This window comes from Lactuca serriola, chromosome 4 (assembly GCF_051521515.1).
Source record: "Lactuca serriola cultivar US96UC23 chromosome 4, Lser_US96UC23_V15, whole genome shotgun sequence".
NCBI classification, from domain to species: Eukaryota; Viridiplantae; Streptophyta; class Magnoliopsida; order Asterales; family Asteraceae; genus Lactuca; species Lactuca serriola.
In genome coordinates this window covers 360867143-360939231 of record NC_136411.1, presented here as the reverse complement: position 1 = coordinate 360939231, position 72089 = coordinate 360867143, and the positions used below count along the sequence as shown (strand labels likewise).

The window sequence follows — 72089 nt, the reverse complement described above, 5'->3', positions numbered from 1 at the left end:
CAAATGCAGTATAACCTGTTCTGTCATGTCATGTACTGTCTAGACAAAGAAACTAACGATACTTGTACAGGAACTTGGGTTGAGCCCGTCGGTTCCGGTTCACGCGGTACTCCATGACTGGATCAGACACACGGATGGGAAGTTGAGTTTTCTTGGATTTGTGAAGTTGTTGCATGGTGTCTCAAGTCGGACCCTTGCAAATAAACCTCAATAACACTTGGTGAAATTTGTGTATGGATTTGGTGTTGAATGTGAGAAAAACCGAAAAACGTCCCTTTTATACATGAATTTTCTGACTAGAAAAAACAAGAACATGTATGCAAGTGGCATTGTATTTGTATGTATCAACGGATGCTTCGTGTTCTAATCAACTAATTTCTACCTCCCATTTTCCATATTGTATTGATTATATTTAAATGAATATATAAAGATGTAAAACAACTATCAAAACAATTTATCAAAAAAGCTATAAAACTCTTGTGAAACCTTTTTCCTCAAACCATATAAATTCCAAACAAATGAATAATAATGTTGCTTCTTCTTCCACTAGATCCTCTACCTCACCCTCTCCCAACTTTTGGGGTTTCTTCTATATTTGATCGTTGTCCAACATTTAATCTATTCACCGCTTTCATTTCTTCAATATCAATAACCATAACCAAATACAGATACACACTATTTTTATTATTATAAATTACGTTTTCCAAATGTCTTATATCATTATCATTAATTAAGTCCATAAAATACCGATGTTGGAAAGAAACCTGTTGGAAAGAAACCTTAATATTACTAACCTTTATGTTTGTCTTCGCTTTAACCAATTCTATCAACCCTTAATAGTTAATATCTCTCGAAATATATACACCAACATTTGTAACAAATGGCCTAACATATATGTTTTCTTTATCTATTATTTGCCATGACCCTACCGTTCAAACTATAACAAAAAATTCGTCCATATTACTGAAATCTAATTTTCTCTCAAACGAAATTGTTATTTTATCCATTTTGCCATTTATGATAGAATAAAAAGACTTATTATGCTTACACATATTCTGAATTGTACGAAAACCAAAATCTGTAGTACGGACTGCCAGCCTGCAATACCGTAGTGCGGAGTGATTTATTATACTGGAAGTCCATAGTACGGATTTAATTTCTACAAAGTGAGTCGACTAATGTATTTAATGTGGAATGAAAATTTTGAAATCAAAACTTTTTTGTAACTATGCAGTCTTGTTATATTTGGAAACATCATCTTTTTTTTTTTTTTTTTTTTTTTTTTTTTTTTTTTTGATTTTGGCACGGTGTTTTTTAGGCTGTGTTTGGCACGCCACAGCTAGCTGATAAGCTAGCTTATTTTTCGAGCTTTTTTATGTTGTCGTGTTTGGTAAGCCAAAAAGTAGCTGATAAGCTAGCTTTTTGAAAAGCTACTTAGATTAGCTTTTTAGGAGCTTTTTTAAAATTTTCCAAATACACCTCTTAATTAATTATAAAAACATATATTCTTACATGTCCTTTTATGTAATTTTATATATTTCAGCTAGCTTTTCCGCTAGTTTTACCAAACGTTATTTTTTATCAGCTAGCTTTTCAGCTATCAACTGACTTTTTATTTAACAGTCAGTATAGTATCAGCTAGATTTTCAGTAGGCTTCTCAGCTGGCTCCTTTTCTAAAATTTTCCTATTTATCTTCGCGTGGCGCACACGTTCCCCAACCAGCAACTCCTCTGTAAAATCGACCCTAAATTTGTGTAGAGCGGTTGGATTCTGAATACCAGTTATGAAACCTCCCGTCATTTCAATCTCCTCCGACGAAGAAGACGATGACGGAATCTTCGAAGAAGAAGAACTAGAATCGGAATTGTCATCGCAAGACGACACCGATTATAGCGAATCGGACGATCAGGAGTATGACGAGGAGGAAGAAAACGATGTTGAGTCGGATGAAGAAGAATGTTCTGATAATCAAGGTTTGTTTTCTTGTTCGTCTTATTAGAAATGCGCAAGTATGACTGGCTCAGATATGATTAACTCTTTAAAATTGGGAATAAATTGTACCAACTATTTGTTTCAATTGAATTACTTCTATCGGTAGATTGGTGTAATCAATCACAACATTTTGGTTGATGGTTGAACTGTAGCGCCAAGAATAATGCGACTAGTATCTGTTCTTGTCTGCTAAATCAGAATTCCCAATCCCTCCATTCCAGCAAAAGTGTTTAACACTTCAATTTAGGCGTTACACAAGTTCTTCACAATTTCAGAGTTGATATGGACTTGATTTTGTTTTAGCCAAATTGCTTACTGCATTAATTTTTATGCTAGGTAGGGTAATATCTGTTTCTTTTGACCTAATTTTTTGGATTATGCACTTGGCAACATGCTCAAATGCTGTTTTATATTAATTGTGATTGGCATTAGCATTATGATAAAGACCTAGTTCTGATCATCTTGTTTTGCATCTCACTTTCCTTTGAAGATATTATAGATTTGAGAACTGTTCTTTCTATGTTCAAATGGGAAAAAAAGATTTAAAAGAAAGAAACAGAAGTGCATTTTTAAGCGCACAAAACATTCTTTAATGCTATTTTATCTTTTCAGGAAGTAATGGCATAAAGGAGTTAAGTCTTGTAGAGTGTAAAGCATACTTGAGGAAGCATGGATTGAGGTTATCTGGTTCCAAGGAGGAATGCAGACAGAGAATCAAAGAGCATGAGAGGTTAGTTATTAATTGCAATTATAAAAAAAAATGAGTTTTTAAAATATACGATGCTATGAATCTTACCTTGATAAAAGGTTTAATATCAATTCCATTGATAAACTACAGGACTTATCTGCAAATAGTTTTGTGTATCAAATAATTAAAACATTTCTAGCAATAAATTATCTCTTTTTCTACATCAAAAAACCCTTTTTCTTTATCCTGTTAAAATCCAGGTTAAAAGATGCAGGGGGTGAGTCAATATATCCCAGATCATCATTTTCAATTAACTGCACTGGTAATACTTTTTTATTTTTTATTTTTTATTTTCTTCTTTATTTTCTCAAATAATTACTTTAAAGTTTAAACCAAAATGTTTCTTTTAAATACAGGTGATGCATGCAAAGGAGATGTCGTATTGTTCAAACAAAAAATAAAGTAAGAAACCTTAAATTGTATTACCATTTTTTAGGCTCTATTACTAAATTGTTTTTTTTTCTCATTGAATTAACAAATTGAATCACTTATAGATATGATAAAGGGGCAAATAGAGGAAATATAGTGGGAAAAAGAACTGTTGCTGGAAGAATAGTGAAAGAAAGTTATGGCGCATCAAAGCAACAGCATACATTCACAGTTAGTCAAATAAATAATATAGTAAAAAAAAACATGATATTCAATTAATTAATTTTATGTTTTTTTTTTAAATGTTTGAAAAGGTTGAAGTGTTGTGGAACAAAGGGTGGAAAAAACTCCCTGTGCTTTCCACTTTGCTAGTGAAAGGTCGCAATCTCTACAGATATGGGACATTTAGACAGGTAAAGTTTTTTTATTTAAGTAAATAAGTATCTTTTTATAATTATAATTAAAATACATATACTATAAAAAAAGGGTGGTGGTTTTTACTTTTTACTTTTTAGCCATGGAAGAGTGAAGCAGAAAGATCAAAAGTTCTTGAAGAAAAACACAAGCGAGGGGAAGCAGCTAGACATATAAGAAAATCAAACAAGACAGAAATTCCTTCCAATAACAATAATAATAATAAACGGAAATTAAAAAAGACAGAATTTCTTTCCAATAACAATAAAGGTACATGCCAAAAGTCAAAACACAGTATACAGTACAACTCTGTCATGTCATGTCATGTCATGTCAGTATATTTTGAATTTCTGTTTCAATAATCAGGTAGAAAGAGACAAAAGCTATCCAACAAAGGACCATCTCGAAGTAAACAACCAACTCGAACACCTAAACAAAACAGTACAACTGCTCGCAAGAGGAAGCCTATATATATGAAAAAGACGGAAATGCCCTTTCGAGCGGACCCAAACCGTTCGATATATCTTAATCATCATCGGCAACAACAAGAAGCATCGTTGTTGCCTGTTCCTTATGAACGCATTTCTTCATTTCCTAATATGTCCCTGCTAGGGGTCCCGCGTTACACTGTTGGACAACCACCTAGACAAAATCCTATCATGTATCAGTACGAGTATCAATATCAGTATCAACCACGTGATTACCATCATTACACCATATGAATTACCTATTCATATTTGATTGTTTGAAGTCTATTTTGAACAAATTGTAATAAGTACAATTTTTCAACTTTACTTTCAGATAAACAAGATATCTGGTTGACCTGTTTATTTATTTTTTTCCAATGGGTTCGATTGATTGACTCATTTTAAATTTCAAAGTTTATATAAAGTAAAAAAAAGTATTAGACTTGTTTAAATAAGCTGCAAACTCAAGTAATCCTTCAAAATGAAAAAGGACACACAATTACAACATAATTGTTAATAACTTTTTAAATTTAAACTTATAAACAAGAGAGGTTGTGATTGTGTATGAGCCGCGTTTCAAATGGTAATAGTTACCAGACAGTCGGGGTTCACACATGACACAGCCTATTCATGTTGTATGATCAAGTCCTTCAAAAAAGAATTTCTCATTCAATGGTGTGCTTTTTTATATGCAGTACATAATTAGTTTTTAAATAACATCCTTTGCCTTTTTAAGTTGTATATCTTATAACTATATAATGATAGAACCGGTGAAAATTGATCAAACTCAAAATTAGCATATTGGTGTGAGAATTTTAACTCCTTTGCCTTTTTACTTTTTATATCTTAAAACTATATGATAATAGAATGGGGTAAATGTCATTGTAGTCCATTAAACTTATGTCTTTTCCTATTTGGTCACTATTTTTTTTTTTTTTTTTTTTTTTTTTTTTTTTTTTGCGAGTAGGTCATTAAACTTACAAATTACCTGCCTATTAAGTCATTTTCGTTAGGTTTTAATAGATCCTTGTTAAATTAGTTTTTCAAATTACATTATTGGTCCCTATGTTTGCAAATTCTTTCGTATTTGGGCCCGTACTACTGAAAGCAGATGTTTCGTATTCGAATTGAGGAGAGATGAGATTAAACCAAGGAACTTGTAGTGAGCTTGAGGTCTCTCGATATTATGTATGACTCTGATGATTGTGTGGTTTGTTTCAGAATGGTGATGACACATCACGGAGCAGGAGGTTCAGGGTCTAGGTCAGGTTCGGGTACACGTTCCGAGCCAGTTGATGACGGATTGAGCGAGTTCATAGCATCCGAGATTACGAGAGGCATCCTTGAGGCGACCCCGGTGATTTTCAGATCGATCAAGGAATGTATCATTGAGCTGATGGAGGATCGCCTTAGGGCATTCAGGAGTGACATGACACCTGGTCAGTCAGGGACTCGCACACTCTCCTTCAAGGATTTTAGGGGATGCGGGGCGCCAGACTTCAGCGGGGTGAAGGTTCCCATTGTGGCTAGACGATGGATTGCAGACATTAAGGTTGTGCAGGTGACGAGCTTCTGCCCTCATGGGTCGAAGGTCAAGTTTATGGTTGGTTGTTTGAGAGAGCAGTCTAGAGACTGGTGGGAGGCAGTCAGTGATATGTTGGGAGCCCCAACCATTCAGGCTATTACCTGGTCGGACTTTGTGACCAGATTTCGGGCTGAGTTTGCGCCAGGTGTGGAGATCCAGCAGCTAGCTAGGGAGTTCTTGGATATGAGACAGACTACTGAGTCAGTGGCGGAGATTACCACCAAGTTCAGGGAGAGGGCCTTACTGGTGCCTCAGTACGCGGGTGATGAGGAGATGAAGAAAACCCGGTACCATGATATGTTGAGAGCTGACATCCGGAAATATGTCAGCTACTCGACATGCCCGACTTTGGATGACATGATAGCGAAGACGAGGGAGAGGGAGATTGATATAGAGCACATCAGGAAGAGGAAGGCGGAGATTGGGCAGACGACTGGGGTTTCTGGGAAGAAATCCAAGGGATTCGACTTGATGTCGAAGGGCCAGCAGGACCGGAGCCACTGTGGGAAATGCGGCAGGCCACACGAGGGAGTTTGCAGAGTTGGGGGATCGGGCTGCTACAAGTGCGGCAAGACTGGGCACTTTAGCAAGGATTGCACAAACCCTACCCCCACCATTCAGACATCAGACTAGATTTGCTTTCATTGCATTCAGAGGGGCCACAAAAAGACCAACTGCCCTAGATTGACATCAGGAGCGCCAGCTCCAACGACCATGCGGATGACGGATGGCGAGTGCCACACCGGATGTGGTGATGGGTATGTTTTCTTCTCCCTAAATCTTATTACATGTCAGTTTTGATATTTATATTTTACGTGTTTTGTTTAGGATCGTTCCATGTGAACGTCATCCCAGTAAAGGTGTTATTTGACTCGGGGGCTACCCGATCATTCGTATCTCTTGCACTCAACAAGAGGTTTCCTGAGTCCTCAGGCATCTTGGATTGTCCTCTAGAGGTCGAGATTGCTGACGACCGATTCGACCGGGCATCTGAGGTTTATAGGGATTGTGTTTTGTGGATGTATGGCAAGCGTTATCTTGTGGATTTGGTTCCCATTCCTTTGCATGGGAACAAAGTCATCATAGGCATGGATTGGTTGAGCCCTAATGGGGCGGAGACCGACTGTGAGCAGCAGTTGGTTCGTGTCAGGACCCTAAGTGGGGGAGAGTTAGCGATTCAGGGCGAGAGGCCACAGCGTGGGCCAACTTTGTGCTTAGTAGCGAGGGTTAGGCGCTACCTCCAGCAAGGTTGCGCAAGTTATGTCGCCTACGTTATGGATACCCGAAAGGCGGGTAAGGCGACCGTGATTGATGTTCCAGTTATGTGGGAGTACCCGGATGTGTTCCTGGAGGAGTTGACTTGGATACCTCCAGAGAGACAGGAGGAGTTCAGGATTGACCTAGTTCCGGGTGCGACTCCGATAGCCAAGGCACCATATCAGTTGGCTCCTCCTGAGATGCAGGAGTTGTCTACACAACTGCAGGATGTGTTAGACAATGGATTTATCAGGCCGAGTAGTTCGCCTTGGGGAGCCCCGATCCTATTTGTGAAGAAGAAGGACGGGTCACATTGGATGTGTATAGACTACCGGGAGTTGAATAAGGTAACGGTGAAGAACCGTTACCCACTCCCGAGGATTGACGATCTCTTCGACCAGCTTCTGGGGGCATCTTTTTTTTCCAAGATCGATTTGCGTTCAAGCTATCACCAGATGAGAGTCAGATATGAGGATGTACAGTAGACTCCTTTCTGGACTCGCTATGGCCACTATGAGTTCGTGGTATTGCCCTTTGGGCTCACCAATGCCCCTTCCGCGTTCATGGAACTCATGAACCGCGTATGCAGATCGATGCTGGATCGGTCTGTGATTGTCTTTATTGAAGAAATCTTGGTTTACTCCAAGACGCAGGAGCAGCACGAGGAGCACTTGCGAGAGTTGTTGGATACCCTGAGGACGGAGAGCTTGTACCCCAAGTTCTCCAAGTGCGAGTTCTGGTTGCGCGAGGTGCAGTTTTTGGGGTACCTTCTCTACCAGAACAGTATTCTGGTCGACCTGGCCAAAGTGGAGGCCGTGATGAGATGGGAGGTTCCGAAGTCTCCATCTGAGATTTGGAGTTTCCTCGGCTTAGCAGGATATTATCGGAGATTCATTCAGGATTTCTCCAAGTTTGCGGTACCCCTTACCCGACTGGCGAAGAAGGCTGTTGTCTTTCGTAGGGGGCCTGAGTAGTAGGCAACGTTTGAGACTCTGAGGCAGAGGTTGTGCGAGGCGCCAATCTTAGGCATGCCAGAGGACGTTGAGGATTTTGTAGTGTAATGTGATGCGTCTATCTCGGGTCTGGGCGTAGTATTGATGTAGATAGGGCACGTTATTGCCTACGCCTCGAGGCAGCTGAAGCCTCACGAGGCGAATTACCCGAGGCACGACCTGGAGTTGGGGCGGTTGTTTTCGCCCTCAAGATTTGGTGACACTACCTCTTTGGGGTGCGTTGTACCATTTACACGGATCATAAGAGCTTGAGGTATCTGATGGACCAACCATATCTGAACATGAGACAACGACGATGGTTGGACGTGGTGAAGGATTACGACTGTGAGATCATCTAGCACCCGGGGAAGGCCAATGTAGTGGCTGATGCACTTAGCCGCAAGGAATTCGCAGCCTCGATCAGAGACATCTGCCTGAGGATGACAGTAGTGACTCCGCTTTTGGAGTAGATCCAGGAGGCCCAGCAGGAGGCTGTGAAGGAGGAAGACCGAAAGAGTGAGTGTATCGTGGGTCAGATTTCCTTTTTCGACTATGATAGCCACAGGCTGTTGACACTCCATCGCAGAGTGTGGGTTCCGTACATGGGTGGTGTCCAACCAAGTGGCTGACTCACTTGGTTGGAAGCTCTTCTTTGAGAACTTAAGGGTGCGTTTGGTTGTGGTAAGTCCGTTGCTATCATGTGTATGCAATATTCTTTTTTACCAAACCGCCCATTTATACATCTTTTTGGAAGAATGACCATTTTTCCCCTGCTGAAAACATAGCTTGTATGTCTAATATTTTATTTTATGTTTTATGCCCATGTATACATATTCTAACAATATCTTTCTTTCCTCCCTCCCTTCCCTCTGTATCATTACCTATAAGCTAATTACTAGTATTCATACGTACAGTTAGTTTACTTTTTCCAAAACTTATTCTCTACATAGTAGGTAAGGATAGTAGTAGTAGTAGGGTATATGTAGAGATATGTAAAACAATTTTTATTTATAAATCTAAGCTATCTTGCATTGTATTATTATATATAAATTTTGAAAATGTTGTATTATGTGTATCTCATCCGACAAATTTAAGTTCATGATAAACTTGTTGATCTTAACCGTGCCATTCATATTTCGTTTCAAATATATTTCAATCGCTATTTGTGCTTTCCAAGGCATATAAATCATTTTAAACATTGTCACGATTTTGTTACATTTCGAAAACTTAATAACACTTTCTTTTATAAAAGTGTTTAAACCCCATGATAAAACCTAAACATATGACATTGAAGTTCATATTATGTGTAAAAGCTTCACTGGATCTTCAAAACACTTTTTTTTTACTCTTTTGACCACTTTCTCATTTAGGAATTATACTTTACTTAAATGAGTTTTCATGAAACCCAATATGATATTTTTACAACTTTCTACTCCAAACGTGTTTACAAGACATCACCTATACCTACATTTCAAAACATATCTCATTTGTTTATTTTATTTCAAATTAGTTTTATAATCTCTAAGGTTTCTAAAATTTACAGCATTTCAAAACTTAGTGTTCACTTTTAAATTTTTAGTGATGCACTTTTAACAAACTGTAAGTACTCTTTTAAATATATTGAGTTTTACTTCATCCGTTTTAACCATTGTTGGACTCTAGTCTAAAAGGTCAAAACTGTCAGATTTTCAATTACCAGTTGTAGTGCTTCTTCTTTTTCACAAATGGAGTTTAACTTAATAGATAATTCATGATTTTTTAGCAAACCTTCGCAAACACTTTAAAACTTCTTCGTGTCTATGTAACCATCAACATACATCAAAGAGTGAAGTTTGAAATATATCTCGACTTGGTTTTAAATCTACCTATATGAGAAAGATTTTATCAAATCATTTCTGAAGAAATTTATTTTCATTATATTAAAACCTCGAGATGTCATTGTCAATACAGATCAAAAGCGTAAACACAGAAACAATATAGGCCTTACAACATTTATTTATTTCTACTGGCCTATAATCCATTATCTCTCATCAGATCATCGCATCTATACTCTTGTTCTACTACATGTAATACAAGAAACTGAGTGGGTCAGGCTTGCGAGCCTGGTGTGCACATATGGTTTTCAAACCAAAATAGTTAAGTTTATTAAGTTCATTAAATCAATCAACCCAATTACCTGTTCCCATTATCCTCACTTCCTGTCCCTAAAGCATCTAAATTAAGGGACCTAGCCTAAGGATTTTCATCAGGATGGATAACACCGCTTAGGGTATTCCTTAGTAATATATGTCAAAAAGGCAACCATGAGGGAATGGAGTACACCTGGTGAACACGTAGTTCAAAAACACCTACAGGTAGTGAACCTGCTAGTGTTCCACTGGCTTGTCTAGAATAGTCTATGGTCGTCATCTATACTCCACTAGATGACTGGATCATCGTAAACGTTGAGGCCTGCCATCATTTTATTTCATCACACATCATCTATTTTATCTACCCATTTTCACCCAACATATTCGTAGATATAAAATACATATACAATTTAAATCAAGTAAAAACATGTATAAAACGTTCCTCCAACATAGATATCAAGAATATAGATAATATGCACACATAACACGTAATTTATATTAAATACTTTATATATATCTATATGTAAGATGAAAGTAACTATGCACTCACTTGTTAAAGTGATGAATCCAAACTTGGGCAACGTTTCGCTTTTAACAATTTTATTTTCCATCGACGAAACCTAGTATTATTACCACTAGATTTAGTCTAAAATTTTGTAGCGAGCGATATTGTTTTTCTTGTATTATATAAGTGTTAAACAACACTTTTCAACTACTATATACAGACAAGGGCCAAACATGAAACACTGGTGGTCAGGACCATTTTGGCATTTAAGTTGTTCTGAAATCCAACAACCTAAGCGTCCCTTCAAACCAAATTCCCCGTACCGTGAGCAGTTAAAAATGTATTATAATAACACTTTGCATAATTTATAATACTTAGCTCATGTATTGTTTATAGGTTCATAATAACAATAATGAACTTAAAGATAAGTTATACTAAAAGTAGGGTAAGCATAACTCACTTACAAGGGGGTTTAGCTAGGAGTCGAATTCTGTGGGGGCAGAACTTCTGAGCCGAAAGCTCTTCTTCTCGGAGCCTTCTGGCACTCCGAGACTCTCCTCTAGCACTTAGGAAGTACTATGGAATGGGAGGGAGAGTTTGGGAGTATTGAGAGAGAAAGAATGGGAAAGATATGAATTTTTGGGGTGAGCCTCGCATCTATTTATAAGCCGAGGGATTCGGTTACACTAAGCGTAACTTTGGAGTATGCTATGCATACTCAATATGCTGCACGTACGAGGCTCTACACTGCGCACACGAGGGGCAAGTGTCGGACTCTCATGCGATGCCGTGGAGAGAAAGCGAGGGTCAGGATTGACACGTCCTTGCATCAGCCTATAGTTAACTTCGAAATTCCATAACTTTCGCATACGAGCTCCATTTTTGACATTCTTTATATCCACACGTAGGTGGCGATGTAATCTACAACTTTCATCTAGACTCCGTCGACTAATTTTTTTATTTATTTTTAAAGTTATATTTTAAAAGGCTTAGACAGATAAAGTCTGTTATAAATTCATAACTTTGTCATCCAACGCCCGTTTTCACCCGTCTTTATATCGTTGAGCTCTTATTAATGAGATCTTCACTTCTAGTTTAGACTGTGTCGGATAAAAATCAATCGATCTAAAATTCGATTTCCGGGTTGCATACTGCTATGCCAAATCTTAGAAAAATCATAACTTTCTCTAACGATGTCGGATTTGGTCGATCTATATATGCATACTCTCGGTTTAATGTATAATAAGAATTTCGTTTAGATTGCTAAGGCTAAATTGTATTTTATTGCAAGCTCACTTTTCACGTCACACATCGTTGTGCCGGTTTCGTCGCGAAACTACGACATGTCATATCTTCTTCTTTATAAGTCGGATTTCAGCGTTCCTTATATCTCCGGAATTCTTGTCACGACTACTTCAACTTTCTTTAAATATATTGAGTCAAATCTTCATTATATCTTATAAACAAGTATAATGCACATAAAATCACATAAATCACATAATACTCAAATACTTTTTCTTTATTACTTCAAAATATGTTACAATTGTTGATCCTAACTATTACATCATAATATTAATGCTTAGCCAGAAACGCAGGCGTTACAATTCTCTCATCCTTAGGATGATTCTATCCTGAAATCATGCATTAGCAAACATATGTGGATAGCGACTCATCATATCACTCTCTATCTCCAATGTGAGGTTCGGGCCTCCGTATGTTTGCATCGCATAAGCGCTAATTCGACCATCTTGCGTCGCAACTTCTTTATCTTACGGTCAACAATTGCTTCAGGCTCTTCGATTAACCTCTTATTTTCATCCATCCTTAACTCTGAAAGTGGAATTATATCGGGAACTTCTCCCATAAACTTACTCAAATAACACACATGGAAAGTGTTATGAATGACATCTAGTTCTTCTCGCAATTCCAACTTGTAAGCTTGGTTCCCAATCCTCCGAAGAACCTTGAATAGACTAATAAATCTTGGACTAAGCTTTCCTCTCTTTCCAGATCATATAAGTCCCTTCCACGGTGACACTTTGATACACTGAATCTCCAACTTCGAATGTTATCGGTCGTCGGTTCTTGTCAACATAGCTCTTTAGGTGATCTTGAACTACTAACATCCTTTCTTTAATCACTTTTAACTTTTCAGCAGTTTGATGGACCATTTCGAGACCCATAAACTTCTTTTCTCTGGACTAAAGCCAATAAGATGGTGTACGATACTTCTGTCCGTACAAGGCTTGATAAGGCGCCATCTTAATGCTCGAATGGTAACTATTGTTGTAGGAAAATTCTACCAAGGGTAAAGGCTCATCCCAGTTACCTTGAAATTCTAGGGTACATGCTCTTTGTTGGATTAGTGTCTAAGTCCATAACTATAAATGGTATGTACTTGACCCGATTTGGCATGGTCCATTTGGGTGGCATGGCATCGGAACAATTGGATAGACAAAATGAGAAAAAGGATACTTATGATTTATATTAATAAATCATAAGTTCTAATATATTAATATGAAATCATATTATTTAATTAGTATTGATTAAGAATTAATTTAGAATTAATTTAGTGATCAAAAGGAACTAATTAAATATGGATTCTTATATATATATATATATATATATATATATATATATATATATATATATATATATATATAGGCTGTGCCAAGTTCATTTAGGTTGGGCTAAGCTTTAATGGATAGTCCATGGAGTTTTTAACCCATGGATCCTATGGAAATGAAAGGTCATGTGTATTAGGGTTTACATGAATGTAACCATAATCCTCCACACTATATAAAGAGGTCTCTAGTTCATGAAATGGGCACTAGTGTGTGTACACAAGAGGGCAAAACCGATTTGGTGCAAGTATCCTTATTCTCAAGTTATTGGTTAGGGTGCAAAGTCATGCTTGGATGTAGTGTTTTAGGCTTTCCTCTTTGTATGTGTAAATGGGTTGAGTCTTCCCTATAAATAGGAAGTGAGTGACTCCCATTATAGAAGTGAACCATTTGGAGTGTTAGACTAGAGAGAGAAATTGTATACAAACCCATTTGTATAATCTTTCTAGATCTAATAAGAGCTTACAAAGATTTATTTACTCCTTGTATTCTTGATTTTACATGATGATTCACTAGATCTTTCTAATTCCGCACATGCCATCATAATCAACACCACTTCAATTGGTATCAGAGCGGGTGTTCTTGATTTTATCAAGAATTGATCCTTGATGGCTATTTTGATTTGGTGATTCTTCATGTTCTTATTGATCTTTGCATTTTGAGAGTGTTTTGTGTTCTAGAAATCGAATTTTTCTTTGATTTGATCCATAATTTGACTTTCTCTCTCTAGAATACTTGTTTGTATCACTTTCACTAGAATTTGATTCATATTCACTTTCTCTCTCTAGAAAACCCAAGTTCATATCGATTGATCAAAGATGGAAGAAACAATTTGTGAAGTTTTTTTTATGGAGGATTATCCATGGTCATTTAATTTTGAAGGAGTTCTCAATTGTTTTGTAACCGGGTATTTCAAACAAAATACACTTATTTCTAGTATGAAATGTGAATGTGGAAAATTTAATGGTTATCCTCTTGATCATGATCATCATTAGACGTTGCTTAATCGTTTGGTAACAACTTATCATCAAAGAAGAAAGAAGAAGAAAGATGATGAAGTAATTGAAGGAATTCGTCTTGATGAATGCATATTTGGTGATAATGTTCTTGCTTCTTACCCGGATGTTCTTGATGTTCAAGAAAAAGGAGTTTAAGTTGATTCTCATGATGAAAAAGTTTTTTGCTCGATTGGAGTTCCAACCGATAATATTTTGTGTTCTTCTGATTCGTTTGAAGGAATGAATCCTTATCGGAAGCCGGTGGTTCAAGAAATTCACAAATATCAAACTCCAAAAGATTTGATTCAAACTCAAAATGTTCATGTTGTTGAAAGTGGGTTTGTTCATGAAGTCAAGTCTTCAAGATGCAAAAAGATGAGAAAGAAAAAGAAGAAGAAGATTAATTAGAAAAATAAGCGGGTTTACTCACAAAAATCGTCAAATGTTGTGAAGCCGAAAACCGTGAAACAAATTTGGGTTCCAAAGCAACAATCTCCAAAGGTTGCATTGAATTTGAAGTCAAAACCCAAAAGTGTTGGTGGTTCTTTTGAAGATGTTCTTGGATCATTGAAGAACACAAAGAACATGAAGAACAAGTTGTACATCTCGCATGGTGGGTGGTACAATGTTCGATTTGGAGATTTTCTCTATATAAAGAGGTCTCTAGTTCATGAAATGGGCACTAGTGTATGTACATAAGAGGGCAAAACCGATTTGGTGCAAGTATCCTTATTCTCAAGTTATTCCAAGAGTTCTTTGTGTTGTGTGAACAATTTGAGGTGCAACACTTGGGGCACTAGGCTCTTAAAGGTTAAAGACTTCAAGCTCCATCAAAAGGTATGTCATTCTACTAGATTCTTGTATTGTATATACTTCTTATTATGCTAGTTAGGATGAAACCTTGGAATATTGAATATTTGCATGTATAATAGAGAAAACATAGATCCAAGGTTTATAGGGTTGCATGTATACCTTAGGAGTGTTAGAATGCTCAAAACCCAACACTCTTAACATATCCTCCAATGTTTGAATTGCTTTTTCACTTTGACCATCAGTCTGCGGATGGTAGGCTGTACTTAAACATAAACTTTATACCCAACACTCTTAACCGGAGCTCCCCATGGTGATGAACTAGGTCTATTGAAACCGTTTTCCAACAACTCCTGAAGTTAAATCATAATCTCCTTTATCTCTGTCGGTGCTAATTGGTATGGTGCTTTTGTTATTGGTGTCAATCCTAGCAACAAGTCAATCCGAAACTCCAGTTGTCTATCAGGGGGCAATTGTAACATCTTGTTTCAGATTGTCCGTGATTAGGGTTCATGGGCTGCAACCTGGGCATGAGGAAGCCTCGGGGTTGCGACGAGCTGCTAGGAGCGTAGGGCATCTCGTCACCTTTTCGAGGAAGCTATGGAAGTTTGAAGCTTTGGCAGGATAAGTCCCTATATTGAGAAAGGTGGCAGCTGAGTACACTCGGCGTACGTGTGTACGCTTAGCGTACTCATACGCATGGTTTATAAGCGGAGCCACCTAGTACGGTGGGCGTATTAAGCACATAGTGAAAACCCTAATTTTGGGTGTGTCCCTATATAAAGGATAGATGGCTTCATTCCTAGCCACCATTCTCAGTCATCAAACCCTCTTAAACCATAAACCTTCGTTCATAGAGCTTGTGAGAGCATTTGAGAACCTTTGGGTGATTTTGTATGTTCTTGAAGTGAAGAAGAAGCTTTGGAGAAGAAGGAGTGAGAGTCCTTGCCCATGGATCTGAGCATATCTATGTTGGGAGCTTCATATAGAGGTATAAAGCTTCAAGCTTTCTCACTCTCTTGATTTGTGCATCATAGTGAAGTATTTTAGGGTTTTTGTCTCAAAAGTTGAAGACTTTATGAGTTATTGAGCTCCAGAGACTATGATCAACCCTTTTTAGTGTATTTTAGGGTGATGTGTCATAAAAATCAGGACTTGGACATTGGGTTCAAGCCATGCATGAGATATGAGCATTTTGAGCTAAGAAAGTGAGAGTTTTATGTGTTTGTGACCTTATCAGCCATGCAAAGGCTTAAAGTCACTGACTTTATGGAGTAAGAGCTATGAGGGAGTCGATAGATGTGATATGAGCCAAGGTCTTAACTGATTAAGACCAAACGAGTGGAAGGGGTGAAACTGGGAAGTACGTTGAGCGTAATTCTAGTACGCCCCGCATACTGAACAGGTGTCCTCGATGGCTAATCTGGATTCGTGAGTACGTTGAGCGTACCAAGGGAGGTACGCCCCGTGTAACCTCACTGTGGACTTTTGGTCTAAATCTCATTTTGAGCCTTGAGTGTTGGGCTTGTTGCAAAAGAGTTTTGGACCAGAGGAATATATATTTGTTCTTTGGGCCCTTGAGTTGGGCTTGCCATTTAGATTTGAGAGTTGGGTCTCGGGAAAGCCCATTTATTATTGGGCCTTGGTGGGCCCAATGGGTTTTAGGTTATTGATGGGATGGTTAGTAGACTACCATTAGACCTAATGAGTGAGAGTTTGGACTTAGTTCCTAATTGGGTTAATTGTGGGTTTGACTCTGAGATCGAGGTCGGTGCGCAATAGCAGCGTTTTTAGGGGCTGTTCATCATCCGAGGTGAGTCTTCACACTATACTTTACCATGAGTGGTATCTATGTGTGACCGGAAGGTCTTATGTGTATACTTGTGTTATGTGATATTCTGCATTATGTATTTGTGATTTATGCTGAGTATTGTTATTATAAGCTTATTGAGTTAGGACCGGAGGGTCCACCCAAGTTTTGGGACCGGAGGGTCTTATCTGAGTATTGCCATGAGAGGCTACTGAGATATGTGTGGTATTTTGGGAAACTCACTAAGCTTCGTGCTTACCGTGTTATGTGATATATGTTTTAGGTTTCTCTTAGGATCGCGGGAAAGCACCGACTTGATTACACACACCAGAGAAAGAGTTATGTTTTGACGATCCCGGATTATTAATTAAACAATTATGGAGTTGCGTTGTAAATTAAATAAATGAGATTTTTGTGAAATGTGTTATGAGAATTATGTGATTTTAAAATGAAAAAAAATGCTTGAAAATTTACGGTGTTACAGCAATCCAAGAAGATCTTCGGGAAAGACTTCCGGATAATCACACACCACTGGTATTCTTTGTGTCTCTTTCTTCTCTTTCTTTGCATCGATCACAAATGCCAAGTATGATGTGCATCCGTTGGACAAACATTTTTTTGGCTTTCATCAGGGAAATGATTCCAGAATTCACTCTACGTTTGTCCCTATTCACCATAAATGACTCTTTTACAGGCGAGTTTACTCTCACAATCTTCTTCGTACATAGTATCTCGACATTGTTTTCACTAAGCCAATCCATTCCTAGTACGATGTCGAAAACATTCAACTCAATGGGTAACAACTCTTCATGGAATTCGTTTTCGTTCAAGTCGATGATGATGTTTTTAATGCAATCGCTAACAGGTATGAATTTGCCACTGGCAACTTCTACAACTAGAGCATTTTCAATTTTATCTATAGGCAATGCTAGTCTTCCACCAAATTTATGCAATACAAATGAGTAATTTTCTCCAGAGTCAAACAATATATTGGAAGGAAATCCATTTACAAGAAAGGTACTTGAAGCGACATCTGCTGCACCCTTTGCTGCTTCCAGTGTCATTTGGAATGCTCTTGCTTTTGGCCTCGATGGAACATTACGTCTCACCGCCTCTTTCTTCTTCGAGTAGTCCTTTGCAATATGTCCTTCTTCGTTACATCCATAACATACCCTCTTGTTGGATGTACACTCATTGGCGTAATGCCTGATTTTTCCACACTTGTAACAAGTGACTTCCTCGCCACACTTTCCAAAGTGCTTCTTTTTGCACTTATCACACCACTTTGCTTCACCTCCTCCTCCTCCAAACTTCTTATAACCAGACTTCGAGAATTTTCTTTTCTTGTTGGATCTTGAAGATCCATCAAACTTCCTTTTCTCGCCAACTTCAACCTTGTTGGCGGCTCTACCCTTGATCATCTCTTCAACAAACTTAGCAGCCTAGATAGTTGTCTCAAGAGTAGGTGCCTGCCGTACTGGCATAGTATACTCTCATGGTAGTTCCTTCACATACTTATCGATCTTTGTCAGCTCGTCAGGGAATATGCACAAAGCCAACTCCATCTTGTCTGTGAAGGTATTGGTATACTCATCTATAGACATGCTACCCTTCTTCAACATCAGGAATTGGTTCTCTAGCTCTAACAGGTTTTGGGGTGAGCCGAACTTGCATTTTTAGTGCACCAATAATTCTGCCCATGTCAGCTGTAGTTGTTCATTAGGGCTTATGGTCTTCCCCAAAGTGTTCCACCAGTGAACAACACTACCTCGAAACTGACGCACTTCATAAGTAGTTTGTAGCTTGCCCTTGCAACCACACATTATGAAACTAGATCCATCTCCGATGTCTAGTTCATGACTCCTATTGGATCCTCTTTCCCACTAAAGTCGACGGTTTACAAGTCGTAAAGTCATTATACTTGCATCCGTTCATTTCGATTCCTTCATCTTGGTTATTTCTGCTAACCACTGGCGGTTCAGCTTGACCAACGGTTCTATTAATTCCCTTATTATGACTTTCCATCATTTTGTTCCGGCTGTTCAATAGGAATCATAGGTTCATCCCTATTTTATTGAATTAGACGCCATGTTTCTTTCATCTGATGATCCAACATCATCTGGATCATTTCTTGTGCTCCTACCATCGTGATTGGCTCAGGTGCAACTGCTACTACCGGTGTATGCCCAATCAGTTGTGGTTGAGGCTACTGATTGCCATTAGCATTTCCATTAGTGTTTCCGAATCCGCTTCGGGTTCTCGCCATGTCGATCTATACACCAAAGTAGGTGAAATTAGATCTTTATTTACGATAGATGTTTTAAACCTCCTTGTCACTCCAAAAGGTTACACGCCAGTTCTAATACCGTAGTCGAACGTTTAGAAATCTGAACACATAAAGTTTCCAGATCCAGTCGGCAACAGAGCATTGATCCGATCAGCTAACAACATATAAGGCATTTTTATGGCTATAATATAAATTATTTAGCACATAAAAGCATTTTAGGCATCTTTCCTAAAATTAGCTAGTGCTCGTGTCTAAAATATAGAAGACACTTATCTCACAATCATCGCTTAGCATTCAAAGTTTAAGTCTAGAAATCCTACAAATTCCTAGTTCGCTTCAACTAACGCTCTGATACCTTTTTGAAGAAAATCTTGCAGAATTTGTTCCAAAGAATATGATAAAATTTTTATCAAAGCATTTCCGAAGAAATGTATTTTCATTATATTAAAACCTCGGGATGTCATTGTCAATACAGATGAAAAGCATAAACAGAAACAACAAAGGCCTTACAACATTTATTTATTTCTACTGGCCTATAATCCATAATCTCTCATCAAATCATCACATCTATGCTCTTGTTCCACTACCTGTAATACAAGACTCTGAATGGGTCAGGCTTGGGAGCCTGGTGAGCACATAGGGTTTTCAACCCACAATAATTAAGTTTATTAATTTCATCAAATCAATCAACCCGACTACCCGTTCCCGTTATCCTCACTTTCTGTCCCTAAAGCATCTAAATTAAGGTACCTAGCCTAAGAATTTTCATCGAAATGAAGAAATTTCTTAGGGGATTCCTCAACAATATATGTCAAGTAAGGCAACCATGAGGGGGATGGAGTACACCTGGTTAACACGTAGTTCAAAAACACCTACAGGCTAGGAGCCTGCTAGCGTTCTATTGGACTGTCTAGAATAGTCTGTAGTTATCTTCTATACTCTGCTAGATGACTGGATTATCGTAAACATCAAGGCCGGTCATCATTTATCTAATCATCTATATCATCTACCCATCTTTAACCATCATAATTATAGGTATAAAATGCATATACAGTTTAAATCGAATACAAAATTTATATTTTGTTCATCCATCATATATCAAGAACACAGATAATTTGCACACATAGCACGTAATTTATATTAAATACTTCATATATATGTGTAATATGAAAGTAAGTATCCACTCACTTGTTAAAGTGATGACTCCAAACTCGAGCAGCACTTCGCTTCTAAAAATTTTATTTTCCTTCGACAAAACGTAGTATTGTTACCACTAGATTTAGTCTAATATTTATTACGTGCAATATTGTTTTTATTGTATTATATAAGTGTTAAACAACACTTTTCAACTACTATATACAGATAGGGGCCAGACATGAAATACCGAACAACAGGACCATTTTGGCATTTAAGCTGTTCTAAAATCCAACAACCCAAGCGACCCTTAAAACCAGATTCCCCGTACCGTGAGCAGTTAAAAAGGTATTATAATAACACTTTGCGTAATTTATAATACTTAGCTCATGTATTTTTTATAGGTTCATAATAATGATAATGAACTTAAACATAAGTTAGGGTAAGCATAACTCACTTACAAGGGGGTTTAGCTAGGAGCCGAGCTCTGCGGGGGTAGAACTTCTGAGTCGAAAGCTCTTCTTCTCGGAGCCTTCTGGCTCTCCGGGACTCACCTCCATCACTTAGGAAATACTAGGGAATTGGAGGGAGAGTTTGGTAGTATTGAGAGAGAAAGAATGGGTAAGGTGTGAAGAAATGGGGTGATCCTCGCAGCTATTTATAGGCTGGATCCTTGGTCTACACTGGGCGTAACCTTGGAGTACGTTGCACGTACTCAATACACTATGCGTATGAGGCTCGACATTGTGTGTACGAGGGCCAAGTGTCGGTATCGCATACGAAGCCGTGGAGAGAATGCGAGGGTTGAGATGGTGCCGCGTGACACTCCTCGCATCAGCTTATACTTAACTTCTAAATTCTGTAACTTTTGCATACAAGCTCTATTTTTGACGTTCTTTATATCCACGTGTAGGTGTCAATGTAATTTACAAGTTTCACTTAGACTCCGTCGGCTAATTTTGACTTTATTTTTAAAGTTATATTTAACCGGCTTAGACTGATAAAGTCCGTTAAAAATTCATAAATTTGTTATCCGGCGTCCGATTTCGTCTGTCTTTATATCGTTGAGTTCTTATTAACAAGATATTCAATTCTCGTTTAGATTGTGTCTGCTAAAAATTGACCGATCTAAAATTCGATTTTCGAACTGTACACTACTGTGCTAAATCTTAGAAAAATCATAATTCCTCATACAAAGTTAGATTTTGACGTTCTTTTTATGTATGTTCTCGTTTTAACTTAGACTATGACTTTCGTTTATATTGCTAAGGCTAAAAATTATTTTATCCCAAACTCACTTTTTACGACACACAACGTTGTGCCAGTTTTGTCGCGAACTTCAACGGATCATAACTTCTTCGTTATAAGTTGGATTTTAGAGTTCCTTATATCTCCGGAATCCTTGTCACGACCACTAAAAATTTCTTCATAGATATTGGGTCTATCTATTATTGTATTTTTGATGCTTATTTTCATTCTTAATTTATTATATCGCTAATAGCAAGTATAATGCACATAAAATCCAATAATTCTTTTTTATTATGTCAATATAAGTTACAACTGTTGACCGTAACCATTACATCATAGTATTAATGCTTAGCCAAAAACATGGGCGTTACAGGAGATGAGGTACATGGAATGAGAAAGTCATCAAGTGTTGGTAAGGTTGTTGGTAAATTGGTTAAGGAAGGAATCTGGTTCTCAACAAACTGAACATGGTAAGAGTAGTACAAGCAATGGGTAATAGGGTCATAACATTTGTAAGCTGATTTGGAAGTAGAATATCCAAGGAAAAGACAAGAAGTTGATCGCGGTTGAAGGTTGGAGGTGGAGTAAGGTCTTAACCATGGATAACATAGAAAGCCAAATGGTTTAAGTCTGGTGTAGTTAGGAGAATGACCAAAGAGATACTAGTAAGGGTTTTGATTATTGAGAATAGGTCTGGGAAGCCTATTGACCAAATGGACTTATGTTTCAAATGCATGAGACTAGAAGGTTAAGGGAAGTCTTGCATAATGAAGAAGAGAGAGACCCGTATCAACTATGTGTCGATGACGCCTTTTAGCTACACCATTTTTCTCAGTTGTATGAGATAGAGTGGTGTAATAACAAATACCATGCAAATTTAGAAATGGCGAAAGGACAATGTATTCTCCACCATTTTTAGTGAAGATGGATATGAGTGGTGTTTGAAAAAATCTTTCAACTAGGAGTTTCAACTGAGGAATATGGTGGTAACATCAGATTTATTTTTCATTGGATAGAACCATACATATTTGGAGAAGTAGTCAACGAAAATGACATAGTAAGTGAAGTATTCAATAGAACTGTGGATCGGGCCCCAAACATTAGAGTATATCAATTGTAAAGGTTTTGTAACAAAAAAAAAGTTGGTGCCAAAAAGGAAATTTATGAATTTTATAAACTAAACAAGATGAACAATGCATATTATAAATTTGGGAACTAAGGCCTAGATTGGAAAGTAGAGACTTGAAAACTTTGGTGGATGGATGGCCAAAGGTATGATGTCACAAAAGTGGTGAGGCCGTGATGGTGACATTTAAATGTAGGTTGGAGGGTAATTTGGCATAGTAGACATCTTCAAAGTTCTCCCTTGCTTGAAAAGCACCCTTGTGTTTAGATCCTTCATAACAAAATAAGATGGGAAAAACTCAACAAAAACCTGGTTACTTTTACATAGTTTTGCTACAAAGATAAGATTTATTTTTAACTATGCAACATATAACACATGAGGTAAATTTAGAGTTTTAATGTAGCACCCTATTCGTCAGGTATGAAGTTAATGGTTTGTTCTATTTTTTTCGTAAATTAAATGGTGGTGGAGGACTTGTAAGTACGCTAGGTGTACATTTGGTACGTATGGCGTACTCCTTGCATGCGCATGCCAGAGGCAAACCATAAATTTTAGTGTTTGCACCCTATTTAAAGACCTTAAAGTCCCTCAAGCTCTTTACCCTTTCAGCCTCCATTTCCCTTTTAGTGTCAATCTCGAACCCTAATATCTTTGAGTGCATTTTTGAGCTTACCTTGTGTGTTTGAGTACTGTTTGGTGGTTTTGAAGAAGAAGGATATTGTAGATCCAGATTTTGTGCACCATTTCTAGCCCATTGAAGGTATAAAGTTTGAACCATGACCAATACAAGCATAGATCTAGGTTTAGGGTAGAATATGGCATATTTTGGTCCCATAGCTGGTTTCTTGGAGTAGGAGAAACTCCAGGCCATTTGAGCTGTCCTTTTGGACTCTTGGAAGTGTTTTGAGTCATAAAAATTGTATCTTGGTGGTTAAGACCCAACTATGCTAGTGTTAATGACCAACCAAGTGATTTAATGGACTTAATTCATGGTTTGAGCCCCATCTATGCATGAAAAAGCATAAAGTTTGAAAAATTATGGCTTATGATGTTATTTTGAGCTTGGATCTAAGTTTTGGACGTAAAGGCTGAATGGATTAAAACTTGGGAATGAAAATGAGCTGACTAGCCTGTACGCTGGGTGTACACTAAAGTACGCTACGCGTATTGGGTTTGTGTCCCGATGCTGGATGGATATCAGCGTACGCTGGGCGTACGAGCCGTGTACGTTGTGCGTATGCAATCTGTGGGCTTAAATGAATTTCAAGGTTGATTAGTGTTGGGCTTTGGACTTGTTTAAGTTGGGCATCGGGCCCACCTGAATGTAGCATGTCATTTTTGGGCCTCAGGCCATGTTAGGTGTTCTTGGGCATACTGGGCCATAGAGGCCTTGTAGTTGGGTTTGGATACCATTTTGGGCTTTTTGTGGATTTGGGTACTAGGGGAGGGAGGCCCATTTAGGCAAGGGTAAAGGAGCCTCTTTTGCCTGTCAAGAATTAGGGTTTTGGACTTTCAGGTTAGAATATGGCCTAATTTCTAATTAGGGCTTTATGCTTGTGCGATAGGGAGAGGATTTCGTGAGTCATCCGTTGAGTGCGATTTGATACCTACAGTCTGTGGTGAGTCTTCCAGCGTAGTATCCGTGGGTCGAAGGTACCAATGCCGGCCTACTAGTTTATTATGCAGTGTGATGATTGTCTTTGTAACAATTGTCACTTATGCCTATATTTTCTCGATGAATCTGTAATTTTTGTTATGATATTATGTGGTAGTAGTAGGAGGTGAAATAGACCTAATATCCGGTTGAAATAGACTGAAGGGGATTGCAAGCACCCAAATATGCTTGATAGTATCCGGTTGAAATAGACGGAAGGGGTAGGCAAGCACCCAGAGATTCTTGATAATATCCGATTGAAATAGACTGAAGGAGTAGGAAAGCACCCATATATTCTTGGCAGTATGTTTGTTTAGTATGTGGTGGTTTGGTGGAACTCACTAAGATTTGTGCTTATAGTTTTAGGTTTATGTTTCAGGTACTATCAGTTCGAAGGGAAAGGGCCCGACCTAATCGCACCACATCACCCTATGGTTTCCGCATTTAGAGATTTTGGGAATATGTTCTCTGATAACATTTTATTATGATACTCTTTTTACTATTTTGATGTTAGTATCGTATGATTTGAATGAATTTAAAAGCAAAATTTTATCCGTATTTTTGGGATATTTCATTTAAGAGTTGTGTTAATGTGTTTAAAACAAATATATGAGATCTTTAAACTGTTACCATTCCCGAGAACTATTTCATTAGGCCCACCATAGTCGGAGATATTTTGAAGTGTATAGGAAGCACCGGTGACATGATTAGAGGCACCACTATCAAATAGCCAATTTGATGGAACAACAGATCGACTAGCTGTGGGGACATTTGCTACTAGAGCATTTGACTAAGAGGTTTTGACAATGATGTTATTCTCTTCTAAGAACCAGGGGAGATTGCGGCAATCACGAGTCATATGACCTGGAATATTGCAATACTAACAAAAAGAGTTGGTCTTGTTTTATCGAGTTCCTCTAGATCCAGATGAAGACCACTAAGTGTGATTGGCTGGGCTGCAATGCTGATTAGAAAAGTGATTGTTGGTGTTGCGTTGTTGACTGAAACCATATGGTCTCCCATGTTGACGATTTGATTGTCTTGCAGCATAGTTAACAGTGTTTAGCATAGGTTCAGAGGATGCTGTTTGTTCCTTATGAGCTCGCTCAAAAGCAATTAATTTATAAAATAGTTCTGAGTAGGATAGTGGTGTTTCACGCTCTTTAATAGCATCAAAAATAGTTCTACGTTCATCACCAAGTTATGATAATATATGAACTAGTAAGTCTTCTTCTGTAACAGGACTCTGGGAAAGTGCCAAATCATCAACAATGGCTCTCATGTCCAGGAGATATTCAGCTATGGAATGGGCATCTTTTGGGTTTTTGACAAGTTTAGACATGAGGGAGATGACAGGGGATCTAGAATCACTGGAAAAGCTGGCATTGAGTCATTTCCATGCCTCCTTTGTTGTAGTTGCTGATGAAATTAAAGGTTGAATTGAGTCTAAGCAACAACCAAGAATGGAATTGAAGATGGTTTGATCCGGGCCGTACCAAAAGAGGTATTCTGGATTTGGTTTGGAGCCGTCTTTTTCATCCAAAAGTTGTTTTGGAATCTGTTGATCACTGCTAATGTATGCATCAAGATCGAGCCCTATTAAGGTGGACTCAACATGGCGGCCCCAAACTGGGAAATTGTTGGTGGTGATTTTGATTGGAAAATGGGCTGCGGCAGTTACTTGGATTGGGGGTTTTGATCCCATTGAAACCGTTGGGTTGTGTAGAACAGAGGACAAGAAATGGATCGACTCTTTAGAGAAATTGTAGCTCTAAAACCATATAAAGGTATTAGGGTTCATGTAAAGTATATTTTGTATATATGAATCGATTTACACTGGAGAGGCTATATAGCCATGATGTACATATAACCGGGAGGTAATCTAGGAACTAAACTAGGTAACTATTGACAATATAATACAACTGTAAATCTAAATAATATTAAATCAAATCTTTTAGATTTAGTTTATCTTTGGGTTTTAATAGTGCTCCCCCTCTAATTTACCTTCCTTTTGTTAGAATTTGTGAATCAAATCCATTGATCAAATGTAAATCACAGTGAAGAGAAATTGGAGCCAAAGATGTCGATTATTGTGTATATTTAGAATGAATTTAAGCATACAAAATACAAGAATATATAAACCTAGCACAATAATCTAATTACATAAATACCCACTAATAATGGTAAAATACAATTACAACCCCTAATAATTAGGGCTAATAATCCGAGAAGAATATATACTAATATCCCCTCTCAAACTCAAGTAGGGAAAGTATGATCCAACTTGAGGATAGAAACAAGATACTGAAAGTGGCTAGGTAAATGAGCTTTAGAGAAAATGTCAGTAGGTTGATCAGTTGAAGAAATTAAGAGAAGTTTAATGGTCTTGCGAACATGTTGGCGAACAAAATGACAGTCAATCTCAATATGTTTTGTACGTTCATGAAAAAACATCATGATGAGCAATCTAAATGGCACTTTTGTTATCAGACCACAACGAAGTTGTAACACTCATAAATTTTATGCCAAATTTAAACTTTTTCAAATATACGTAAAAATCAAATAGCATTTGTTTACAAAAATGTTTTCAAATCATTATCCATCAGAGTGTCCCCAAATCATATCATAAGGATGAGGAGCGGTACGGTCACACATTCGCCTTGCCATGATCTCCTGAAGTACCTGAAAGAATAAACTGAAAACTGTAAGCCCGAGGGCTTAGTGAGCTAACCCCAAAATACCAATACCATACTGGCAATACCATATCAGTAATAATCAATCAATCAACACACATACTGGGCCATCGGCCTGACTGGACCGCCCTACAGGGCCTACAGTCTATCTGAATCTATCCCGAGCCTTCGGCATGACTGGTCCGCTACGTGGGCCTACAGTCTCCCCGGACCGCTCATAGGGTATATTGGCCTTCAGCACAAAGCAGGACCGCCTCAACCCAACCAATCAAGCAAATAAACATGTGCGCATAACTATCATATACTGGCATATACAAACATCAAACATATCTATCTCACTGATCACCAATCATACAATTCTCCTGTAACTAGAGTACCGACCTAGCAGGTCACTAAAATACCAATCCCTACGGATCATAAGAGCATAACATATTGTCTACCCTGATTTCGATCTAACAGATCATAACCACATGTAGCATACTATAACAATAACAACTAAAGGGCCGGCTTTGGTGCCGTAGACCCTATCGATATAGTGAGGATAACTCACCTCGCAGATGCCACCTCGGAAAGTAAACTCCAACTCTCGGATCACTTGACATAGGCTCCACCACCTATTATCAGAGTACAATATACTCGTAAGTCCTTAACCTTATAAGGTACTCCATAACCCACTAGTAAACCCCTGATCAAAGTCAAAGTCCTCGGTCAAGGTTAACAGTCCATGTTGACCTCTACTCGCCAAGTTCCTTGAAGCACATTCCAACTCGCCGAGTTCCTTCGATTCTCGATCAAACTTTAAGGCCACCCGTCGAGTTTCCTCCTTGCAACTTGACGGATACACACACATACATATCCTGGAGAAAACTCATCCGACTCGCAGAGTTGTTCTTCAACTCGTCGAGTCTATGGCAATCATCATCGGACTCGCCGAGTTGTTCCTCCAACTCGTCGAGTTCACGACCATCTTAATGTGACTCGCCGAGTCAACCTTGCGACTCGCTGAGTCCATTCAGTCTTTTTTCCATACATACCTATTTTGAGCCATGCAGCGGCTCCAAATCACACATCCAAGCTTCTAGGGCATGGTTTTCACATATAGTTGCAAACTTTACGTGCATGCATAGCTACAAAGGTTCTAAATGCCAAATCTAAGCTCTTAATGGGGTCTCATGCCCAAAGAGGGCCTCATTCACGACCAATACAACAACTTTATGATTCTAAAACTTAAGGAGGGTCTAGATCTAAAGTTACAACTTCAGATCTAGCCCATAGCCCACCTTATCAACCTCAAAATCCATAAAAACCCCCAAAAACTCAACAAAAGGAAAAGGGGAAGTAAGGATGGCAACTTGATACCTCCAAGGGATGCAACTTGATACCTCAAAGATTATCATTGTAATTTGTTACAAACAGATAATTCCAATTTACTCCTTCGCCTACAAAATACCCTTTGTCTGAGGTTCTTTCATATTCCAATCCATCCAAAACTCATTTAGCCTATGCTCTATCTTTTTCCACTATAAGCAAACCAACAAATTTCAAATAGGCAGTTCAAATTCCAGAGTGGAAACAAGCTATGGATGAAGAAATTCATGCTTTAGAGTTAAATAACACATGGACAAATGTACCCCTACCTCCAAACATAAAGCCTTTGGGTCGCAAATGGGTTTTTAAACTCAAGAGAAAGGCAGATGGTTCTATTGACATATATAAAGCATGATTGGTGGCTAAAGGCTTTAATCATCAAGAAGGTGTGGATATTCTGGATGTGACAACCGTCAATTTCCGGTCAAGTCAAAGTCAACTAAAGTCAACAAGTCAAACAAGTGAACTCGATTAACCATTGTGTACTAGGGTTTACGCTATGTTATTTCCGCACAACTCGTTATTCTAATGCGAAATCATCAATTGAAAAGTTTGTATATCTAGATTTCATTACCCTAAAATGGCGTTAAGTAATGAACCAAATCGATAAAACAATGTTGCATACTCATCGGGAGTGTGTAAGATCCTTAAACATGGCTTAGCGGGGTCTACGGACCTTGCGTTGCGAAGCCGGACACTCAAAAATATCACGAACGAAACCTCTCTCAATCGTTTTCACTCTATCTCTCTCTCTCTAATAAGAATCTCTCCCAAATTGTCACACCCCGAAAACCGAAGGTGGAAACATTTCCGGGGTTGACTCCATGTTGAGTATCAAATCCAATGCACATAGTAAGTAAAGTAGAACAACCATTACATTACATATAGAAAAGTTTTACATTTGTTTCAAAAGTAAAGTTATACAGTTGTGATACATAGTATATAATAACAAAACGAACTGATCTTCTGCGCACTCCCACCTGGAACAAAATGATCTTCACATACCTGTTCTAACGCTGAGCTGAGAACACAAGCGGTTTGAAAATCAACATAACGCTGGTGAGTTCATAAGTGGTTTTTGTTTTGTAAAAGTGTTCGAGTTTCCTTTCTGTTTTCTGAAAATGTTACACACACCAAGCAAATCCCATATTTTCTTAAAAAGATTGGTTTTTGTTCTCAACATGTAAAGTATAGTTGTACACTGAAAACACGTTTACTCTTGTGAAAATGTATAGTTATGTTATCTGGTTTGTTATACTATTCTGGTTACGTACCAATGTATCCCCAGGAAAGTCCCATACTTTCCTGAATGTGTTTTACCAATTGTAAAAGATGTACAGTTATCCGTTTTGTTACACTTTTCTAGTTATGTAAACGTTCACCAGGAAAGCCCCATGCTTTCCTGAATGTTGGTTATCAATGTAAAAGATGTATTCTGAAACTTGGTTATCTTGTAAAATGTGTTAAGTTATTCATTATTACTATTAAGTAAATCACTGTTATCCTAATTGCGAGTTCCATAACCATACGATAGACTAGATATGGCAATAAGTAGTCCACATCACCTTATGACTTTCGTCACCCTTGAACCATTTCGGTTCGGCTGTAGCTAGCAGCCAGGTGTGGGGTAGTCAGCCCCGTATAGATCTATACACTCAAGTCACGCTCTCTAATCCCAGAGATTCTGGTTACGGGTGCAGTCCTCCACTCGCGTATCTCTGTGGAGTGTTCACCGAGGACGTGTCTCCAATCATACATGACTAACAATTTACTAGTAATAATATGATAATCCTCCACTCGCGTATCTCTGTGGAGTGTTACCTAGGATATACAGTGTACAAGTTTTATGTTTCAAAAGTTCTAATGACATGCTTTTAACTGATAAAATGTAGAAACCATTTGTGAAATATATAAAACATAACAGTTTATAAACTCATTTCACAAATAATATGTTATGTGATCTGCATGTTCAAACGATTATCAGTTGTATCAATCAGTGTTAAAAGGATATAAAATGTGAAACACACACATGAAAATAAGTTTTGAGTACAAGTAATCCCTTGTACTTTGCTTGTGTTTCCCCCTGAAAACAGTAAAAAACAGTGAAAAGGGGTAGGGGTATGAACTCACCGCTTAATGTAGAGATCGAGTGTCAACGGATGCCCTGAACTCCTATGGCCCCTATTTTTCATGAGATGACACATAAATGAGTTAGAACTAAGGTTTTCCATGACTAAACATGATGGGAAAACATCCTTAGGACTTGGAATTACTAAGAATAAGTGTCCTATGATCCAAACTTAATGATTTATGCAAGTTTAGGGCCAAAAATGGGTATTAGAGTGGGTGTATGGTCTTGAAAATGAGTGTGCGGCTGGGGAGTGCGGCCTGGAGTGTGTGTGAGGCAGCACACAAGAGTGTGCGGCCGTAAAGAGGGTGTGTGCGGCCATACACAGGAGTGTGCGGCTGTACACTCCTCATTTGAGTCCATATGTTGATTTTTGAAGTGTATGCTCTTCATACTTGGGAGTTTTGAATGTGTGCTGCCCCTATATGAAGGTGTGCGGCCGTACACCTTCATGGGATGATGAATATGATGAACATATTGAGTTTTAAGCTTGGGATTCAAGTGTTTACCACTATACTTAGCTTGAAGATGAAGTAGATCACGATTATGAAGCCTTCCAAGTGTTCTTGGTTGATGATTTAGAGAGAGAAAGTAGAGAGAGGGAAGAGAACATCTAAATGAATGAATGAAGAGGTAACCATCCATAAATTGAATTGGGTGTGAGGTTGAGGGTGTTTGCGGTTGGGTGTGTGGCCGTACACACAGGTGTGTGGCCGCACACACCTTATTTAGTGAGTTTGGCCCGATATTGTGATACTAAACACTCTCCAACCCTTCCTAAGATTCATATCTTAGATTATACTAAGTCTAGAGCACTCAATGAAACCACAAGATTTAATAAAAGACAATGAACTCAAGTTTTAGTGCTAGATCAATTACATGGGTTAGAAGTTTCGGGTTGTCACACAAATCTCTCCCAGGTCTCTCTCAAAAGTTCCCGTGACATTTTGTAATCATTCGGGTCATCCTGACCCTTAACAAGGTAAAAAAAACTGCTTAAAACGGGGTTAGAACGGGAAAAATATCCTAAAAGAACCGAAACCCCTCTATTGGGCTGAAGCCTCTTAGAGCCGAAGGTCCAAGAAGGGACCGAACCCTGCTGACCTGAAGCTCCTGCGAACCGAGGAACTGAACTAGGAAGAACTGAACCAAGCAGCAGCCTTCGGACCGAACCCTCCCTCTCAGATCGAGGCTCAGTAGACCGAACCCGAAGGTTCCTTCGGACGAACCTCGCATAGACCGAACCCTACCTTCGCCTTCGCCTCCTACCCCCCTTTTGCTCCATTTCGCCTTCGGCCCAACAGCAGAAGGGACCGAACCTCGGCCCACATGCGAGAGGTCTCATAGAAATGCCAAAATCACCCAGTTTTCGACTAGTTTTGCATTTTAAGCCCGTTATTAATTATTTTAACGCGATATTTTCACCAAAAACTTTATTCTATCAATTAAAGCCCCATAATTATTAATTAATCACATTTTTGGGGATAAATCTAATCCAAGAAGAGTAGGTGAAGTACAAAAGGTGGAGTGTTGACCTTTCTTTACTCTATGAAACAAGCAACCACTCCCATACCCACTCCATGTCACTATTCACCATCAGCCCATGCCTAGTCATTTCATGATACTTTCCCAACCATTTTTCAGCCACACGTTTGGTCAAGGGTTAGAAAACCCTCCTCTCTCCTCACATTTCTTTCATTTCCTCTCATTCTTCCATCAAGAACAAACTTTATTTTCTCTCTCTAAAATTCGAGATTCAAGGATATTCTCCAAGCTTTTCATCTACTTTTGGTAAGTATTAACATCCTCCATATGATTATTTCACTTCCTTCTACTCAAATCATAGATATCTTACACAAACTCCATCATATTTGTGTTAGATCTTCGAATCTTCAAGTAATCTCCCAAAGTGTTCTTGAGTTGAACACTTCTTTTCTCCATCATCCATCTACTGAAATCAATCAAGGTGAGTTCATACCCCTCTATTTTTGATGTTTTTCTTAAGTTTTAAGGGGAGAATACAAGTTAAAACATCAAGAATACATCTAATATCTTCTAACAGCTTTCATCAGAAAAGTTGGACTCCATTCTTGGACTGTTTTGACCCACTTAAACATTTTAGTTTTCAAAACTGTTATAGGTGTACGTAGTTCCAGTTCTTAGCTTTAAAATGGCTACTTGCACATCTCCATACTATTTTCGTACAATTTATGGTGATTTTTACAAAACTGCCTATCACTGTAGCTACGAATTCGGACCAGTCTGAGAATATGGACATTTTCAGTCAAGTTGGAGGCATTTAAAAATCGTAATAAAATTTATGAACAAACTAGACACATTTTTTGAACTCTCAGAATTTACGGATTTAGTTTTTGACTTCAAATGATTTTTCTATGGCTTTTCTAATTCAGTGCTGAAAGGCTAAAACTAAATAACAGCCTATAACTTTTATAACACTTTGTATTATGCGGAGCAAAGTGTATAACGATAAGTTCTAAATATTGAATGAATTTCCTTGTTAGTTTGTCATTGTAAACTGAAAATTGTCATTCATGATAAGGTTTCATCATTCATTTCGAGTACATTTAATAAACAACAATAAGCATAGTTTATGGGATTTTTACCGCATGAAAAAGGCTTTACCCTCAAAACAAATGGGTTTTCATACACTGCCTAATAAACTATAAAAATAATAGTTCAAGGATTTCATATCACTAATTTATTCATAAAAGGTTATTTTACTCCCTCTACGGAAAAGGTTTAGTATCAAACTATTTGTAAACTAGTTAACTTAGGTTGTGAGACAATCTCTACCCGTACGTTCGAGTTTGGGACCTTAATTCCTGTAAGTTATAACCAGAGTCTCTTATAGGGAGAGCGTGATAATTGTGTATAGATCTATATTGGGGTTGACATCCCACACCTCGCTGCTAGCTACAGCCAGACCGGTAGGTCTACGGGTGACAAGAGTCATAGGATCAGGGTGTCTGAAAGACGTTGTACAGGTTATCTCTAGTCATACTATGGTTATAGCGACTCACATAGGTAGTTAACAATCTTTCAAGTTTACATGAAAAATTCTACTTTGAAAAATGGTTTTACTTCTAAACTAAACGAGTTTATGTCGATTTAAACTTGCATGAATTTCTTTAAGTATGGCAACATACTTTGTATATATATCACTTTCATGGTTTTATGGCAAATTTAAAACCACCTTTATAACCACAAGTATGGATTCTACTTGTACACTTTCGGTCTTGGAACTTTAGACTACATAACATAAAACTCACACATACATTCAGTCTTGAGATTTAAGACTACACATCACTTTTATAAAGAAAATATTGGATTTTCTGGAAACATACTCTATCGCTTTTACAAGGAAAACAGTTTCTTTCTCAAACCAAAATTCTTATGAACTCACCAACCTTTGTGTTGACACTTTTTCAAACAACTTGTATTCTCAGGAAATCACTAAACAGGGAACCGATGGCTTTTGAGGATGGGACGTTATGGCGTCAAACTATTCATACTTTGTCAAACATAATGTAATTGAATTGGAAAACATGTAAACTTACTATGATGTAAATTTTTTTTATTTATGATGATTGTATTTACTTTGAGCACTGTTATACTCGTTGTTGTGATACTATACATGAAGTCCTCTACCCCCAGACGTTTCCGCCATCCTTGGTTTGGGGGTGTGACACTGGATACATATTCGCATGTTGCAAAATTAGTTACAATCAAGATGTAATTGATTATTGCAGCACAAAAATCATGGCCTCTTATTCGGTTAGATGTGAACAATGCATTTTTAAATGGCGATTTAGAAGAGGAAGTTTACATTCAGCTGCCACAAAGGTATTTACCACCAAATAATTCAAATTCAAAAGTTCCTCCTTTTTGGAAATTGGAGAAATCACTTTATGGTTTAAGACAAGCATTTCACCAATGGTATGCTAAGTTCTCATCTTTTCTCATTTCTGAAGGTTTTACTCAATCTCAGTCAGATTTTTCTTTATTTACCAAAGGTCAAGATAGTAATTTTGTTGCTTTACTGGTATACGCGGATGATATAGTACTTACTGGTGCTTCACTTGAAGCAATTATTGACATCAAGAAACGATTGACTGATCGTTTTCGTCTGAAGGATTTGGGTACTTTAAAACATTTTCTAGGTCTTGAAATTGCCAGGTCACCTGATGGAATTGTGATTTCCCAACGTCAATATGTGTTGGATTTATTACAAGATGCAGGCATGTTAGCAGCTAAATTTGTCTCTTATCCTATGGATCCCAAACACAAATTTTCTGATTTTGAAGGTGAATTACTCTTAGATCCTTCTCAATTTAGGAAATTTTTTGTGACAACAACTCTGCCATACAATTAGCCACAAATCCAATTTTTCACGAACGTACAAAACATATTGAAATTGATTGTCATTTCGTACGACACAAAATTGTGGATAAAACAGGTAAGTTGATGCCCATTCATACATTGAATCAATTGGTTGACATTTTTACCATGCCTCTACCTTTTTCAAAAATGGAACCAATTATATCCAAGATGACGCTTAAAAATATTTTTAAGCCTCCATCTTGAGGGGGGATCTTGGGAGTGTCAACATGTTTGTGATCGTGGAACTCAACATTAGCACATAATGCAGCAAGGAGAAAGTTTATGAAGGACTTAAAATGTAAATTATGTAAATAGAAGGTTGGATATGTAATTAGTTAGAAAGGTTGTTACAGTAGTTAGTTTTCTTCTTGTCTGTACAAGAGAACAGTTTGTAATTTATTTCCAATTAATGAGAATGCAAGCTTTCATTTGTAAAACCCAGTCCTCACTTTCTTTTTGGAAATGCAACATCAGTTTCGTCTGTGTTCTTAACAGGTTGGAATATTGTGGAAATACAACATGCTTTACTCAATGTAGTTGCACATGATCTACTAACCAGTTACTTGATTTTTATTGACTTTGAACATGAGTACGGATAAGTATCCCAAAAATCTCAACAAGATATTAACTTTATATAGACATTCTACAAATGGATCAAGCATTCATTCATTACTATCTTCCCTACTTGTTAATTCGGTTGATTTCCAGGATTTTATACTTTACATTTACATGTCTATTAACATACGACCTATTATGCTTGACTTTTAAGAGTCAAACTGTTTTTGATTTCATTTTGATAGCAATGATGCAAGCCCTGCGCTATGTATTCCATTGATGGGCGTTTGTCTTGTTTTGCTTGAAGACAGTTTGAAATAAGTTGAGGGAACTTAAATGCTTCCTTTGGAGGACAATCAATATTTTGAAGTGGTGGGTCCATAATTACACTCAAATTAACCTCATCTGCTAGCAATGGAATAGCCCATTCTACCAGTTTTTGCTTTCCAAGGGGTCTCCTCTTATCATACACCTTCATCCCTGTTAGTATTTCCAACAGTACCACTCCAAAAGCATAGACTTCACTCTTGATTGCAAAACCTGTCAAAGTGGAGTTTGATTGGTCAGCCATTGACACATGTGTTTGGTATGATGGAATCATAGAAGGAATGTAATTGTTGGTTTCCTTGGATGGAAAAGAAAAGATGTTAGGGTTGTCCAATGGAGTGGAATTGTGCATTCCTTAAGGAATTCAAATACATCCATTACGCTGATTTACATTCGTTAGACATGAGATGTTTTTCTTTTCATTCCATCATGGATTGGATTGAAAAATTATAATATAACCCATTCTTATTTATAAATTTTTAATTACAATTTTTATAAGAATTCCATGATTTTAATTAAATATGATTTATTTATGGTAAACAAATAGAAATATATATTTTCAATTGTAATCTCATTTTGGTTTTGGTGAGCTTCTATTATGTCTAATCTTTTAGTATTATAAATAATAAATTCTATATTTATTTAGAGAAGTTATATATAAAATATTGTAAAAAGTATGCCTCGTATTTATATATACAATAGAAAATTTGTATAAAATTCGTCCATTTCTACGGGTACTGTCTAGAAGATGTGGAATGTAATGACTCAATCCATTTCCTTTCTTATTCCATTACTTTGGTTATTCCATTCCATCCAACCAAAGGCTTTTAGCGGTTGGGGTAAGTCTCAAGTGTATGGTAAACAAATAGTTGTAATATCATTTTTAGATATGCAAAATATTTCACTTAGAAAGAAGAAGATACCATCTTCGGGTAGCCACAGTGGGTGAAGACCATCAAATGTGTTTGATTGGTAACAAAACGACTCGGGGGCTGCATAATAATATGCATCCAATTGGAAGTTTTGAGTAACGAAAGCAAAATCTGAAAGCCGAGCATTAAAATCCTGAAAATAAGCATGGCATATATAATCATATGAAAAGATAAACTAAAATTGATGTTAAAAAACGTTAATGAGAGTGTAATTTACCTTATCCACCAATATAAGATTGGTCTTAAATTGGCTATATGCTGCTTGGTTCCTTTTATGTAAATAGGCCAGGCCTTCGGCTGCTCCTATTGCTATTTTTAATCGTGCTACCCAAGAAACTGAAGTACGTGACTCTGCATATATAGTAACATAAGAAAGGGTAAATGCAATTTTCAATCTTGCATATAAGTTAGGGGAGATTGTAGAAAGTAGCAACGGCTTTTACTCTTTTTACTAATACTTTACTTTTCACACATAATAGAAATATGTTTACTCTAATTTACCAATAACAAAAATGTACATGCATTTTTTGTTTACGAATAATGGCAAATATCTATCTCATATCATAATAGTAATATACTAACATTCACTTTACAAATAATAGCAACATAGAAAAAGTTATGTGCTCATAATAACAACGTATTTACACCTTACCACAAATGGCAATATGTAACAAATAAAGTACAATGCTCATATCGGTAGAAAAATGTAATTAAATTCTTATAATTAATAGGTTAAAAATAAAGTAAGTTGCTATTATTGGTAAAGAAATATATGCACGTTGCTATTATTCGTAAGACCATTAGAAAATAAGGCGGATAAAACAAAGTAAGTTGCTATTGTTCACAATTTTCCATTTATTGCATACCAACCACTCAAATTATGCAAGACTATGACTGAAAGATATTTACAACTAAGTGGAAGGTATTCTTACCTCCGTAAAGATATCTTGTGACAACCCGATATGTAAACTCTTTGTAATGACCTAAAAAATCAAGTATTGTAACCACTTTTGAGTTAATAAAATTAACTTTGATAATAAAATGTCCAAAAAGTTTCTATTTAAATTCCTTTTATATTTAAATGTCATTAAACCATGATCGTACGTAAAAAGAACGCCCAAATCCGACTTCGTATATTGAAGTTATGATTTTTCCAAGTTCGGTTTAGCAACAGACAACTAAAAACTCGAATCGGAGATCGAGCGACTTTTGGCCGGAATGACCTAAACGAGAATCGAAGGTCTCGACAATGGTATTTCAGCGGTGAAAAGTCTGGCAAAAACCGACGTTAGATAAAGAAGTTATGAATTTTTAAAGAAATTCCTTAATCACGACATTTTATAAATAAATAATAAAAATAATTTCGGAATTTGCCAACGGAGTCTAAACGAAAGTTGTAGAGCGTAGTCTCACCTACGCGTGGATATAAAGACCATTGAAAACGGAGTTCGTATGAAGAAGATATGAATTTTTGAAGTTTATTAAATAAATTATATAAAAATTTAAATCAAAAACCCGGTAATATCCGAAAGAGGAGTCAGCGTCCTCATCCGAGTTACGCGCCGCGTAACCCCGTACGCCCCGCGTACCCGAAGGCCTTGGTCTCGGTCCGTCCACATCGCCCCTATACTAGCCTACCCGATCCATCCCATCCGAAGCGAAGCAGTCGAGGACTCGGTCACGGGTGACGCACGAGTACGCCCCGCGTACCGAGGCTTCTCAGACCACTATAAATAGAGATGCGAGGGTTTCGGGAAATTCACCCCATTTCTCTCATTTCTCTCACGATATTGCCTCGATTTCCGTGCCCGTTCTAACCCGAAGCCCTGGTCATTTTGCTCAAGTCCCGACGATCGATTTTACTCCCGAGATTCCCGAGAATCCCGAGAAAAATCCGTTTCCCGAGATGAAACTCTGCCCGGTTTTCCATCTCGCTATCTTCAAACTTTCAAGTGAGTTCATACCCCTTTATTAACCCTTTTTAATTTTTCTAAATGCTTTTATATGCTTTCTAAGGGGGGGGGGGGGGGGGGGGGGGAATACAAGTAAAACACATGACTACTATCGGGTGTTATATATAAAGATTATTATAAACTTTTATTAAGTAGAATTATATGTGATTTATAAACTTTATAGGGAACTCTCGTATACAAATATATTACAATAGAATCCTATCTTTAAAAATATAAATTGTTGTAATGCATGTATAAACTAAACATTTTCTTAGATTATATGTATACTTGTCTATCTTAGGCTCTACAAAAATCTATACATTTATAAAAAGTGATTCCTTTTCTAGGCATTTCTAAACAAACAAGTCACACTTTTAGAAAACTATAATAGGTATAGTTTTACGAGGATATTGCTAACTTTTACATACTAGAAACGCGATTTTCAAGAAGTCACTTTCATATACAAGAACAAACGAACATTTTAACACGTAAATCTGTTTTTATACCACGGTTTTGTGAGACATTAACTTCACGTACGTTCGAGTACACATTTCAAGTCCTGTATTATATACCAGAATCCCTTAGAGGGGGAGCATGGTGTTTGTGTATAGATCTATACGGGCTTGACAACCCGTGCCCTGACTGTTAGCTACAGTCCACCATTTGGGGTGACAAACGTCATAACATTCCAACGCCTGAAGAACGTTGTGTATAGGCATTCCGAGTCAATAGTATGGTTATAAAACTCACATGAGGTATTAAAAATACATTGATTTACGAGGTTTTCAAACATATTGGTTATTTTTATACTTACATACATTTTTGGAAACAAACTTTGGTCTTGAGAGAAGACTACTTTTATACTAGTAGAAAATATAGGATTTTCTAGAAACAAACAAACAAGGACAAAACATTTCATTACATACCAACATTGTCATTTAAATACTTATGAAACTCACCAGCTTAAATGCTGATCTACTCTTTCAAAATTACTTATATGTCCCAGGGATTCAGTAACTACAGGTAACAATACGCTTTTGAAGAAGGGACGCTGCGGCGCCACTTAAATCTCACATTTTGACATCATATTGTAATTGGTTTTGAACATGTACTTTTTGACAAATGTAAACTTTCAATTATATATATGATGGTTGTATTGCTCTCTTTAGTATGTATTCAATTGTTACGTTACCACATGAAGTCATCCGCCCCCGAACGTTTCCGTCGTTCAGGTTTGGGGGTGTGACAGATTGGTATCAGAGCAATGTTTATAGTGAACTAAGTATATCAAACCACATAAGATATACAAACTATAAATGCTTAAGGGACGAATACTCTCTGACAAAACATTTTTTTTTCTTTTTACGCTTAAGCAGCGTTACGTTTAACTTAAATTGATAGTTCATTTAAGTACAATTACATGCATACAACAAATTATTTTCATGATATCTAACTATACAACAAGTATTTAGACAAGTTGACACTACGATTAAGACTCGATATATGTAATCAGATTTTGGACAAATATAGCATGATCAACTATATTTGCCCGAGATTGGACCAACGTATATCGAGGAATGATCGTAGAAAGCAACAAGTCAAAACTTACCAAACCGTTACTAGAATCAAACACAAGAATTTAAATACTATAGGAGTATTTGCTACCTAAAGTAGTTTAACTTACATGTTTTGCATGTTTCAACTTTATTCAATTCTTATAACCCTATTTCTCGTACAGTCAAATGGCTGGATTTCACCACCCCGGCGACCCCTACTTTCTTAACCAAGGCAACGAAGGATGGGTCGAAGATGATCCCGAAGAGGACGAGGAACCTATAGAAGTGGATGATGACTCCGGTCCCGACTCAGAGCCGGAAGTGATCGATCCACCACCCGTTCAACCTCCCGTCTTCGTAAGGAACTTTCAAGGACCGACTCCCGTCTAGGGAAGTCACCTCCACCATTGGAGCCAACAGAAAAACCTACGCCCTCCCTACGGCATGTGCCGGGACTTCTATGATGTCCGCGGCGGAGGTTCGGCTGATCGGGCACTCCCAGTAATGGTGGGTAAGCTAGCCAATCAGTCCTATCAGTCCGGAGTTCAAGCTAGCCGACTCCGGGATGTCAACGTGGAAGTACAGGTTCACACTTCTGACATCCGTAGGCTGGACAAGATACAAGACAATGCTCAACTCCAAACCGAGGCATTCCAAGCACAAATGATTGCAGCCCTCGCTGAACTGAGGGAACAACAAGCCGCTTTTGATAGGCGTCTAATGGAGTCGAAGCAATCAGATGCAGAGTCAAGCTCCAAGCGCAACCTACGTCGCAAGTAGTGCTTGTCAAAGACTCAAATTTTGTTATAGCTTAGGACCTCGGCTAAAAGTCTTTAAATTTCTCGAACTTTGTAATCGGAGACCCTTATAGGGGTCAAATTTTCATGATCGTTGTAACAACTTTTATATTAATATAAGTGACACTATTATTACTACGTTGAGTATTTCGTTCAAACCTTGAAAAGTCTTTAAGAAACCAAATACTTGTTTCATACTTTCAGTCTTACAAATAACTTTCATTCTTCTATTTTAAGACTCATACTAGCATCTGTTGTTGAACTATAGCAATTTAGTTCATGAGACACATTAATTTTCTATTCTATGGAATTCTTATCTTTACCTTTTCAACCTATAGTTGAAGGATGCCTCCGCGTAGGAATCCAAGGTGAAGCAACGGTGGGGAAGCACCTGTACCACCACCACCTCCACCACCTCAATTTGATGTTGTTATGTTCCAAGCAGCAGTCACCGCAGCGGTAGCAACTGCCATGTCACAGATCAATAACTCGAGTACTAATGGCTCGGGATCTGGCACACACCCATCCAACCATGGAGAGAGTCATGGACCACCCCGAGAATGCACCTATAAGGACTTTACTAATGCCAAGCCCCGAATGTTTTATGGAACTGGTGGTGTGATAGCCCTGAGACAGTGGATTGAAAGGACGGAGTCAGTCTTTGAAATTTGCTCCTGTCCCAAGCACAGCAAAGTCAAATTTGCAACTTTCACCCTTATTGATAGAGCTTTAACTTGGTGGAATGGCCACGTTAAAGTACTTACCCTGATAGTGGCAAACTCCATAAGCTAGGAGAGCCTAAAAGCCATGATGATGAGAGAATACTGCCCACGGGGAGAGATTCAAAAGCTCGAACACGAACTCTGGACTCTCGGAATGGTTGGTACCGACATCACAACTTATACCAACAGATTCTACAATCTGGCAATCCTTTGCCCAGATATGATTGCTCCCGAGAGCAAGAAAATAGAGAGGTACATCTAGGGACTGACGCCCCAAATACGATCAAGCGTGTTAGCTTCCAAACCTGAGACCTTTGAAAGTGCTAAGGAACTGGCACAATCTCTGATTGACTACGGAGGTCATCAGAACTCAACCGTTTCTGCACCAGAACCACAGAAAGGAAACAACAACAACAACAACAACAGGAAGAGAGTATGGAATAAAGGGAAGGGTGGGTCTTCCCAAGAATCCGCAAAGAAACAACTGGTTTTAGTGAATGCTACCACTGTACCTATTACAGCTCCTACAAATACCTACCCAACAAAGCCTTATGTAGGTAACCTTCCAAAGTGCACCAAATGCACTTACCACCACCATGGACCTTGTCGGGAAATGCAGTGCGCCAACTGCAACAGAAAGGGACACACAACCCGTTTCTGCAAGGACCCCGCAAAGCCGATCACTCAAGTTCCCAGTGCGGGTGTAGGCCAGACTTGCTACGGTTGTGGCGAGGTGGGCCACTACAAGAGGAACTGCCCTAAGGCAGCAGGCATCGGCGGTGTGGGACGAGTTTTGACTATAGGCCACGACGAAGCTGTAGCTGACCCAACTGTAGTTGTTGGTACTTTCCTTCTCGATAATTCATATGCATGCATATTATTCGATAGTGGAGCGGAGAGAAGCTCCGTGAGTCAAAACTTTATTCATTTACTTAAACCTAAACCTAGCAAGTTAGAAAAATCATTCACTGTAGAAATGGCCAATGGAAAAACCGAAAACACTAACTGCGTATACATGGGCTGTACGTTAACTTTAGACGGCCATTTTTTTCCAATCAATCTCATGCCGGTCCAAATTAAAAGTTTCGACGTCATAGTCGGCATGGATTGGTTGAGTCTTCTTCACGCTGACATCATGTGCTTTGAGAAAGCAGTCCGTCTTAATCTCCCTAACAACGAAACATTAGTTATCTACGACGACAAATCAAGTACAAACCTTCGCATCATTTCGTGCATCCAAGCTCAAAAGTGCTTGCGGAAGGATTGTCGAGCATTCCTAGCGCACATCGTTGATACAGGTCAAGAACTGAAGGACATCAAGAACATTTCAGTAGTACGCGACTTTCCCGATATCTTTCCAGATGAACTACCACGATTACCACCACAACGCCAAGTCGAATTCAGAATCGACTTAGTTCCAGGGGCTACCCCAGTAGCGAAGTCGCCTTATCGTCTTGCACCAGCAGAGATGCAGGAACTTTCCAGTCAACTTAATGAACTCCTTCAAAAAGGATTCATAAGACCAAGTTTCTCACCTTGGGGAGCACCGGTCTTGTTTGTAAAGAAGAAAGACGGATCGTTCCGTATGTGCATCGACTACAGAGAGCTGAACAAACTTACTGTCAAGAACCGTTATCCTCTACCCCGTATTGACGACCTATTCGATCAACTTCAAGGAGCAAACTACTTCTCAAAGATAGATCTACGATCCGGATATCACTAATTACGAGTTCTAGAGGGGGATATTCCAAAGACAGCTTTCCGAAGTCGTTATGGACACTACGAATTTGTAGTGATGCTGTTCGGATTAACCAATGCACCAGCAGTATTTATGGACCTAATGAATAGGGTATGCCGTCCTTACTTGGATCAGTTCGTCATCGTCTTTATCGATGATATACTTGTCTACTCCCGAAGTGAGGAAGAGCATAGTCAGCACCTACGAAAAGTCCTAGAAACACTGCGAACGGAGAAACTCTATGCGAAGTTCTCTAAATGCGAATTTTGGATTCGAAGAGTCGAATTTTTAGGCCACATTGTTAGCGAGAAAGGGATACACGTGGACCCCTCCAAAATTAAGGCCATTGAGAACTGGTCGGCACCAAAGACACCTACAGAAATTCGTCAATTTCTAGGTCTCGCTGGCTACTATCGCAGATTCATAAAGAACTTCTCTAGCATTGCGAAACCTCTTACTACATTAACCCAGAAAGGCATGGCCTTTGACTGGGAAGCGAAACAAGAGAAGGCGTTCCAGACGCTAAAACAGGCCTTGTGCACCGCACCGATACTATCCCTCCCCGAAGGGATCGAAGACTTCGTAGTGTATTATGATGCGTTAAATCAAGGACTTGGTTGTGTTCTTATGCAGAGAGGGAAGGTTATTGCTTATGCCTCCCGACAGCTTAAGACACACGAAGTGAACTATATGACACACGATCTTGAGTTAGGAGCAGTGGTATTTGCTTTGAAGATCTGGAGACACTACTTATATGGAACAAAGAGTACTATTTTCACCGATCACAAGAGCCTTCAACACATTTTCGATCAGAAGGAACTCAACATGCGACAACGACGATGGGTTGAGTTACTAAATGACTACGAATGCGAAATTCGTTATCATCATGGCAAGGCCAACGTGGTAGCTGACGCCCTCAGTCGAAAGGAATACACTGGTCGGAGGGTCAAATCTCTGACTATGACTATCCATTCCCACTTATCCACACAAATTAAGGAGGCACAAATGGAAGCTTTTCAACCTGAAAATGTGGCGGGTGAATCCCTGCGAGGAATGGAAAAGAATCTAGAAGTCAAGGGTGGCGGAGCCTACTGTCTCATGGACCGAATCTGGACCCCGAAACATGGTGGTTTCAGAAATGTAGTCATGACCGAAGCACACAACTCAAGATATTCCGTTCACCCAGGTTCAGATAAAATGTATCTGGATCTTAAGAAACTGTACTGGTGGCCTAACATGAAAGCAGAAATTGCTACCTTCGTAAGTAAATGCCTTACTTGCGCTAAGGTTAAGGTCGAGTATCAGAAACCGTCAGGATTACTACAACAACCGGAGATACCAGAATGGAAATGGGAGAGGATTACTATGGACTTCATAACCAAGTTACCTAAGACGACGAGTGGACTCGATACCATATGGGTCATCGTCGACAGATTGACCAAATCCGCACATTTCCTACCCATCAAGGAGACTGACAAAATGGAAAAGCTTACAAGAACTTACTTAAGGGAAGTAGTGCGACTGCATGGTGTTCCAATATCCATTATCTCCGATAGAGATAGTAGATTCACTTCAAGATTCTGGCAATCACTACAAAGTTCCCTGGGGACTAGGCTAGACATGAGTACAGCCTACCACCCACAAACAGACGGGCAAAGTGAGAGAACGATACAAACTTTAGAAGATATGCTAAGAGCCTGTGTGATTGACTTTGGAAAGGCATGGGATATCCATTTACCCCTTGTCGAATTTTCATACAACAATAGTTATCATACAAGCATAAAGGCTGCTCCGTTTGAAGCCATCTATGGTCGAAAGTGCAGATCCCCTCTGTGCTGGACTGAAGTTGGCGATACCGAGTTAGCTAGAGGAAGAGTTCCTGAAAGCACTCTCACCGGTCCGGAAATCATACGAGAAACGACAGAGAAGATCGTTCGGATTCGTGAACGATTGAAAGCCTCTAGAGACCGACAGAAAAGCTACGCTGACCAAAGGAGGAAACCTTTGGAATTCCAGGTAGGAGACCACGTTTTATTAAAGGTCTCACCGTGGAAGGGTTTAATACGCTTTGGAAAGCGTGGGAAACTAAATCCAAGATACATAGGGCCTTTCGAGATTATTGCCAGAATCGGCCCTGTGGCTTACAAGCTTAACCTACCGCGTGAACTTAGTAACATACATCCAACCTTCCACGTCTCAAACTTGAAAAAGTGTCTGTCCGATGAGACTCTTGTTATTCCACTCGACGAGATCGAGATCAACGAGAGCCTCAACTTTGTGGGAGAACCAGTAGAAATCATGGACCGAGAGGTCAAACAAACAAAACAAAGTCGCATACCCATCGTGAAGGTTTGCTGGAACGCCAAGCGGGGACCTGAATTCACATGGGAACGCGAAGATCAGATGAAACAAAAGTACCCTCATCTCTTTCATGTTCACTAGTATCTTTACTACTTTAAATTTCGGGACGAAATTCCCTCTAACGAAGGGATGATGTGACAACCCGATATTTCAAGTCTTTGTAATGACCTAAAAAGTCAAGTATTGTAACCACTTTTGAGTTAATAAAATTAACTTTGATAATAAAATGTCCAAAAAGTTTCTATTTAAATTCCTTCTATGTTTAAATGTCATTAAACCATGATCGTACGTAAAAAGAACGCCCAAATCCGACTTCGTATATTGAAGTTATGATTTTTCCAAGTTCGGTTTAGCAACAGACAACTAAAAACTCGAATCGGAGATCGAGCGACTTTTGGCCGGAATGACCTAAACGAGAATCGAAGGTCTCGACAATGGTATTTCAGCGGTGAAAAGTCTGGCAAAAACCGACGTTAGATAAAGAAGTTATGAATTTTTAAAGAAATTCCTTAATCACGACATTTTATAAATATATAATAAAAATAATTTCGGAATTTGCCAACGGAGTCTAAACGAAAGTTGTAGAGCGTAGTCTCACCTACGCGTGGATATAAAGACCATCGAAAACGGAGTTCGTATGAAGAAGATATGAATTTTTGAAGTTTATTAAATAAATTATATAAAAATTTAAATCAAAAATCCGGTAATATCCGAAGGAGGAGTCAGCGTCCTCATCCGAGTTACGCGCCGCGTAACCCCGTACTCCCCGCGTACCCGAAGGCCTTGGTCTCGGTCCGTCCACATCGCCCCTATACGAGCCTACCCGATCCATCCCATCCGAAGCGAAGCAGTCGAGGACTCGGTCACGAGTGACGCACGAGTACGCCCCGCGTACCGAGGCTTCTCAGACCACTATAAATAGAGATGCGAGGGTTTCGGGAAATTCACCCCATTTCTCTCATTTCTCTAACGATATTGCCTCGATTTCCGTGCCCGTTCTAACCCGAAGCCCTGGTCATTTTGCTCAAGTCCCGAAGATTGATTTTACTCCCGAGATTCCCGAGAATCCCGAGAAAAATCCGTTTCCCGAGACGAAACTTTGCCCGGTTTTCCATCTCGCTATCTTCAAACTTTCAAGTGAGTTCATACCCCTTTATTAACCCTTTTTAATTTTTCTAAATGCTTTTATATGCTTTCTAAGGGGGGGGGGGGGGGGAATACAAGTAAAACACACGACTACTATCGGGTGTTATATATAAAGATTATTATAAACTTTTATTAAGTAGAATTATATGTGATTTATAAACTTTATAGGGAACTCTCGTATACAAAATATATTACAATAGAATCCTATCTTTAAAAATATAAATTGTTGTAATGCATGTATAAACTAAACATTTTCTTAGATTATATGTATACTTGTCTATCTTAGGCTCTACAAAAATCTATACATTTATAAAAAGTGATTCCTTTTCTAGGCATTTCTAAACAAACAAGTCACACTTTTCGAAAACTATAATAGGTATAGTTTTACGAGGATATTGCTGACTTTTACATACTAGAAACGCGATTTTCAAGAAGTCACTTTCATATACAAGAACAAACAAACATTTTAACACGTAAATCTGTTTTTATACCACGGTTTTGTGAGACATTAACTTCACGTACGTTCGAGTACACATTTCACGTCCTGTATTATATACCAGAATCCCTTGGAGGGAGAGCATGGTGTTTGTGTATAGATCTATACGGGCTTGACAACCCGTGCCCTGACTGTTAGCTACAGTCCACCATTTGGGGTGACAAACATCATAACATTCCAACGCCTGAAGAACGTTGTGTATAGGCATTCCGAGTCAATAGTATGGTTATAAAACTCACATGAGGTATTAAAAATACATTGATTTACGAGGTTTTCAAACATATTGGTTATTTTTACACTTACATACATTCTTGTAAACAAACTTTGGTCTTGAGAGAAGACTACTTTTATACTAGTAGAAAATATAGGATTTTCTAGAAACAAACAAACAAGGAAAAAACATTTCATTACATACCAACATTGTCATTTAAATACTTATGAAACTCACCAGCTTAAATGCTGATCTACTCTTTCAAAATTACTTGTATGTCCCAGGGATTCAGTAACTACAGGTAACAATACGCTTTTGAAGAAGGGACGCTGCGGCGCCACTTAAATCTCACATTTTGACATCATATTGTAATTGGTTTTGAACATGTACTTTTTGACAAATGTAAACTTTCAATTATATATATGATGGTTGTATTGCTTTCTTTACTATGTATTCAATTGTTACGTTACCACATGAAGTCATCCGCCCCCGAACGTTTCCGCCGTTCAAGTTTGGGGGTGTGACATATCTATCCAAAGTTATCGTAAACACAAAATAGTTCGTGATTATTCAAGCAATATCCAAAGAATTTTACAAGGTTCGGATGATTGAAATGTTCTAGCTTGATGTCCTGCTGCACAACCAAATTGTTAACTTAAGAAGCTAGAAAATATCAGAATGCTTGAAAAATATATGAGGCCCATTCATTATGCGATTTAAAGTAACTCCCACATCCTCATCATTTCAAATATTGAAAGTACCATTCGTGTTGGAATCTCCATCTTCCTAATATACATCGCTAAACCATAACCATTTATTGTTGGTCCATACGTCCTTTCATTAACCCAACCTTTGTAGATGAAATCCGTTAGAGTTGGGGAATATTCCTTGTTCGTGAAATTGCCTGATGCAACTGCCAATTCAGTATATGTGAAAGTTCTATAACTTTTATTAGTACTATTGCTTCCTATTGTGGCATCAATTTCTATTGATATTTGTTTGTGGTGCAGAATGAAATCCGATTTGCTTCCAATTTCAGTGTCAACACCTTTTTTTTGTTGGCGAATATGTCCTTTCTGTTGGAATAGTGTCTAAGGCTGCAACTATATTAGACAAGTATTTGACAAGATTATGCATGGTCCTTTTGGGTTGCCTTCACCATAGCAACTTGATAGGATGATTTATTATGAGAGAATAGATATTATTAATATATTATGAGAATAATATAAGGAATAATAATATTGTTATTTGATTAATATAAGTCATAGATTAATTAATATTAATTTGGTGACTTAAAGAGATTAATTAAATAAGAGGGTATAAACTGTCAATTGTTTGATAGTTACACTTTGGGCTGTAAATCCTTTAGGGATAGAGGTTGGATGAATTCTAGGGCTGGGGATAAGCCACAAATCGTCCAAGGCACTATCATGGAAAGGATTTGGATTGCTTTAAGGAAAGATTATCCAACTAGGGTTTAAGGGTGAAACCCTAGGAGCCTTACAAGTATAAATAGACCCCTAGGGCAAGGGAAATCGGCATCTCTGCTAAAGCAAAGAAACCCTGGCCGATTTCTAATCCCTAACCTCTCTCTCAAATCATCCTCCTTGCTAGTTGGTGTTTGTAAGCCATTAGAGGAGTGACAATTGTGACTCTAGAGCTCCAAGACAACAAGATCAAACAAGAGATTCAAAGGTAAACTTCTAGATCTGATTTTGTATTGTTCTTATACCTAATTAGTCATTAGAAGTCTTGGATTCAAATCATGTTTAATTAGAGAAACCTAGATCCAAGCATAGGGTTTGCATGTGCACATAGGAATGTTCATATGGCCAAAACTCATCAGTGGTATCAGAGCCTAGATTGGTTTCTATTAAATTGTTGCTTGTTTGTTTGAATCTTACTTGCAAAATTCAAAATTTGTGTTTTTGAGTCATGGACTCGGCGAGTCCCATAGTGGACTCTGCGAGTTGGCCTGACTCGGCGAGTCCAGTTGGGCACTCGGCGAGTCCGAGCGTCTGGAAGGGCCCAAATTCGGGATTTTTTGATATTTATCTTATGGAAACTTGCATTTATCATATTAGATCAACCCTAATCCGATTTTTTGATATATATGACTATAATCTTGATCTAATTAAAGATATTTATCAATTAATAAAATATTTAATTTCCTTATGTGATAATTACTTAATTATTTTGATTAAATTGGTAAATTATTATGCAAGAAATCTTAAATAAATCAAATATGGATAATTATGGAATTAATTGTTAATTAAGATTATTTGTTATTTGATCCTCCATGTTTTAAATGTTTAAAACTTGTCCTCACGTTTTGAAATTTATGTTTTGTGATTAAAAGTTTTAATTTAGAAAATTTAAATTTCAAACCCTAGAATTTTACAAGTTTAAAATACAACCCTATACTAATATAATATTACAAGATTAATATATATATGTATAACTAAAATGCTAGTCTTACCGTTAGTAGGCCTCATTCACGAAGCCGATCTATAAGGTGGGTATAAGGTTGCGGCCTATAAAATGGCGCTTAATGGGTGTACACTCACACCCACCGCTTGCTTGATCGGTGGAGGGTCGTTAGCCGAACGGGTAGGATAGGGCAACCTCATCCTCTCATTAAAAGTATAATATGAAATACAAAGTAACTACATGTTTTTTAAACTTTCCCAATCTTAGTTACTTTAGGAAAAGTGAATTGATGCAATCCCATGAAATTACACTTTGCACCCTTGCTAAGAAGTTAGTGGAGCGTGTGTGGTTTACCGGCACACTAATTGGTTCTAAGCAAAGGTGGCAAAGGGTGATTCATTGTTTATCATAGTTCGATGGAGCGTGTGTGGTTTACCGGCACATCGAATAGGTGATCGTTACAATGAAGGCACCATGTGAATTTGCATGGTAATTCACACCCGCTTTGTGATCCTCGGTATCCCAGTCACAAACAAGAGGGGCATATCGAGATTTAAATATGCCATTGAAAAGTTTCAATGAATCTCATCTAAACCTAGGAATTCTCAAATTCATTTAGAACTTAAAGTTAGGTTTTCATGGTGGAGAATTAGTGAATCGTCATTCACTTACCTTCAAATTGTTTGCATGTTAGATTACGGCATCCCTTTTCTAATATGTAAATATTGTTGTTGGATCCTAGCCCTAATTTTCTTATTGGGTGATAATTAGGGATTCATATTCTAATCTATCTGTGTCCTTTCTATTTGTAGATGTCGAACGCGAACAACGCTGCTGGTAGTTCTTTCACATTGATGAGCCTTTGTCAAAAGGTCACTTTCGATGGGACGAACTTTAGCGGATGGATAAGATACATTCGCACAATTGCTCGCTACGAGGACAAGGAGTATGTCCTCGATGAGAAGCTCGAGAAAATCAACCCCGAAATCGCTACTCCGGCTGAAATGACCGCTTTTGAAACTCACGAGCATGATGCAACGAAGGTACATTGCATCATGATAGCCACTATAAACTCCGAATTCCAAAAGTCCTATGAGGACATGTACCCGTACGAGATGCACCAAGACTTGTTGGAGAGATACCACCAAAACGCGAGACAAGAGCGTTATGAGATTTTCACTAACATGATTTCCGCTAAAATGGGTCATGGAGAGTCTCTTACCGTGCACTTGAAAAAGATGCGAAGGTATGTCGACCGTCTTCGCAAGTTAAATGTTGACTTTGGGGAAGACTTGGCGATCGACATGGTGCTTCACTCTTTGCTTCCAAGCTACAATCAATTTAGGATGACCTACCACATGAACAAAGAGGAGGTCACCCTAAGCAAACTCCAAGGTCTCTTGAGGGTCGCTGAGAGCAACTTCAAGGACAAGTCTGTTGCACCAACTCCCAATCCACCCGCTGCTCCTGTTTTGGCTATTGGACAAGGAAAGGGAAAGAAGAGGAAGGCTTTGTCTAAGAACTATCGCAAGGTTAAAGCCTGAGATGGTGCCTCTTCTAGTGGGACCAAAGTTGATCCTGCTAAGCCCTGCCCTAACCCAAAGGAGGCAGAGTGCCACCACTACCACAAGATAGGACATTGGAAGAGAAGCTGCCCAGAGTACCTGCAAGCCATCAAGGAAGGAAAGATCAAGCCATCTTTCGCAGGTATATACACAATTAAATCTAACGATTCATCTCATGCTATTTCTTGGGTTCTTGATACCGGTTGTGGTTACCACATTTGTTCTAATGTGCAGGGACTAAGAAGAAATAGAGATGTGGAGCATGGAAGGATTAATCTAATCATGGGGAACAGAAGATCGCCGCCTGTGACCAAGATTGGATTGTATTCTTTAGTGCTTAGGATTGGTTTAAGTTTAGATTTGAACAATTGTTGCTATTCGCCAGAAATGGCTAGAAACATCATTTCATTTCATGGTTTGTTTAGACAAGGTTTTAGATTTTCTTTTAATAATGAGAATGGTTCTATTTTGGCTTATCTAAATGGAGTCTTTTATTTTGAAGCAATACCGTGTAATGGAATTTATGAAACTGTTATGATTGTTGATAACTTAGGAAATGATGTTTTGAACATAGTTTCTTCCAATAGTATGGATAAAGCATCCTTGTGGCATTGTCGTCTTGGACATGTCAACAAGAAACGCATGGCCCAACTCCAAAAGGATGGAGTGTTGGAGTCATTTGACCTTAGGGAAGATGACACATGCGAGTCTTGTTTGCTTGGAAAGATGACTAAGTCACCCTTCGCTGGTTCTTGCGAAAGGGGTGAGGGTCTATTGGACCTAATACATACCGATGTATGTGGACCGTTTAGATCAACCACGAAGGATGGGAACCGTTTCTACGTGACTTTTACCGATGACTATAGTAGATATGGGTATATCTATTTAATCAAGCAAAAGTCAGAAACTTTTGAAAAGTTCAAAGAGTTCAAGAATGAAGTGGAGAATCAATTGGGCAGGAAAATCAAGATGCTTCGATCCGATCGAGGAGGAGAGTACCTAAGTCTTGAATTCCACGATTATCTCAAGGAGTGTGGAATAGTTTCACAATTGACGCCTCCTAGGACACCACAATTGAATGGTGTGGCAGAAAGGCGTAATCGAACCTTATTGGATATGGTTCGCTCTATGATGAGTCGTGCTTCATTATCAATCTCTTTTTGGGGGTATGCCTTAGAGACTGCCGCCCATATCCTTAACCGAGTCCCAATTAAGAAGGTTGCCAAAACACCTCACGAGATGTGGACAGGGAAAGCTCCCTCGTTAGCACATATCAAGGTTTGGGGTTGCGAGGCTTTCGTAAGACAAGATACTCACGACAAGCTCGAACCTCGTAGTGAGCGATGTAATTTCATCGGCTACCCGCAGAAATCCTTTGGATATCTCTTCTATAGGCCGAAGGACAATGTTTTCTTCATTGCGAGGAGAGGAGTTTTCCGAGAGCGAGAACTCATAGGGCAAGGAGACAGTGGGAGGCAAATCGAGCTTGAAGAGATTCAAGAGTCGATAGATGAAGGAACCTCTACCGCTGGCACTCAACCCGAGGAGGAAACTCCGGTTGAACCGATTGACGAATCCTTACCTCTTAGACGTTCTGAAAGAGTCAGAGTTCAACCCCAGTTTTATGGTTTTCATATTACTACCGAAGGGGACACGTATATTAGTGATGGTACACTAATAAACCTTGATGAACCTAATAGCTATAAGGAAGCCATGGCAGGCCCGGAGTCTACAAAATGGAAAGAGGCAATGGATAGCGAGATCCAATCCATGTATGACAACCAAGTTTGGAATCTGGTTGATAATGTGCCGGACGTAAGACCGTTGGGTGCAAATGGATCTTCAAGAAGAAGACCGACGTGGATGGAAAAGCACACACATATAAGGCGCGATTGGTTGCGAAGGGCTTTACTCAAACTCCCGGAGTTGACTATGACGAGACCTTCTCACCAGTTGCGAAGATAAAATCTATTAGAGTGATGCTAGCTATTGCCGCATTTCATGATTATGAGATTTGGCAAATGGATGTCAAGACCGCTTTCCTTAACGGGAAGTTGGCTGAGGATGTTTACATGGCTCAGCTAGAGGGGTTTGTGGATCCGAAGCATTCGAATAGAGTGTGTAAGCTTGAGAAGTCCATTTATGGATTTAAGCAAGCGTCTCGCAGATGGAATCTTTGATTTGATGAGAAAGTCAAAGAGTTTGGATTTGTATGAAGCGAAGATGAATCGTGTGTATATGCCAAAGCCAGTGGGAGTATAGTTAGCTTTCTCGTTTTATATGTCGATGACATACTACTCATAGGAAACGACGTCCCGACTCTGCAGGAAGTTAAGTCCTGGCTCGGGAAGTGCTTCGCTATGAAGGACCTCGGAGAGGCTTCCTATATTTTGGGAATAAGGATAGTGAGAGAAAGAAGTAAGAGACTAATAGGACTTAGTCAGAACACTTACTTAGAGAAGGTACTAAAACGTTTTAGTATGGAAAACTCGAAGAAGGGAGAATTACCGATACAAAGTAATTCCAAGTTGAGTAACACTCAAAGTCCGAGTACCGAAGCTGAGATAGCTGAAATGAGCCGAGTTCCATACGCTTCCGCAGTTGGCTCAATCATGTACGCTATGACTTGTACTCGCCCTGATGTAGCTTTTGCTTTGAGCATGGTTAGTAGATATCAAAGGAACCCTGGCAGAGCTCATTGGGTTGCGGTGAAGAATATCCTTAAGTACCTTCGGAGGACGAAGGAATGGTTTTTAGTCCTCGGAGGGAGTGATGACTTGAAGGTGCAAGGGTATAGTGACGCCAGCTTTCAGACCGACAGGGACAACTACCGTTCGCAGTCGGGCTGGGCCTTTACCCTGAATGGAGGAGCAGTGACTTGGAAAAGTTCCAAACAAGAAACCGTAGTTGATTCAACGTGCGAATCAGAGTACATTGCAGCGAGCGAAGCGTCGAAGGAGGCGATATGGTTGAAGAACTTCATTGGTGATCTTGGAGTTGTACCTGCCATAAAGGAGCCCATGGATATTTTCTGTGATAATGAAGGAGCGGTTGCCTTGACCAAGGAACCGAGAGATCATGGTAGATCACGACACATCGACATAAAATATCACTTTATTAGACATCGTGTAGAAGAAGGACAACTCGTAGTGAAGAGGATATCATCAGAAGATAACCCAGCAGATCCGCTTACGAAGGGACTGAGTAGGGTTAAGCACTTGCAGCATGCTTGGAGTATTGGGCTGAAGGATGATATTAGCATAGATTAGATAGTATTAGAAACGTGTAATAGATAAATATAATTAACATTTGATGATTAAATAAAGGAGTTTTATTTATGAGTAATGTTACTATCTTATGTTAATTATTTAACTATTGTTTCATTTTGCATGTTTTGACTTCCAGAATAATTGAGTTTATTAAGAATAATCGAATTATTCAAATTGTCCACAATCGTTCATATGTTGGAAGTAGATATGAATGAAGATTGTCATGAATTGGTGTGTAGATTGTCTAAATGGTATTAGACATAGCAAAGGGTTGCTGCAACATTCATGAGTGCTTATGAACTAGTTTTGAGCATTGGAACAAACCCGCGCTTGCTAGAATCACCTTATGGAATATGATATAAAAGGGTGATTGCAAGACGATAATATCATATAGTCTTAAAACCTAGATATATGGTTTGTTATTTGTTAATTGATTGTACATTGATAATGCGAAAACGCATCAGTAACTCGGTGTTATAAAACACATTGTTGTGTATAGTTGATTAATGAATAAGTAAATGCATATAAGTCGAAGTTTATCTGTTACTTTTATCCCAAGAGGGTAAAAGCGATATCTCGGCCGCTCGATGATTTGATTTGACTTATGTGCCGGGCACGATCAGAACTGAATTAATGTGTTCGATTAAGTTCTATGTCAAATAAATCAGAGATCGAGAAACCTAAATGCTTGACTAATCATTCCATAGAAATTGTCAGCATGATATCTAACAGAGGACTGTACGATCCCTTATCTAAAGGACAAGATTGATTAGATCAGAGTTTGATAGCGTCTTTGAGAGCTACGATTGCAAATCGAATTGTTCTTGTGCATATAGTTACTAGACTTATCCAAGTGGGAGACTGTTGGAATAGTGTCTAAGGCTGCAACTATATTAGACAAGTATTTGACCTGATTGTGCATGATCCTTTTGGGTTGCCTTCACCATAGCAACTTGATAGGATGATTTATTATGAGAGAATAGATATTATTAATATATTATGAGAATAATATAAGGAATAATAATATTGTTATTTGATTAATATAAGTCATAGATTAATTAATATTAATTTGGTGACTTAAAGAGATTAATTAAATAAGAGGGTATAAACTGTCAATTGTTTGATAGTTACACTTTGGGCTGTAAATCCTTTAGGGATAGAGGTTGGACGAATTCTAGGGCTTGGGATAAGCCACAAATCGTCCAAGGCATTATCATGGAAAGGATTTGGATTGCTTTAAGGAAAGATTATCCAACTAGGGTTTAAGGGTGAAACCCTAGGAGCCTTACAAGTATAAATAGACCCCTAGGGCAAGGGAAATCGGCATCTCTGCTAAAGCAAAGAAACCCTGGCCGATTTCTAATCCCTAACCTCTCTCTCAAATCATCCTCCTCGCTAGTTGGTGTTTGTAAGCCATTAGAGGAGTGACAATTGTGACTCTAGAGCTCCAAGACAACAAGATCAAACAAGAGATTCAAAGATAAACTTCTAGATCTGATTTTGTATTGTTCTTATACCTAATTAGTCATTAGAAGTCTTGGATTCAAAGCATGTTTAATTAGAGAAACCTAGATCCAAGCATTAGGGTTTGCATGTGCACATAGGAATGTTCATATGGCCAAAACCCATCACTTTCATCTACCCAACCTTTAAAAATGGATTCATTAAAATCTGGCGAATGTTCCTCGTCCTCAAAAACCATTTGTTTCACTTACCAATTCAGCATATGAGAAAGTTCTAGAAGTTTTATAAGGATTTTTTCGTATTGCAACATTATATTCATCTAATATTGGTTTACGATGCACAATGAAATCAGATTTGCTTCGAATTGCAGCAACAACTAGTTTCCCAATGAAAAGAGATTTTACCTTGTAAATGAATCCTTCATCATCAACAACCGAATTGGCGCTTTCTCTTTCTTGTGAAAGAATAGACTCGAGCTTGACCATAACCTCTGCCATGGTAGGGCGGTGTTTAGGTTGGGTGTGTAAACAATGGCCTGCTACGCTTGCAAACTCCTTCAAGTATTTTTTGGAGATTTGTCCGATTAGTCTCGGGTCAATAATTTGATTGAGTTTTCCCTCTTTGATTTTGTGCTGAGCCCAACCTGCCAAACCCCACCGGTCTTCCTCAAGGGTTGAATCAACCGCTTTTCTCCCAGACAATACCTCAAACATTACAACCCCAAACGCATAAACATCGGATTTTCTTGTCAATTTTCCGGTGTAGAAGTAGCATGGATCCATATACCCAAATGTCCCTTTCACAGCTGTGCTCATATGAGTTTGTGTCTGATCTATTACCCCAACTTTAGCCAATCCGAAATCTGAAATTTTAGCTGCAAAGTTTGCATCCAACAAAATATTAGAGGTTTTCACATCACGATGTATGACTCCATGTTGAGTTGATGTACCCATGTGAAGGTAGTCTAATTCTCGAGCTGCTCCTACACATATCTTCAGTAGTTGTAACCAGGATAAAGAAGAATCCGGTGAGAGAAGATGATCTTCAAGTGTTCCGTTTGGCATGAACTCATAAACGAGGACCATCTCTTTTTCTTCATAGCAATAACCAATTAAGGATACGAGATTACCATGTCGCAGCTTAGAGAGGACCTTGACTTCCGACTCAAATTCATTGGCTCCTTGGTTGGACATGGAGTGCAATCGTTTGACTGCAACTTCGGTCATTGACCCGATTTTGGAACATTTATACACCTTGCCGAATCCTCCCTGGCCAATTACTAAAGCCTCATCGAAGTTTTGGGTTGCCGATTGAATCTCAGAAAGAGTAAAACGTTGACATGTTTGGTCTGGGAGTATGAAAGAGGAGTGGCTATCTTTGATAGGTGTGGATAACATCTTGGGTAGCTTCTCCGTACCGGACCTTTGATTCTTCACAACGATATCTCTTGTATCCAAAAAAGGAGCTTCAGATTTGCCGAAGTGCACTCTGATTTTTTCTGGTTGTTATTGTGTTGCTAGCGGATGTCTATTAACTCTTGATTTTGTTGGTCTTCAAGTAATTTCCTTTTTGTCGATTCGTTTTAATTCTCTTTTTAACGGCAAAACTTTTTTGGCCGGCGGAGATTTTATAATAATTTCTCTTTCAGATAATATATAATAAGAATCAGAATAACTTGATTATATATTTTTTAGACAAAAAATAAATAAATAAATAATCAACTTTTCTAATCATTTTCTTAGCATAACCAAAATTTTTAAAAATGACCTATCTAGCCAACAAAATCGCATAAGAATTTTTAACGGATCGCAGTGTTATGTATTACTATTAGGTTACAGTTAGGTTACAATGACCTTTCAGTAGACTTCGATTTTCTCATCACTATCTCACTAATAGTGCCATGTTATTAAAATAGAAAGTCATATATGCTACAGTTAGTTCAAGTCTATAGTGATCTAGCTACGATAATAAATGTTAGGTAGTAATATTAGTTCACTCTTCTACACCACTGTCACAAGATCCGAAGCCGAAAGTATGAAGGACGAATCAACGATGACTGTTACATATGGAAATGAGTTCAGTCCTCATTGTCTTCTTCTTCACATTCACACAGATGTTCTCCGTCGTACAATATTGATTTATTTCTCAACAAAAACTAGGTATGCCAGGCAACATAGAAAACCAAAATTATGTTAGACAAATACACATCATCCATCATATCATCGTTGACAATAGCTAGATACTTTCGAAACAAACTAATCATCTATTTGTACAACATAATAGAAGAAAACAAATGCCAAAACTCCAAACAAATACAAATCCAATAATCCAAACGCTCTACAAACTATTACAGCGGAAGAACAACTGCACAACACACTAGTACAAAACAGGGCTATATCAACGTGAAAAAGACATTTTATGTTGTTTTTTTTGGAGAACATGAGAGGAAAGGTTGTGTCATTATAGATAAGTTACGCTGTCGTACAATTGTAGTGAGTATAACCTATGAATACCCATTATTATAAGTCAAACCCGTTATTATATGGTAGAGTGATTTTGGAGATATATCTATCTTATTTTGAACGGTTGTTAGTAATACACCTATAGTGATGTGTTTTTTCATATAGAGTGATACATTTTAACTTACGGTGACCGTTTACAAATATTATCGTAGTAATTGTTGACTTTAATTTGGAGACAGGAATGTAATTAAACTGTATGAATAACTTAACTTTTCTAACATGTTTAATCGTTTATCATTACTATTGTTTATATATACAGACAAATAAAAGTTTAAGAGGTCAGCAAAAATGATCTATAGTAACATGTTATTTCTCTTATTATGATAATTGATCAATTTTGGTGACATGTATAATATTATATCATGAATAGTGTGAACGGTTACTCACTCATTAGCAATTAAACAGTGAGCATAAAATACTTATAGTGATATGTTTTTTTCCTAAAGAGTGATTATTGTTTACTTATCGTAACCATTTATAAATAGTATCGCAACCATTGTTTACTTTTGGAGACACAAATGTAATTAAGTTGTAAGGATAAGTTATATTTCCTAAGATGTTTAATTGTTTATCATTACTGTTGTTTACATACACCAATAAATAAAAGTTTAAGACGACACAAAAAATGATCTATACTAACATGTTATTTCTGTTATTATGATAATTGATCACTTTTAGTGACATGTTTAATTTGCACAAATAAGGCGGTTGGAGAGACGCATATAAAAAATTAAGCATATGTTTTCCGGAAAATGGCAGATGGAGCATAAAGGAGACTGAGGCGATAGGTAGTAGCAACAGACGACCCGTATGACCGGCACCGACAAGAAGGGATAAATCAGTGAGGACGAAGGAGACACGTAAGAAACATGTTAGGGGGTGAAGATCGGTGAGGTAAGCATGCAATTATTAGATTTTCTTTTCCTTTTTAGGGGTGTTTGGGATTGCTTAGTTAACAGTGAACACAACTATTTTTTTTATAAAAAGGTGTATTAATTTATCTGGTTGTAAAGCGTAGTTTTTATAAAAATGTTTGAATTAACTTATTCGATATAAAAACTTTCACAAGTTGGTAAGTTGATTTTAATATTTGGTAATTTCTGGTTATACGTGTAAAATGACCAAATATGATATCACAAAGAACAATGAGCTTCTTACGTAGCGGCGTGACAAGGGAAGAAAACATATTCTTTTTAAACCACGTGATCTTGTATGGCTACACTTATGAAAGCGGCGTTTTCAATCTAAACGACCTATGAAGTTAGATCCCCAGTCGGATGGTCCATTCAAGGTTCTTGCAAAGGTGAATGATAATTTCTATAAGGTTCGAAGTTAGATCCCTCGTTGGACGGTCTGTTCAAGGTTCTTGCAAAGGTGAATGATAATTGCTATAAAATTGACTAGTTTCGGCTACCATTAATGTTGCAAATCTTCAACCTTATTATGACCCTAAAGAAACGCTTCCAAGTTTGAGGACAAACTCTTTGAAAGACAGTGAGAATGATAAGGATGCACTAGCCCATGAGCCATTAACACCAGGCCCAGTCAGAAGTGGGTCAACTTGGCCAAATTGGATGCAAGACACTTACACGATCAGGACTAGATCCCCATGTTTTTGTTCCATAGCTTCTAGTTGTTGCATTTTATTAATTCCCACTTATTTTATTTTGTTTTGAAGTTATCAAATTAGAAGTTTACAATTCCACAAGTGTAGGAAACGGGTGATCATGTAGTTAGCAGTTATTTACCTTTCACAACTTATGTATTGAAAAAAAAACAAGGGAAATGGTAGATTTTCTAAGTTCAAAATTTCATTCTCTATAATCATAAGGTAATTTTATTCCATTTATATTCTTAAATTAGGTGTCACACCCCCGAACCAAATGACGAAAATGTCTATGGGCTTGTGCGTGACTTCATCTTGAAATATCATCGCAATGAATATAAATGAAACACAACATCATCATCGCCATGCATAATATAATACAACTGTCATTGTTTACATCAAGTACAATCTTTTAAATTACATGACCAAAACATTCGGTATATGATGTGATGAGTTATAAAAACTCTTTTGATCGATTAGATCTTTGTAACAGGTAAATAAAGAACGTAAAAACAGTGAAATAAAACACAAGTATGGATTTGAATGAGTCGAATGATTCGATTACTCAATCCTCAACAGAGCTTGACTAAGAACTTCCGCTGTAGAGGATTCTAGGGTTACAAAACAAGAACGATGAATATGCTTGAAATTACTTATCTAATCGTTTCTAATCCTTTTTTTTTTCTAGGATGCATGCAAGCATCTATTTATAATAAACCCTACAAAACTCACGGATGGACATGCCCATACCGGAGATAAACATTGGACTAGCTAACGAGCCCAATTGACGCAACACAATACTGGACCTAACAATCTCCCCCTTTGCGTCAATTGGGAGCGAGACTGTCATTTCTTCTTGCTTGGACCAGCTGCTGGAACCTTCTTGGTTGTATCAAACAGACGCAAGATAAGCGCAAGGATAGTCTGTCTGAAGCGAATGTACCATTGAATCATGTCGTCAAAGTATTTTTTATCATCCGCTATGTTCTGCTTGCACCGATGGATAATCCCTAAGACATGTTCCAGACATGCAGTGGTATAGAGATGTTTGTCTGCCAAAGCGAAAAGACATTTCTGGCCTTCGTTTCTGGTAAACATAACGGAGTTTCTCTTTTGGTTTATCTTTCCCATCTGCATCATGTTTAGGTCACTTGCTGAGCCAACAGGAGGTATGGTAGGCTTTTTCTTGAATACGCTCGCTACCTCCTGATCCATCTTGGTGACTTCCATTATATAGCAGACAAGCATCCTCTTGAAGTGGTCGATGATCGGACCATATTCAGCTTCGTTTGTAAGAAGGATGTTGTGCAAGATGATCCAGTCGTGTGGATTCAAGTTGGGAAGATCAGCAAGCGAGAGGGCATGTTTGGTCTTAGCAGATCCCCTTAGCACCTTAAACCGAATGTTGGTGAAGTTTCCTTCCCTGTACGGCTTCAAAACCCGAACATTGATAATCTTCTGAGCGCTCCATGTTTGGTACTGTGGTTGAGCGGCCCTCAGATAGAAATCGACTAAGTCCCGATCAACCTTTGGATGAGGATGAGGGAACTCAGCGGTGTTGTCAAAGGCATGGAATACAAACGCCTTTCGGGTTAGTGGCATGTCGAACTGAGAATCGACAGTGTTAGAACGATCTAAAGAGATCACCGGTTCTAGCCACAAGATGCTGGGTGTTTCGATGGCTTCTTTCAGTAGCTTCTCAAGAGTCCAAGGAGGAAAAAGAGTTTTCCTGCTCTCGAGAAGGTCGTGAGCTTCTTTTTGTCTTCTTTCGGCTTCTTCAGCCTCTCTAGCTACATGAGCACTGATGTCTGCATCTTTTTCTCGACCCTGTTTCTTTAAAAGATCGGCAATCGTCTCCTTATCATCATCGTCGATCTCCTCAGCAATTTTCTTGCCCTTGCCTTTCACACCGGAACCTGAGGCTTGGCCTACTGGAGGAGGTTCGGTTGTGTGAGTTGCTGTTGAAGTAGGAGGCGGTTGAAGACACATTCTCTTTTTCTCCCCCTTGTTTCGTAATGGACACGAAATCAAGGAGCCCTTCAATCTTGCTCAGGAGAGAGAGGGCAGGAGCAAGTTTTTCCGCAAGGGCACGCCTCACAGAGTAGTTGAGGATCGGGTCATGTGCTTCCAGGATGTTGGAAATGGATGCGTGGACATCCGAAACACACGAAGAAATTATCTCTCTTTCAGATCGAAGAGACTCAATCTCCTGTTGAGAGGTGGAGAGTTGAATACTCTTGACCTTAAGAGCGGTAGTCTTCCTTGCAAGAGCATCCATGAGGGAGTTCTCAGCAGCTAAGTCTTCTTGAAGCTTGGAGAGGCGCTCCTCAATGGTTGTTTTGAAGGCTGAGTTGTCGTCAGAGAGAGTTTGACGAAAAGAAGAAGCATCAGTAAATAGTTTATTGACTTTTTCGGTTGCTGCTTCACAGGCTTTGGTTGAGGCATCAATGGCTGCAGTGGCGGAATCAAGAGAAACTTGATGAGCTTTGGAAAAAGCATCAACAATTTTCTGTATGGCAACTTCAGAGATGGAGGACTGGGATGTAGAAGATGAGGCGATGAGCGAATCAATTTTATCGTGAAGCTCCTTGAGATGCCTCTTTGTGACAGGAGCATCGTCATCATCGTCACTCTGAACCTAAAACGGACTGTAATAGACCGAATCGAAGGTCATGTCCTCCCCGCCAAGAAATTGTTCTTCACTCTCAGCTGCATGAGCAGGAGATGATGGTGGTGGTGAAGCTGGAGGCTCGGTAGTAAACGTAGGTTCAGGTTGGGTGGTATGTTCGGTTGTTGGTGTGGGTTCGGGTGCTGAGGTGGATTTGGGTACGTCAGTATGAACCCCCGTATCAGATACGTTGGTTCTTACTTCTGCAGTTGTGGTGGTTGCTTCGGTAAAGATGGGAGGTGGTACTGGGATGGAGGTGGAAGGTATTTTAGTGGTGGAAGTTATGGGTCCAGTAAAGAGGTAAACAAAGGTTTACGTTACCTTTTATACTGTGGGTAGAGGAGAGAGAAGAATCTTTCCCAAATCTTCGAGTGAAATACGAAGAGTTTTTCGGAGGCGATTGACGCGTGACAGTTGGTATTGCCAATGATTACGCATGAGAGAGAGTGTCAGTCCAGATTTACACGCCTTCCCATCAGGCGCCATTTTTAGATGAAACGGTTCCAATTCGCACCCCTGGCCTTCTAGCGCCATTTGTGTGACAACCCGATATTTCGGGTCAATGTAATGTAAAACCGATCAAATTTAGGTCAAAATGTAACCTTCCTAAAAATCTTATTCGGATTAAATAAAGTAATAGGAATCATATCAAGGTTTGCGTACATAAAAAGAACGTCCAAATCTGACTCCGGATGAGGAAGTTATGAAATTTTGAAGAAATTCCTTAATCACGTCGTTTTAATAAATAAATAATAAAAATAATTTCGGAATTTGCCAACGGAATCTAAACGAAAGTCGTAGATCATGGTCTCACCTTCGCGAGGATATAAACAACGTCAAAAACGGAGTTCGTATGAGGGAGATATGAATTTTTGAAGTTTATTTATAATAAATATAAATTTAATTATAAATTCCCGGTAATATCCGAAGGGGAGTCATCGGATTGGACCGAAGTACGCCCTGCGTACCTTCGTACGCCCCGCGTACTGAGATCGAGGGTCTCGGATCGTCCACGTCGCACTATCCGAAGAGTTCTAACCCGTCCGACCCGTCCGAAGCTCCGACCCGTCCGACCCGCTGTCCCGTCCGACCCGCCGTCCCATCCGACCCGCGTACCCAGCAACCCGTCCCATCCGAACCGAGGCAGTCGAGGCTTCGGTCATGCATGACGTACGCGTACGCGCTGCGTACGAGCGTACGCCCCGCGTTCGGAGGCGGTTCAGCCTTCCTATAAATAGGATGCGAGGCTTTCCGAAAATGTTGCTCATTTCTCTTCTCTCTCTCACAACTTTGTCTCGTTTTCCGTGCCCGTTATAACCCGAAGCTCTGGTCTTTTTGCTCAAGTCCCGAGGGTCGATTTTATTCCCGAGATTCCCGAGAATCCCGAGAAAAATCCGTTTTCCGAAACGAAACTCTGCCCGGTTTTCCATCTCGCTTTCTTCAATCAATCAAGTGAGTTTCATACCCCTTAATCAACCTGTTAAATATTCTAAATGCTTTTATATGCTTTCAAAAGGGGGGGAATGCAAGTTAAATACTTATAGTTATTGTTTCAATCACCTGTGATTGTACTAATCACATGTGATTAATAACTAGGGAAATCAGTGGTTTTATCACTATTCAAACTATCTATCAAACTGTTTTACTTCTAAATGTTTTCCAAACCCATTTACTTTTCGAATTTACACTGCAACTGTGATTTAAGCAAATGTTCCTTATACTTAAACTGTTTTAATCAAATCTACACCTTCAAATGGTTTTATAGATTGACATCAAGTCAATCTTTCTTTAAAAATAATACTTATGTTTCAAATGTCTTATAAATACTTATTTATGCTTTTATATTACAAATTGCATGCCCATATATGTATAGACGTATAAATAATGTTTAAAGGACTTAGGAAGGCTATCCACCTTGTTTCCTTTTCCTCGATTTGGATGTGGTCTGATAGGATTTTGGGTGACCATCCGAAGGTCGTTTCCATATTAATTATATATCAAATATACATACATAGACATGAAAGTACTTCCATAATCATATGTACTAAACGCACTGTTAACAAGTTACCATCGGGGTAACACAGAATCAAACTATTACAACTGCTAGATCAATGAGTCAGTTCATTCATGAGTCTATACTAGGAAGAGAATATATACAACTATACTACGAGAACATATACAACTATACTAGAACAAGAAACATTTCATCACACATGCAAGAATACGATAACAAATGTGATCCACTGTATCGGAGCATGCCTTAAATGTCATGGCCCGAGTTGTAGCCAGAATTCTCTTGGAGGGAGAGCGTTGAGTTTGCGTATAGATCTATACTGGATTGACTATCCTACACCTCGCTGCTAGCTACAGCCGGACCTGCAGGTCTGCGGGTGCCAAACGTCATTCCGTTATTACGACCGTTCTTTATGTCGTTGTTATTAGTCGATAGTATGGTGCAATTATCACATTATACCTTAATATAAATCCGGTTTAAGGTAGTAGTAATCAGTACAACAGTAGTTCTTATTATACAAAACTACAGTACTACAATGATTTACCCATTACATATTTTGGTGATAATCTCACTTAAGCATTAATGTACAAACTATATTTTATCAAATGATAGTTATACTTGGGTAATCACACACTTTTACAACAGACGAGTTTACAAAACAGTTAAGCCTTGGTAGAAGGTTACTATTATAGAAAATATAGGATTTTCTGAGAGATTCAAACTTTTGCAAATACTTTTAAACATTTATTTACATTTTTACAAACTTATACATTGGGACAAGTTCAAACGTTTTTGACAATGAACATTGACACTAAAATACTTATGAACTCACCAGCTTAATGCTGATAAACTCTTTCAAAATAACTTGTATTCTCAGGTCATCAGTAGACAGGTACCGATGCCAGCTTTTGAGATGATGGAGCGTACTCAAGACTCATCATTTTGTTATTTTGATTTACGTTATATTTTTGGTGTCTAAAATTTTACAGAACACACATGTATTAAATTTATATATTTAATGCAATGGATGATGTTGTTTGCCTATTTACATTTACTGTGTTGTGATTACCTTACATGACGTCCTCCGCCCCAGAACGTTTCCGCCGTTCTTGGTTTTGGGGTGTGACAGATTGGTATCAGAGCATTGTTTATAGTGAATTGAGTATATCAACCCATAAAAGATATACTAAACTATAAACCCATTGGGGATTAAACTCTGACCAAGAGTCTATACTTAAAATAATAAAATATTTAACTAAGTATACTAGTCTGCATTCATACTAAAATAAGTGTCACAATGACAAGAACAAAAGTATTACGATTGTTAAATATCACAAGTGAGCTCGGGGATGTATGGTCAGTCCTGGGAATGGCATAGCCTGATCAACTATGCTGATCCTAGGAGTGATTAGCACATGCCTTAGAATGGTTGTGATAGGTTAACAAGTCTAAAAACTTACCAACAATACCACAAGAAGATCAATAGAATTTAAACTTAAAATACTATAGGAGTATTTTGCGCTACTAGTTACACGTATACTATATTCTTATACCTCTATTCTCGCATAGATCGTGATGGCTAGATATCCATCATGACGACCCGTACTTTCCCAATGAAGGCAATGCCGGGTGGATCGATGAAGAGCCCGAAGTTGATCATCCAATCCCTTTGGATGATCACCTCGCAGAAGGCTTTTCAGATGGGTCCGACTCCGAGCCTGAAGTCAACAACCTACCGATTGTAGGTCAAGCCCCGAACAACAACCCTCGACCAGCGTTTCCAGGTCCTACACCCATGTGGGCAATCAACCGAACCGCTGGAGTGATGATCAGGGTCAACCCTTACCATACTTTGGGGACCGAACCTTTTACAACGTCAGCGATGGTGGCTCTACTGACCGAGCTCTGCCTGTCATTATCCGCAGAATAGCTCGTATTGTCGAGCAAGGTGGAGCAGCCGTCGACCGGGTCATAGAGATTGATGCCGACTCTGGTGTCAACACAGTCAGCATCCGCCGTCTTGAAGAAGACATGGAACGGACCCGGAGGACAAATAAAACCCTGCAATAGCAGTTGGCTGCCTCACGAGCTGAAATATTGGGACTTCGAGCTCGTCAGAGGACTCAGGATCGACCCATTCAAGAGGTGTTTCGTCAAGTGTCCGACCGCAGTACTCGCCCGGGATTTTTCCCATCGCCGTTGGTTGATGTCTAGTACATCTCCGTCTTTTAATTAAAGGATAGCCTTTAACATCTGTGCTCCAAGTAGCGCTTGTGTGTAAAATGTTTCTAACTTCCGTACTCAAATTTGAAATCTAAGAACTGTCAAACTTTTCTATATGGTATGATGTATGACCTACTGTTAGGTCGATTTTCACTGAACTTATTACATCGGTAATACCAGTATTTTTGAGATCTATCTATCTGGGAAAAGTCTATACACTTATGCTTTCCTTCAAATATTTCTTATTAAGGTTTCAAACACTCTTTCAACTGTTGGACTATGGTTAGTTAGTCCGTGTGTCACTCTCACGTTGCTTACAAATTGATTCTTACCATCTTTCTTATCTTTATAAACTTTTAGCTGAAGGATGCCTCCTCGCAAGTCTCCTAGGAATAGGAATAATCCTGCACCTCCACCACCTCCTCCGCCTCCGGTCATCGATACTGTAGCCCTGAATGCTGTTGTAGCTGCAGCAGTGGCAACTGCCATGGCTCAGTATCACTCTTCTGATGCCAGCAGAGGTGGAACCCCTGTGGAATCTATTCCGATCGAAATCCCGGTGCGCTCAAGGGAGTGCTCTTACAAGGATTTTACAAACTGCAAGCCGAAGCCTTTCTATGGCACCGGCGGAGTCATTGCTCTCTCGCAGTGGTTCGAGAAGACTGAATCAGTCTTCGAAATCTGTTCATGCCCTGCTGCGTGCAAGGTGAAATATGCCGCCTGCACCTTTGAGGGTAAAGCCCTAACGTGGTGGAACGGCCACGTCAAAGCCCTAACTCTCGTCGTAGCCAACGACATGGGCTGGGAAACAATGAAAGACCTCATGACTGAGGAATACTGCCCGAGGGGCGAGATCCAGAAACTGGAGCAGGAACTCTGGAACCTGTCGATGAAGGGCATCAATGTGGTCGCTTATACTGCCCGATTCAGCGAGCTGGTGGCCCTCTGCCCCAATATGGTTCCCACCGAGGGGAAGAAGATCGAGAGGTACATATGGGGACTAGTGCCTCCGTATCAGGGGAATGTGCTAGCGTCAAACCCCGCTACCTTCGACAGTGCCAAACTATTGGCACAACGACTCATTGACCATGGAGTCAAAACCCCTGCAACCACAACCACCCTAGCCATCCCGGAACCCTCCAAACCCGCCGATACTAAGCGGAAATTCTGGGATGAAAGGAAGAAGCAGCAGGCTGCCAAAAAGCAGCAACTGGTGGCAATTCATGCCGTAGTAACCCCTACTACTACTACTGCCCCGGTTAGTCGGTATGCTGGAAGTTCGCCCAAGTGCAACAAATGCAGCTACCACCACAACGGCCCCTGCCGTGAATTGCAGTGCTCTAACTGCAACAAGAAAGGACACACCGTCCGATTCTGTAAGTTCCCGGCACAACCTATCAACCAAGTCCCTGGCTCTGGCGCGAGCCCGACCTGCTATGGATGTGGCGAAGCAGGCCACTTTAAGAGGGACTGCCCCAAAGCGAGGAATGCTGGAGGAGCAGGGAGGGTACTAGCTATTGGCCACGGGGAAGCAGTTGCTGACCCGACAGTAGTAACCGGTACGTTCCTCCTCGATAACTCCTATGCATGCATTCTATTCGATAGTGGAGCGGAGCGAAGCTTCGTAAACCATAAATTCGCTCGCATGCTTAATCAACCACCGCACGCACTCAAAGAACTATTTACAGTAGAAATGGCTAATGGAAAAACTGAAAATACGAGTAGCATATACTTAGGTTGTACCCTAACCCTAGACAACCATTCATTTCCAATCGACCTCATGCCAGTCTCAATAAAAAGTTTCGACGTCATCATTGGCATGGACTGGTTAAGCCTTCATCGTGCCGACATCATGTGCTTCGAGAAAGCAGTCCGTCTAAACCTTCCGTCTAACGAAACTCTTATAGTCTATGGCGACAAACCCGGTGCAAGTCTTCGCATCATATCAAGTATTCAAGCACAGAAATACCTGCGTAAGGAATACCACGCATTCCTTGCTCACGTCGTCGACACGAACCTAGAAACGAAAGAACTAAAGAACCTCCCAGTAGTGAGCGACTTCCCCGACGTTTTCCCAGAAGAACTACCCGGATTACCTCCGCAACGACAAGTCGAGTTCAGAATCGACTTAGTCCCAGGAGCTACCCCAGTAGCCAAGTCGCCCTACCGTTTAGCACCAGCCGAGATGCAAGAACTCTCTGGTCAACTTAACGAACTGCTCAGCAAGGGCTTTATAAGGCCAAGTTTCTCACCTTGGGGAGCACCGGTCTTGTTTGTTAAGAAGAAGGACGGATCCTTCCGTATGTGTATTGACTACAGAGAACTCAACAAACTGACGGTCAAGAATCGTTATCCTCTACCACGCATAGATGATCTATTCGACCAACTGCAAGGGGCGAACTATTTTTCTAAGATTGATCTGAGATCCGGATATCACCAGTTACGAGTGCTAGAGGAGGATGTGCCGAAGACCGCCTTCCGAACTCGTTACGGACATTACGAGTTCGTGGTGATGCCATTCGGATTGACCAATGCGCCCGCAGTCTTCATGGATCTGATGAATAGAGTATGCCGACCCTACTTGGATCAGTTCGTCATCGTTTTCATTGACGACATCCTAATCTACTCCCGAAGTAAGAAAGAACATGGCGATCATCTGCGACAAGTTCTAGGGACATTACGAAAAGAGAAACTTTATGCGAAGTTCTCGAAATGTGAATTTTGGATCCGAAGAGTCGAATTCTTAGGACACGTGGTAAGCGAAGAGGGAATCCACGTGGACCCATCCAAAATTAAGGCCATTGAGAACTGGTCAGCACCGAAGACTCCTACAGAAATTCGTCAATTTCTAGGTCTCGCTGGCTACTACCGCAGGTTCATTCAGAACTTCTCACGAATAGCGAAGCCTCTTACAACCCTAACCCAGAAAGGTGTGGCCTTTGACTGGGAAGAGAAACAAGAAAGAGCGTTCCAAACGCTCAAACGAGCCTTGTGCACCACACCAATACTATCCCTTCCCGAAGGAATAGAAGACTTCGTAGTTTATTGCGATGCATCAAACCAAGGACTCGGATGTGTTCTGATGCAGCGAGGTAAGGTCATCGCCTACGCCTCAAGACAATTGAAGACACACGAGGTTAACTACACGACCCACGATCTTGAGCTAGGAGCAGTAGTGTTTGCTCTGAAGATCTGGAGACATTACTTGTATGGAACGAAGAGCACTATCTTTACCGACCACAAGAGTTTACAACACATTTTCGATCAGAAGGAGCTCAACATGAGACAACGACGATGGGTTGAGCTACTCAGTGATTACGAATGCGATATTCGTTATCATCCGGGTAAGGCCAACGTAGTAGCAGACGCCCTAAGTCGGAAGGAATATTCTGGTCGCAAAGTCAAGTCATTATCGATAACCATCCATTCACACCTGACTAAGCAAATTCAGGCGGCTCAACTTGAGGCCATGAAATCTGAAAATGTGTCAAGTGAATCCCTTAGAGGAATGGACAAGAATTTAGAAGCCAAGGGTGACGGAGCTTTATATTTCATGAACCGGATCTGGACACCGAAACATGGTGGCTTCCGAGACTTGGTCATGACCGAGGCGCACAACACTCGGTATTCCGTCCACCCAGGTTCAGATAAGATGTATCTGGATCTTAAGAAGCTATACTGGTGGCCTAATATGAAAGCAGAGATTGCTACCTTCGTAAGTAAATGCCTTACTTGCGCAAAGGTTAAGGTCGAGTACCAGAAGCCCTCTGGTTTATTGCAGCAACCAGAGATCCCGGAATGGAAGTGGGAGCGGATCACTATGGATTTCATAACCAAGTTGCCCAAGACAACGGGTGGACTTGACACCATATGGGTCATCGTTGATAGATTGACCAAGTCTGCACACTTCCTGCCTATCAAAGAAACCGACAAGATGGAGAAGCTTACGAGAACATACATTAGGGAAATCGTACGGCTACATGGTGTACCTATGTCCATTATCTCAGATAGAGATAGTAGGTTCACCTCAAGATTTTGGCAATCACTACAACATTCCCTAGGAACGAGGCTGGACATGAGCATAGCCTACCATCCTCAGACCGACGGACAGAGTGAGAGGACCATCCAAACTCTAGAAGATATGTTGCGAGCCTGCGTGATTGACTTTGGGAAGGCATGGGATACTCATTTACCCCTTGTCGAGTTTTCCTATAATAAAAGTTATCACACGAGCATCAAGGCTGCTCCATTTGAAGCTCTCTACGGCCGTAAGTGCAGATCCCCTCTGTGCTGGGCTGAGGTGGGTGATACCCAATTAGCCAGGGGGCAAACTTCCGACAGTACTCTCACCGGTCCGGAGATCATTCGGGAAACAACAGAGAAAATCGTTCAGATCCGTGAACGATTGAAAGCCTCTAGAGACCGACAGAAGAGCTACGCTGATAAGCGAAGGAAACCTTTGGAATTTCAGGTGGGAGACCGAGTCCTCCTCAAAGTCTCACCCTGGAAGGGCTTGATACGCTTCGGCAAGCGTGGGAAGCTCAATCCGAGGTACATAGGGCCTTTCGAGATTCTTGCAAGAGTCGGCCCCGTAGCTTACAAACTCGAACTACCAGACGCACTTCGTAACGTACATTCTACATTCCACGTATCTAACTTGAAAAAGTGTCTATCCGACGAGACTCTTGTAATCCCACTCGACGAGATCGAAATCAACGAGAGCCTCAACTTCGTGGAAGAACCTATAGAGATCATGGACCGTGAGGTCAAGCAGACAAAGCAAAGCCGTATCCCT

General features: G+C 39.1%; 3 protein-coding genes and 1 pseudogene across 3 annotated transcripts in view; 2 read left to right on the top strand and 2 right to left on the bottom strand.

Moving 5' to 3' along the window:
* The window catches only part of LOC145097625 (CDPK-related kinase 5-like), a 5151-nt gene extending 4756 nt beyond the window's left edge, over positions 1 to 395 (top strand). Inside the window, exon 11 of the mRNA XM_079035227.1 lies at positions 71 to 395. Coding sequence (XP_078891353.1) covers positions 71 to 214 — 144 coding nt within the window. The 3' untranslated portion in view covers positions 215 to 395. The remainder of the gene's footprint in view (positions 1 to 70) is intronic.
* Positions 396 to 1679: 1284 nt separating this feature from the next.
* On the top strand, positions 1680 to 4354 carry LOC145097624 (SAP domain-containing protein). The gene is made up of 8 exons (XM_079035226.1): positions 1680 to 1974; positions 2606 to 2723; positions 2942 to 3003; positions 3098 to 3143; positions 3236 to 3341; positions 3425 to 3523; positions 3626 to 3794; positions 3891 to 4354. Exons 1-8 carry the CDS (start codon positions 1785 to 1787, stop codon positions 4244 to 4246), a joined length of 1146 nt encoding a protein of 381 aa, XP_078891352.1. The 5' UTR covers positions 1680 to 1784; the 3' UTR covers positions 4247 to 4354.
* Positions 4355 to 35491: 31137 nt separating this feature from the next.
* Positions 35492 to 35866, bottom strand: LOC145099723 (protein STRUBBELIG-RECEPTOR FAMILY 1-like). Its single transcript, XM_079037244.1, has one exon. It carries the CDS (start codon positions 35864 to 35866, stop codon positions 35492 to 35494), a length of 375 nt encoding a protein of 124 aa, XP_078893370.1.
* Positions 35867 to 56488: 20622 nt separating this feature from the next.
* Positions 56489 to 57658, bottom strand: LOC145099721 (receptor-like protein kinase FERONIA pseudogene; annotated as a pseudogene).
* Positions 57659 to 72089: the final 14431 nt, after the last annotated feature.

Excerpts from the sequence above, each read along its gene's own strand:
- LOC145097624 (XM_079035226.1), top strand. The coding sequence starts at position 1,785 with ATGAAACCTCCCGTCATTTCAATCTCCTCCGACGAAGAAGACGATGAC. Across the intron at positions 3,342-3,424 it reads AGCAACAGCATACATTCACA|GTTGAAGTGTTGTGGAACAA; the intron begins GTTAGTCAAATA and ends ATGTTTGAAAAG. Across the intron at positions 3,795-3,890 it reads TCTTTCCAATAACAATAAAG|GTAGAAAGAGACAAAAGCTA; the intron begins GTACATGCCAAA and ends TTCAATAATCAG.
- LOC145099723 (XM_079037244.1), bottom strand. The coding sequence starts at position 35,866 with ATGGCTGACCAATCAAACTCCACTTTGACAGGTTTTGCAATCAAGAGT.